The sequence below is a fragment of the Oryza brachyantha genome, chromosome 2 (genome assembly GCF_000231095.2).
Source record: "Oryza brachyantha chromosome 2, ObraRS2, whole genome shotgun sequence".
Classification (NCBI taxonomy): Eukaryota; Viridiplantae; Streptophyta; class Magnoliopsida; order Poales; family Poaceae; genus Oryza; species Oryza brachyantha.
The window spans coordinates 22,542,890-22,605,582 of NC_023164.2; the positions used below are offsets into that span (position 1 = coordinate 22,542,890).

The 62,693-nt window shown below is 44.8% G+C and overlaps 9 protein-coding genes across 13 annotated transcripts; 6 read left to right on the forward strand and 3 right to left on the reverse strand.

Moving 5' to 3' along the window:
• Window positions 1-472: 472 nt before the first annotated feature.
• On the forward strand, window positions 473-8,273 carry LOC102713053 (PHD finger protein At3g20280). 2 transcript variants are annotated; one of them, XR_005811111.1, is made up of 5 exons: window positions 473-1,093; window positions 4,158-4,479; window positions 5,319-7,088; window positions 7,685-7,815; window positions 7,969-8,273. XR_005811111.1 is itself a non-coding variant. In XM_040520798.1 (4 exons), exons 1-3 carry the CDS (start codon window positions 740-742, stop codon window positions 7,058-7,060), a joined length of 2,418 nt encoding a protein of 805 aa, XP_040376732.1. In that variant the 5' UTR covers window positions 473-739; the 3' UTR covers window positions 7,061-7,088; window positions 7,969-8,273. The 2 variants fall into 2 exon arrangements, 1 of the variants encoding a protein (XP_040376732.1); XM_040520798.1 differs by lacking the exon at window positions 7,685-7,815.
• Window positions 8,274-9,749: 1,476 nt separating this feature from the next.
• Window positions 9,750-10,699, reverse strand: LOC102713333 (mavicyanin-like). The gene is made up of 2 exons (XM_006648934.3): window positions 10,434-10,699; window positions 9,750-10,348 (listed from the first exon to the last, which is right to left on the reverse strand). The coding sequence occupies exons 1-2, from the start codon at window positions 10,600-10,602 to the stop codon at window positions 9,987-9,989; spliced, it is 531 nt and encodes a 176-aa protein (XP_006648997.3). The 5' UTR covers window positions 10,603-10,699; the 3' UTR covers window positions 9,750-9,986.
• Window positions 10,700-11,753: 1,054 nt separating this feature from the next.
• Window positions 11,754-16,015, forward strand: LOC102699470 (65-kDa microtubule-associated protein 1-like). 3 transcript variants are annotated; one of them, XM_006647742.3, is made up of 10 exons: window positions 11,754-11,939; window positions 12,540-12,721; window positions 12,832-13,035; window positions 13,439-13,696; window positions 13,811-14,026; window positions 14,134-14,289; window positions 14,403-14,714; window positions 14,802-14,889; window positions 15,069-15,217; window positions 15,412-16,015. In XM_006647742.3, the coding sequence occupies exons 2-10, from the start codon at window positions 12,668-12,670 to the stop codon at window positions 15,733-15,735; spliced, it is 1,761 nt and encodes a 586-aa protein (XP_006647805.1). In that variant the 5' UTR covers window positions 11,754-11,939; window positions 12,540-12,667; the 3' UTR covers window positions 15,736-16,015. The 3 variants fall into 3 exon arrangements, with proteins under 3 accessions (XP_006647805.1, XP_015688807.1, XP_040377368.1); XM_015833321.2 differs by having other exon boundaries at window positions 11,807-11,824; XM_040521434.1 differs by lacking the exon at window positions 11,754-11,939 and having other exon boundaries at window positions 12,222-12,721.
• Window positions 16,016-17,169: 1,154 nt separating this feature from the next.
• Window positions 17,170-20,613, forward strand: LOC102713606 (protein-tyrosine-phosphatase IBR5-like). The gene is made up of 5 exons (XM_040520288.1): window positions 17,170-17,558; window positions 18,838-18,937; window positions 19,283-19,340; window positions 19,419-19,525; window positions 19,974-20,613. Exons 1-5 carry the CDS (start codon window positions 17,319-17,321, stop codon window positions 20,273-20,275), a joined length of 807 nt encoding a protein of 268 aa, XP_040376222.1. The 5' UTR covers window positions 17,170-17,318; the 3' UTR covers window positions 20,276-20,613.
• Window positions 20,614-20,869: 256 nt separating this feature from the next.
• Window positions 20,870-22,159, forward strand: LOC102713882. Its single transcript, XM_040520287.1, has 2 exons — window positions 20,870-21,391; window positions 21,529-22,159. The coding sequence occupies exons 1-2, from the start codon at window positions 20,980-20,982 to the stop codon at window positions 21,981-21,983; spliced, it is 867 nt and encodes a 288-aa protein (XP_040376221.1). The 5' UTR covers window positions 20,870-20,979; the 3' UTR covers window positions 21,984-22,159.
• A 3,108-nt stretch (window positions 22,160-25,267) lies between these two features.
• Window positions 25,268-27,235, forward strand: LOC102714158 (aspartyl protease family protein At5g10770-like). The gene is made up of 2 exons (XM_040520906.1): window positions 25,268-25,642; window positions 25,746-27,235. Exons 1-2 carry the CDS (start codon window positions 25,483-25,485, stop codon window positions 26,999-27,001), a joined length of 1,416 nt encoding a protein of 471 aa, XP_040376840.1. The 5' UTR covers window positions 25,268-25,482; the 3' UTR covers window positions 27,002-27,235.
• Window positions 27,236-29,483: 2,248 nt separating this feature from the next.
• LOC102699749 (aspartyl protease family protein At5g10770-like) lies at window positions 29,484-31,349 on the reverse strand. Its single transcript, XM_006647743.3, has 2 exons — window positions 31,176-31,349; window positions 29,484-31,086 (listed from the first exon to the last, which is right to left on the reverse strand). The coding sequence occupies exons 1-2, from the start codon at window positions 31,339-31,341 to the stop codon at window positions 29,831-29,833; spliced, it is 1,422 nt and encodes a 473-aa protein (XP_006647806.1). The 5' UTR covers window positions 31,342-31,349; the 3' UTR covers window positions 29,484-29,830.
• An 8,326-nt stretch (window positions 31,350-39,675) lies between these two features.
• LOC102714436 (chloride channel protein CLC-f-like) lies at window positions 39,676-44,396 on the reverse strand. 2 transcript variants are annotated; one of them, XM_006648938.3, is made up of 9 exons: window positions 43,855-44,396; window positions 43,009-43,411; window positions 42,554-42,748; window positions 41,724-42,178; window positions 41,527-41,631; window positions 41,141-41,374; window positions 40,823-41,038; window positions 40,354-40,586; window positions 39,676-40,231 (listed from the first exon to the last, which is right to left on the reverse strand). In XM_006648938.3, the coding sequence occupies exons 1-9, from the start codon at window positions 44,284-44,286 to the stop codon at window positions 40,165-40,167; spliced, it is 2,340 nt and encodes a 779-aa protein (XP_006649001.2). In that variant the 5' UTR covers window positions 44,287-44,396; the 3' UTR covers window positions 39,676-40,164. The 2 variants fall into 2 exon arrangements, with proteins under 2 accessions (XP_006649001.2, XP_040377343.1); XM_040521409.1 differs by lacking the exon at window positions 39,676-40,231 and having other exon boundaries at window positions 40,429-40,586; window positions 40,810-41,038.
• A 6,085-nt stretch (window positions 44,397-50,481) lies between these two features.
• LOC102700025 (aspartyl protease family protein At5g10770-like) lies at window positions 50,482-55,527 on the forward strand. The gene is made up of 2 exons (XM_006647744.3): window positions 50,482-50,719; window positions 53,704-55,527. The coding sequence occupies exons 1-2, from the start codon at window positions 50,617-50,619 to the stop codon at window positions 54,984-54,986; spliced, it is 1,386 nt and encodes a 461-aa protein (XP_006647807.2). The 5' UTR covers window positions 50,482-50,616; the 3' UTR covers window positions 54,987-55,527.
• Window positions 55,528-62,693: the final 7,166 nt, after the last annotated feature.

Consider the following 62,693-nt stretch of genomic DNA (forward strand, 5'->3'; position numbering starts at 1 on the left):
TCATACTTAATAGGTTTAACTTTGGAAAATTTGGTCACACTTAATAAGTCGGGACCCCCCCCCCCCCCGATTATTCATTATTTGTTAAACCACGTTTCCCTCGTAATACTCCTGTAAATAAAGTGTTGACAACTCAGAACCCGAGTTTAAGTTAAGCCCATCCTCCAAGAGGCCCACTAACCCCAGTCCACTCTACACCCCCAGCCCCCATCCCCCAGCGGCCCAAAGCTCTCCCTGCACGCAAAAGCCCACCTACCCAGCCAGCGGCATCCACACGCCGCCCGACCCGAACCCGCATCCACGCCGTCCATCCGGTCTCCACCCAACCCAACCCAACTCCGCCACCCACCAAGCAAAATCCCCCACAAAAAGAAAAAGAGAGAAAAAGACACCTCCCGTGCTCTGCTCGCTGCGTTCTGCTACGACTAGCCTACCCTCTTGTATCTCTCTCTCTCTCTGCGCACCCCTAGTCTTCCCCGAAAACTCCACCCCCCCTCGCCTCGTTCCGCCTCGCCCATCTCGTCTCACCGCCACCATCTATCGGCTCCCTCCCTCCTTTCTCGCCCCCCTTCCAAACTCTAATTGAGCGCGAAACGGTGGACGCGTTTGAATTGGCGCGCTGTCCCGGACCTTCTGGAACCTTCTCGAGGCTTCCCGCGGCCTCGCGGCATCTCGCTCCTAGGGTTTTATCCCCTTCCCCCCCTTGGTCGGCGCGGGAGGGGCGGGGGTGGTGTGTGCTATGGGGGACGCCGCGGCGGCGTCGCCCCCGGCGGCCCTGGGGAAGCGGCGGCGCGGGGACGGCGAGGGGCTGCGGCGCGTGGCGGAGATCGTGATGGTGCTCGCCGCCGCCGGCGAGGTGCGGGGCGGGAGGGAGCCGACGGCCGCGGAGCGGGCGCTCGCCGCGGAGGCGAGGCAGAGGCTGGCCGCGGTCGTCGCCGAGGGGGCGGTGCGGCCCAAGGATCTGTTCCCCGGGGAGGCCGTGCGCGCGCTCGTCGAGGATCTCGGGCTCAACAGGGCCAGGGATCCCGCCGCCATGGGGTTCCGCCCACCCAAGGCTTCCATTGCCGACAGGCTGATGCTTACTAAGCGCAAGGTTTGGTAACTCTCAATTTTTTTTACGCTTGAACCAGTTTTAAAGCCTTACAATGAACTGGCACCTGTGAGAATTCTCCTGTATTGTTGAATTTTGTTAGCTTGCATGACACATGCTATAGCATGTGAATTCTGCTCTGTAGATGGTTACTATTGTCTGGTTGCCTAGAAAACAGCTCATGTATTGGCATGCTTCTTATAATCCTTGCAGTTTGGACTGATTGGGTCTGTTTGCGTTCCTAGTGGTGCTGCTCACTAGATAAATTTACTTTACATCGACAGGTTTTGAGTATATATCTATCTTCGTGTTAAGTGACGGAGAAAATGCTTTATATGCCACTCAAAATTCATGAGTTCCTTATTATGGGAAAAATTGTTTCATTACATCAAAAGATCCTGACTTCTCAAATATACCACAGAAATTCATCGGTACACAATATCATCCAAATTTCCCATGTTAGGCATATACTAGTATGTTGCCTTCTTGTTGTTTCTGTTTTTTCTTATGCCAAATAATCCAATGAAAAAGATGGTTTTGCCCTTGCAATGGATCTGCGTATCCTGGACTGGATTTGCACACTGCTGCTGTTTGCTGTTGAACATATGAGGGATATGGTGCTGCTACCGAAGTGTACTATTCTTCTCAAAAAAGAGGGATGTGCCATCAAAATTACTAGCTTGCTTATCCAAAGAACTAAGAAAAGTTCAGGATTTTTTTCCACTGCTTTCCATCTGATCGATGCCCATGTGTGGGCCAGTAGCGCCTGGTATGGGAATAGTGACATGAGCTCATCTCATCTGTAAGCATCAGCAGGGAGCTGCTGTATTGATCACCTTCTTGATTTGGGGCACTACAGAGCAGAGCAGCCCACAGGCCTGGTGTCCACCACATTCGCCTTCGCCTCTGCAGCATGCTGGAAGGGTGGTGGTAGGGGTGGTTGGATTGCAACACTCTGCACACGCATGCTTTTATAGCCACATCTGCAATATTCCTGGTGGCTGGTGTTTTCCATTTTGCTGCTAGCTGACGAGGTTGCTGTCTAGCACCATGATGTGGAGGGATCCTTCTAGGGCTAGCAGTGAGCTGAATGAACTAAAGTGAAATTTAGTTCATTTAGTTGGACTAGGGTGGACCAAAGAATACCCATTTGTCAGCCCACAGTCCCACACTCAGTCACCCATCCCTAACTTATGTGAAGCCTAGAGCAAGGTCAATTGTATAGCCAACTGTTAGCTATAAAAATGGCAGCTACAGACAATTTAATAGCTCACCCATACAATAGTTAGCTAACTATATCATTATTAATACTTGCCCCACCTCCCTCTCACACTAACTCAATGAGTCCGTGCAGCAGTTGGCTACAAATTTGTAGTCTGCTTTTCTTCTCTCTCCACCTAAGCACAAATCTGACGTGTCAATTCTTATAGTCCATGTACATCCCTTATTGTGCTCGCTCATACTCAGAAGGGGAGAGAGAGCAAGGGTTGTTTTGACAGTTATTACGGTAGAGTGCCTCCAACTCAAAAGTCAAAAATGGTAAAAAAAGAGATAAACTTTGGATGTTATTGAAATGTACACTAATTTTCAGTGGTACACCAATTCTCCTTTCCTTATATGCCACTGTGAAGCTGCTATCATCCTTTTAGGATGCTGTATAATGATGTACAAAAGTATGGAATTGGCTCTTATCGGATGAGGAGGTGGTGGTCACTTGGTGGGGTCAGCCATCAGCGAAACGTGGCTGAGGGATAATGTCAATGTCATGTGGCTGCTCCAGCTCTCCAGCAAGAGCAGCAGCTGTCACCGTGCAAGATCTTGCTAATCTTGTGAGTGACTGTGGTTGGATGCTAATTAATCTTAACTATGTCTGCTACTCATGTGGCTGCTCCAGTTGTCCAGCAAAAGCAGCAGCTGCCACCGTGTAAGATCTTGCTGATCTTGTGACTTGTGAGTGACTGCATGGTTGGATGCTAACTAATGTTAACTATGTCTGGCATTCTGGGTACAATCCATAATTGAGCAGATGAGCACCAAGAATACCTGGCCAGCTCTCTGCCCCTTTGTCAGCTTCATATAGGTCCTTCCCTCTGACGATCCCCTTGCCTGATCCCAGCCCTTTGTTCGTGTTGGCTTGCTCCCTTGCCTTTTGTCGTGGCCTCTTCGATACTATAGGAGAGCAGGACGGCGTCATACACATGGTGGGTGGAAGAGAAGCTGCAACTGACTTCCAGCCTTTATCTGCAGTATATGGGTGGCATTCTCCTGCTTCGGTTTCTTTATTGGTGATCTTGAGGCCATGTGATGGGAAGCATGTGTTGCAAATGTGTGCTGCTTCTCAGAGCTTTGAGTGGTCTGATGATGGGTTCATGCATGCATGCATGGCATGTTGTTGAGGAGCAGAGTGGCACCGCCCAGCCTATGCCAACAGGGGCCCATGTGAAAGATGGTCAAGAAGAGGAGAAGACAAATGATAGTTTTGCCATTTTCTTGAAGGAAGAAAAAACCATATGCCACTTCTTAGATTCTCATTCTAGGATTTTCCACTCTTCTAGATCTAATTAATAATTTGCTACTCACTTGGTGTGGTTGATCTATGAACTGCCGCTTGATGGCATATAAGGGGATCTGGGAATGACAATTTTCCAGTGGCATATAAGGGAACAAATGAACTTGGTTGCCAGGTTAAGAATTTCCTGTAAGCGATTCCTTTCTATTTTCATAATTGTAGGAGTAGCATGAATTTGAACTTAGTGTCATCATAGGTTTGTTTTGGTTCAGCTTACCATTTCTATGTATGTGTTTCTTTGAGATCACTTTATTACTAAATTGATGCGATTGTACTTCTCAGCATTGAGTGTTTTCACTTCGGATTTCAGTTATGAATTATGCTTTCTTCTGAATTGAGTCAGGTTGCTAATTTTATCACCATTAATTAGCCATTATAAACTTATGCACATTAATCTTGTTGTGATCTGGCGCGTTCACCCCGATTGTCTGGTCTATGCATTTTTTTGTACATTCGCCAAGTGACATTTTTCCTTTTTTCTTTTATCCCTAATTCCAGATGGAAGAAGTCAAGGAAGCTCCAGTACAGCCAACGATGAGTACAGCTCAAACAATTATCTCAAGTGGCACAACTGACTTCCAAGGTCTGCATGGAGCTCCCAAATTTGCTGTTGGAGCTCCTAGGAATCCACCAGCTATTGCGGCATTGCCTGCTACTGCTCCAGTGACTTCTGCTTCCCTCGTTACCTTGAAACCACCTGGATCCTCTCCTGTGAAATCAGTAAACAACCCTTCAGTTGTTTCAATGCCCTATACGGCTCCATCACATCTTAAATCAGATAAAGGAGTTAATGCTCCTCCTAATCTAGTACGCACTGGAGGTACTGCTCCATATATCTACACCATCAATTATACATTTATGTTTTGAGTATTCACATTTTTTATCCATCAATCTTTCCATCTAATTATAAGTAAGATGATTGCTTGGTTCTCTTCTGGAAGATTGTGTAATCATTTTGGAGACAACCTCATATGTGAATGTTTTGCTACACGAATTTGCTTATAGCATTGGTGGTAAATGGTCTACAGTGGGAAGCTGCCGAGCAGGGTTCAAATCCTGTTTTTGCACAAAAAAAGGTCACTCGTTGATCCCCCAAAAACATGGGTCAAGAATCGACCTATGGAAGGTGAGCTCTCATTTATGGGCAAGGCTCTCAGGGCACAGGTTAAGGCCCAACCCATAGGGCTGTGGTTCCCTGTGCAGATCAGCTTTCATGGCCTTTCTAGGCCCTGGTTTTGGGTGCTTTTTCTTAATTGAAATACCTTGGGGGAGGTCTTTCCATTTGGCGCCGACTTTTTTAATGTTTTACTACCGTTCTCTTGGAATTTCAAACCAAAGTATCCTTTTCCTGGACACGTGGAGTTTGATTATCCAGAAGTGCAAAAAAAAAAAATGTATAAACTGGAAACTGATCATTTCATTTTTTATGATTTCCAATTTGGATGCAGAGTGGATATAGAAACTACTAAGCTATTCGTTGTGTATCATTTATATCTTTCACTAACCTCTTTCCTTGGGTATATCTGTTCGTACTTGCTTAGAATGCCAATTTCTTTCTTGAGTCTAAAAGTACTGTACATTTGTACTCCTGATTATGTAAAAGATATTCTCTTTGATTCTCCTAGCTCAGAAACTAATCAGCCATTTTTCCCACTGCAGCAACCTTTGGCCACTTGAACAAATCATTTCATGATACATCTGCTAGGTCCAATCTTAACGCTGTGCAGAGTTCCACTCAGGTGGTGAAAAATCAGGACATAAAGACAGTATCAGTTGATGCTACAGCAGGAAACCCTCTTCCAGGTCATCATGCTACACCAAGTGTGTTACCTGTTCCTTCAAAACCTACTTTTGCTAACCACAATGAAATAGCGAAGAATGTTCAGCGTGTTTTGCATCAACCAGCTAATCATCCTAGCTGGATTCCACCATCAACTGAGTATATGTGTTCTCATTTAGATTGTCAAATATGCAAAGTTGCTATCATGGATATGGAAAGTTTGCTTGTTTGTGATGCTTGCGAGAAAGGGGCACACTTGAAATGCCTTCAGCATTATGGTAATAAAGGTGTTCCTAAAGCCGAGTGGCATTGTCCAACATGCCTGACAAAGAGTAAGGGCAGGCCTCTGCCAGCGAAATATGGCAAGGTTACAAGAACTGCCGTGGAACCAAAGGCGGCTCCCCCACCTGCTGGAACACAGATCTCTTCGCAAGGAGCAGCAGAAAATATTATTGTGAAGGAAAATCACCAAAAAGTGGCTGTAAATGGTAATATTCTGAATCAAAACTCCACGCAAGCTGTCAGTGCTGTACACAGCAGTACTGTTTTGGCTCTAGGTGTTACAGCTGCTGGTGCACAACAACAGCCGCTTGCTACATCTAGACCTCCAGAAGGAAATTTACAGAATGACGCAACCTTATCTAGTGAAAAGGCAGTGAATGTGGAGCCTTGCAGTAGCATTGCACATCATAATGAAAAACCCCCTGATGAACTACAGAGCAGAGGACTGCCTGCGAACAGTACGACTGGAACTCAATTAGGAAAATCTCCTAATGAGGAGGTTTCGAGTGTATTAGCGTCAGGTATTGTGGATTCAACAAATGATAACTTGCATGAGCAGAAATCTCATGAAATTTCTAGGGAAAAATGTCCAGACAACTCTTCTATTGTTGCTTCTGAAGCAAATATCAAGTTAAAAGCAGACTGTGAGCTCATCTTGGGAGATGTGGAAATGGTTAATAATGATATACCAATGGATCAAACCAACAGTGTTGACACTGAAGATAAGCCTAGTACTCAAGAAATCACTGAAGCACATACAATGAAAGCTGTGGAGGTGAGCATCAATACTGGAATACAAATGAACCAGGGTGACAGTGTTGCCACCGAAGAGAATCTCCACAAGGAAGCAACCTCTGATCCACATGTAATCAGTGATGTGGCAACCACTACTAATGCTGGAACACCAATATGTCCAAGCAACAACATTGCCATTGAAGAAAAGTCCCAGTTTGATGTAGTTTCCGAGATACATACATCCAAAGATACAAAAATGAGCATTAACACTGCCACTTCAATAGATCAAAACATCAATATTGCCACAGAAGAAAACCCATTGCCTGAATCAATTTCTGTAACTGAGGATGCTGACATATGCACTGATTCTGGAATACCAACAAATCAAACAGGTGAAACTAATGGATTGGATGAAAATGGCAGAAAGGAACATCCCACCGGAGAAATAGATGAATGCAAATCTGACAATAGTGCAATGCCAGATATGGTTAGCACCCTACCGATAACATCAAATGGAGCGATGCATTCAAAGGATGAAGCTGTATGTGGCCATCAAGGTGAAATTGTGCACTGCAGCGCAGCTGCAAGACAGGAAGACAATTAGATTCCGTTGCTTCTAATTCCATTTTCAGGTGTGTTTTGAATCTACCCAGTTACTAATTATCGTGCTAGATTGCTAGCTGCGCTATTAGTTCTTTTTCCAGTATCAGTAAAAGCTCCTATAGAACATGAGAATCCTTTTTCCAGTTTCTGTAGAAAATGTACTTACCTATGAATTCCTGGGTTCCAAAATAGCCTTAAAATCGGTTGTTCCCTTGTTATTTTAAGTAGGGTTTATACTATCTCTTAAAGTAATACATCTGATTTTTTTTTCATGTGGTTCAATCATGGCAGTGTTCTTTTTGTTAGATGAAGATTATTTGATTTTTGTGATAGCTATTTTAGATATAAATAATGTAATTAACTACTATAAAGTTGAGAAACTATTTTAGAAATGTAAGATGATAAACTTCTAATAGAAACTTTTTGTAAAAATACACTTTAGCAATTCGGGAAGGAAGCGTGCGCACAAAAGCTGACAAATAATCCGGCTAAAAAGAACGCAGTCATCCATAACCATTTTTCATTGCTGCTTGTTTTTCCTCAAGTTCTAGAGTTTAAACTCTTTGGCTGGCCTTTCGCAAATTCAACGATTTGTAACTGACCATAGATTCATCTGTTTTTACAGATGCGATCATGATGAATCCACCTGTAGTTCGGTTAGTGCCTAGAATAGCTTCAGTGATTAACCATGCTGTCAACATTCTTTTGGACCAGTCATTGTAAGTTCATCATGTGCTGCTGGCCATTTCCCATGAGGTTTGTGCTACCCTCTACCTCTAAAAGCCCTTCAAAATTAATTGAGCATCTGGTTGGGAAACTATAGTGAGATAAAGCGCAACACATATTATCACTTCAACCAAGTTTTTTTGCATTTTGTGTTGACATATGGTGCCATTTAAACTTGCGCAGTGTCTACTTGGAGTTGCTGGAATCAGTGTACGCACATGAGGGTTGGCCCCATTGATGTTGTTACTTTACAATAGTTCCTTCGGCTATCACTCCTAGCTCTGTAGTTTCTCTGTCCTGTCTGCTCCTCTGTGCTCATCTTATAAAGGCTGTAATTACATAGGATTTGGTTGAGTGATTGATAGGTTATTATGTTGTAATGATAATCTTTACCGTTCACCATCGGGGCCAGTGCAAGGTGCACCGGTGTTCTCGATTGTCTGAAAATACCTGCGAATCTTTTAGCTTGTCTTTTCAGTGTTCCAGTTTTTTGCCTGTTCCGAAAGGCTACCTGTCAGTAACGGCCAGAGAACGCAGGGCCGCAGGGGACACGTCCACTGGGTATGTGAACTGGTTGCCAGTTGCGACGCGCCGACGGAAACTGCGGAAGGTGCCAGGTAAGTGTTCACATTCATCCTCAGCACGCGTGGGACAATACGGCTTCAATTACGTATTTCTAATCTTCTGTTGCCAATTTTCAGATATCGTCAGTCTTACACTCCTTGCAGTTTATAGGTGGGATTGGTTGGTTTTTTTTTAGAAAAAATCCAAACGTCATATTTGCAAATGAAAAATAATATGTGAGTATAACTTTGATATACGTGTTCTTAGTGATCTAAAATTAATGTTGGAAAATAAACTATAGTAATTTTTTTTAAAAAAATCCACTTTAAATTTAAGGCTAAAATTTTAAATTTTGGCTGTATAGCTTGCAGCTGCATGCTTGCGTGTCTTGCTACCTAGTGCGAATTTGCTACCAGTACGAAACTAGAGGCTTGTTCCTGGTGGTAAGAACCGCATGAGCCTCGTGAGGGAATTGGGATTTAGGGGGTGTTTAGATGAGGTGTCACATTGGATGTTTGGACACTAATTTAAAGTATTAAATATAGACTAATAAAAAAACTAATTTTATAAATGAGAGCTAATCTGCTAGACGAGTTTTTAAAGTCTAATTAATTCATAATTAGCAAACGTTTACTATAGGATCACATAGGCTAATCATGGATTAATTAGGCTTAATAGATTCGTCTCGCGAATTAGTTCAAGGTTATGAAATGGTTTTATAATTAGTTTATTTTTAATACTTTAAATTAGTATCTAAATATTCGATGTGACAAAGCCCTTCGTTTCCGAACAGCACCTTAATCCTCGGCTAGGTACGTCCGTACGTCTCTTTAAAAGGCTGGTAGGGTATGTTGTAGCTATGGGCCTCTGCGGTACATAGCGTCTTTGGAAGGCTGGTAGGTAGGAAATGTTATAGCTCTCGCATACACGTCTTTAGAAGACTGGTAGGATATGTTGTAGCTCTGGCTTACACAACAGTGTGTGTGGGCATCTTTATTGTATACAACGCAATATCTTACCGAGGTTCTACTTCGTTCCATATTATAAAACTTTCTAGGATGACTAGATTCATTCATGTATTAATGTATATATTTTGTATATATGTTTAGATTCATTAGCACATAAATAAATCGAGTCAATGGTAGAAAAGTCTTATAATATGAAACGGAGAGAATATAATATAATCTTCACAAGGTATAATAGCAAGGATAGGTATTAAGACGAGCCCCACCGGTACAAATGACAATGCGACCAGAGGAGGGATGTAAAAAAAAGATTATTATTTTTATTTTAATTCTTACGGTTAGGTTATATATGTGTATGAGTATCTCATTCTAAAGACTAGGATAAGAACTATTTTCAAAATGTATATTGCTAGCTTTATGGTGCTATAAGTAATACTATACTACATACCGTGGACGTTCTTACAGCGCGTCGACTTGTTCTCTATTAGGTGAGGCTTCAAAACAAAAGAAAAAAAAAGAAGAAAAAACCTAGTACGAATTACGGGGTAGAGAAAGCCAGTAAATTTATTCACGAGAGTAAGCTATGCGAACTGCCGAGCATACGCAACACATGCGTATTGCCGTCAGAAACGGATGGAACGTACACGGCGTGCTCTACGATCATATATATACTCATATTGCCATGAACAGGAGGCACCACACGCAGGCCGAGCACAGCAAAACGCACGCCCGCTGCGTCGCGGCTCCTCGCCCGCCGCGGGATGCCCACGGCGTCGGCGCTGGTGCCGGAGCGGCGGCTCGGCCGTGATCCTTCCCCAGTACTACCGGAGTCCGCACGTCGACGCGCAGCTTCAGCCCGCTGCCGCACTTGGCGGCGTCGGCGCTGACGAAGTACCTCGAGCCTTCGCCGTCGAGGGCGACGCGGGTGAGCCCGTCCGTGTACGTCCCGACGGGGCTCCCGGCGTCGCACGACTCGAACTCCTCCTCGCCGCCGACCTCCGCGACGCCGCCGTCCTCCGCCGAGTACGCGAACCCTGACAGGACAGCAACACACACGGCGCGTTCGGCGCCAATTGTTCAGCTCAGAAACCGAAGAGAGACCGACCAGCATGGACTTACAGAGGACGTCTCCGACGGTGAAGAGCCTGTCCGCCGACCAGGCGAGGACGTCGGAGGCCACCGCCCACCCAGGGTCGCCTCCGACGACGTGGTGACGGCGGACGGGGGCCGCCGCTGCGCCAGCGGTGACGAGCAGGAGGAGGACGCCGGCGGCGGTGACAACGGCCATGCCGTCGTACCGTGCGTACGCGCAGACGGGAGGATCGGAGGGGAGGGGGACGCGCGGTGCGGTATGCTGTTTCTTGCCGCGAGTGTCGCACGATGGATGGCAAGCGGCCACGCGCATCGACGCATCGTTGCTTTAGGCTAGAACTAATGTCTCGAACCAACCAGTCCGATCGATCGTTCACGAGAATGGTAGGTTACATCGATCCGTAAAAACGGACGGAGAATGGTAGGTTTAAAACCTGGCTGTTCTGGCAATGTCCTACCTGCTTAATTTCATGTACTTGCTCCGGCCAAAAAATCTTCATTTTTTAAGCATATTGCACGTGTATCTTTATACAAGTTTGCTATTTGTCAATCACTTAAAAGTTTTTAATTTATTAATTAATTTTTTTGTGCATTTGATTTGCTTGAAAATCTATGTTTGTTGCCCACGTGCTAACTTTTTTTTAGTTTTCTTCGTTACCGTCTGATTTGAATCCAACATCTCACAAAATCTATTGGTAAATTCAGTTTTTTAAGCGATTGACTAATAGGTGGCCCCATCTATGTAAAGCTAAAAAACTAAAATATTCTTTACTTTCTGAAACGTTGTATATTTATTTCATATTTTTAGATTTCAATGTATCTGTCCTCTAATTTACCAAAATCCAAAAAAAAACTAATTAAAGAAAATAAAGTTTTCATGGGATAACCAAGACAAGTCAAAAGGATTCTTGTTAGAATGATGATAGTGACAAATGTGCAGTATTTAACCAACCGGCGAACACTTTTTCCTTTTTCCTTGATTTAAACGAGCGAATAATTTATTCGATGGTCAGAACGTTACATGAACTAGCAGACAAGTCCTAGTACTAATACAAATGTGCACCTACGCTGAAAAATGCTTGGAGAGCTCATGGCGCGGTCAGTTGTTCAAACAAACAAACTTCTAGCTTCTGATGAGTCAAATTTGGTCAACGTTGGGATGCCAGCGAGGCCCATTTCGCGCCTCGTGTCTCGAGCCCCATCCTCCGATGGCCGCGTCGTCACATCGGACGGTCGAGACACCGCCACGTGGCGCTCGGTGACACGCTGGCCACTCCACTCGAGTCCACTGCCGCAGCAGCGACTCTCTCAGTCACAGGTCTCTCACTCTGCTACTCTACTCCTCCCTGTCGCCGGTGACCTCTCAGCCACGCCACCGCCACCGCCTCTCAGGGACGGCGACGGCGACGGCGACGCCGGTGAGATCTCTCTCCTTTGCCGCCTCCGGCCCCAGTGCCACTGGCCGCCACATCCCCCGGCGGCGTCCGCATCCGGCAACCGCTGTCCTTCGTCCGTCTTCGCGTGGGGGCCCCGGTAAGCCATGAGCGCCGCCGCTCGTGGCGGCGAGATCTGGTCATCTGGTGCTTGATTCGGATGAGCGGAGGGTTTCGTGTTGGTGCGTAGTCTAAGGAGCGGCCTTGCATTGAGCTGGGTGGGCGGCGGCCGGATTCGTTTGTCTGTCTCTACCACTGGTTTGGTTATTCTCGATGGTTCCAGTGGTTATTTTTTCTCTCTTCGGAATTTCCGAAGAACTTCATCCAGTGGTCGTCGACCTGAGCGTTGTTTGTAGTTATAGATTTGTGCGAGCTACCTGCTCAGCGGAGGTGTTTTCGATGCAGTGATTGCTCTATTTGAATTAACGATTTTGGCTGCATTTCACCGTGGATTTGTTTAGGTTGAGACTGTTAAAACTCCCAAATATTGAGCTGTTTTTTTTTGTTGTTTTTGTGTGGAAGTAACGGTTTTTGTTTAGTTTACTTGGCCCATTAGCTGTTTGTGCGATGAACAGTTAATAGTTTCTGTCGATTCATGGGGGAATATGAATATATGATGTTCAGTAGAACGAGTTGGAATGCCAGTTATATGTGTCCTGCTCTCACCTTATACTCGTACCTGACTAATTCAAATGCTCAGCTTGGCAGATTGGGATCGACTAAGCATTGGCTTTTGTAAGTTTGGAAGTACATTTCACGTTGCTTTTGCCTTGAGCAAGAGTTTTATCAAATCATACAGCTCCGACAAAAAGATTCACCTATTCCAGAATGGCTGTTTTGCCCCGTGAAACATCGTGTGGGTCATTGCTGCAAAAACTGCAGGTACGTGTATGAACTGCTCCATACGTGTTCATGTCACTCATAAGAGATGAAGTTTTTAGCTTGTGTATTTGTGCTCAAGTACTGGTTCTTTTCTGTTTCTGAACTATCAGTCGGTGTGGGATGAAGTTGGTGAAAACGAGGATGACCGGGACAAGGTTCTATTTCAGCTGGACCAGGAGTGTTTGGATGTCTATAAGAGGAAAGTTGATCAGGCAATCAAATCGAGGGATCTTCTTCTCCAGGCACTGGATTACTCGAAGACAGAGCTTGCCAGGCTTGCTTCTTCCCTTGGTGAAAAATCCATAGAAAGAAATGTAAGGGAATATTTGCGTCTTCTTCAGTGCTCTTAGGCTAATTTTTGTCAGAAGTAATTCTGGGAACGAATAAGGCATGCACGATTTATTAAATTTTTCAGTATTTAAAGAAATACTGATTAACAATCAACTTTAGTATGGTTCCGTGTCATTGTGTTTCTTGCATCTCGACTTACCAGTTCTGCCACACTAGAGTATGTTTTGGTGTTAACTGATGACCCTACTAGTACTTCGATACAAGTTCAGCAAAAAATGCAGTTGGTATTTTAGTAATTGTGTGCAAGCTCTCTTGAAACTAATGATTATAGTTATAGGATCTGGTATTGTAGTTCAGAAATCAGAGTGCTAAATTTATTGTGCTTAAAGGTAGTCATGCAAAAGTGACAATGTTTGATCCACGCAGCCTGAGAAAACGGCACGGACTATCAAGGAACAACTAACGGCTATAGCTCCAACACTTGAACAATTGGGCAAGAAGAAAAAGGAAAGAATAAAGGAATTAGCTAATATACAGTCAAGAATCGAGCAAATACGTGGTGAGATTGCTGGTACTCTCGAGATAGGCCAGCAAGTGCCACTACCACCAATTAATGAGGATGACTTGACAATTCAGAAGCTTCAAGAGTTTCAGTCTCAGCTTCGAGAGCTTGAGAAAGAGAAGGTACGCTACAAACTTGTCTGTTTCATTTGGTTTTCAGAAGCAACATATATTGCTTGGTGATTTCTGTATCATTGGTTCATAGAGACTATATATATGTTTCCCTGAATATCGCAGAGTCGTAGGCTGGAGAAGGTTCTTGAGCATGTTGGTACGATACATGATCTATGCAATGTACTTGGGATGGATTTTTCTAGAACAATAACTGAAGTCCATAGCAGTCTAGATGACTCTATTGGTAACGAACACAAGAACATTAGCAATGACACCCTGTCAAAACTTGATAAGACCATTGCTACTCTTAATGAGGACAAAAGGTTGAGGCTTAAGAAGGTAACTCATATTTTCCTTCTTCCAGTTTTGTACTTAGCAACCAAAAGTCATTCTCATCCTGCATGAGCATTGGGCAATCTCATGTATAATTTACACTGTTTGTTCAGCTTCATGAGCTTGCCACTCAACTCAATGATCTATGGGATCTTATGGATACTCCGATGGAAGAAAGGAGCTTGTTTGATCATGTTTCCTGCAATATAACAGCAACAGTTGAGGAAGTCACAAATCTTGAAGCACTTGCTATTGATGTAATTGATCAAGTGAGTCACGCAATATGCTAATTGACCTTTTGTTGGAACACCTTCAGCATCCCTTTTATATATATATATTTTATTTCTCGTTTGATCTTGACCTTCATTACCCTATATTTCAGGCTCAGACTGAGGTTGAAAGGTTGGATCAGCTAAAATACAGCAAGATGAAAGAAATAGCCTTTAAGAAGCAATCCATACTGGAAGATATTTATGCTAGCACTCATGTGGTATTGGACACAGCAGTTGCCCATGAGAAATTACAGGCGCTGATTGAATCAGGGAACATGGAACCTTCACAACTGATCGCCGACATGGATAGTCAGATACTGAAAGCAAAAGACGAAGCTCTGAGCAGAAAAGAAATATTAGATAAAGTTGAGAGATGGATATCTTCATGTGAGGAGGAAAGCTGGCTTGAAGACTATAGCCGAGTATGCTTGTTCTGACTACTGTGAACCATGTTTAGCCCACCTATACTCTAAAGCTATGAAGTACTGATCATGAATTTCCTTTTGCAGGATGACAACAGGTATAACTCAGGCCGAGGTGCTCACCTGAATCTCAAACGTGCAGAGAAGGCCCGTATTCTAGTCAGCAAGATTCCAGGTGCCTACTGTGGTGCATAAGTAAAAAAAGTTTTTGCAGTAAATGATAATTTTAAGCTTTCCTATCCAAGCTAAGACTCAAGAACAGCTGATTTCGGGCATAATGCAGCATCAGCTAACTCTTTTCTCCTGTAAGTATTATTTTTCCTTTTCGTTGCTAACGAGAGCAATTTTTTTTAGCCCTTGTTGAAACTCTGATGGCTAAGACGAGAGCTTGGGAAGAAAATCACAGCCTGCCATTTATGTACGACGGTGTTTCTCTTCTAGCAATGCTGGATGAGTATGTCACTCTTCGGCGAGAGAGGGAAGAGGAGAAGAAAATGATGCGGGTTAGTGACGCTTCCTTTGCTAAACAATTAGAAGCTTCTTAGTATTGATTGGATATAGCATCTAAAAGCAATTCGCCCTTGTTAACAAGGATTCTATGCCGGTACCATTCATCCATGCTTCTATCAAAGATCAAATAATGCTCAGATGTTGCAATTGGGTATCAAATACCTTTTCTACTTTGTTTAAATTCCAGGAACAAAAGCGCCACACGGAGCAGCTGCTGAACATCGACCGTGAGGGCCCATTTGGAACACGGGTCAATCCCTATAGAGTGACTAGCGCAAAGAAGGTGGCTGGCACAAAATCCAATGGTGGTTCATCAAATGGCACCCCAGGCAGAAGACTATCAATCAACAACCAGCTGAACGAGAGCAAGAATGCTCGATCTGCTGGCAAGGATGACAAGAAAGGCGCATCGAAGAACACAGCAACTTCCCTGAAAGAAGCAGCTGCAGACAAGGAGGTTGACTCATCCGCCGAAAACTTTGACGCTGATCCAGTTTCTGGCTCGACATGATCTCAATGTGGTATAGATGAATGCTGGTTTCTGTCTTTTTTTTGACACCCTCTACTGCGTTCGTTGTAATATCTTGTTAGGTTTTAGACCTGTTCTTTTTTCCCCTGATACCATTGTTGACTGCTGGACTGCTGTCTGCTGGTTAGTGCTAGTGGAGTAGTGGGTGTTCTAACATCTACGTGTAGGCAGTTGCATTTGCTGTCTAGTTCTAATATTATCCTCCGAAGTAAAATAGCCGCTTGCAAATTTTGTTGTTTTACAGGTCTGCTCGGTGCAATGTTACGCCTCGTCTTTTCGCTTGTGTTTATGCTTATAAGCTAAGATTTGAATTTTTAATCTTAAATTTAGAGTTGATTTTAGGGTTTTTTTCACCGAAATTTAATTTTGAGCCTTAACTTTTAGATCGCCAAAAATATATAGAAAAAATTATTTATAAATTATTTTCTGTTAATAAATATATCGTTTGATATTTTACATTAAAAAACCAAACAATCACCTCCTTCGCGTCCGGTTTGGTATGACCTCGTCATGGCACTAATTCTCAGCCCTTTGCCATTGCTGAAATCTTAAATTACTTTTTTCTTTAAAATATTCTAAGTTGCCCAATACAAAGAAATAACATAACATGGTGTATATTGTTCTCCTTTACTACCATCAGATGGCAAGAATTTGAATTTACTTGGCTGTGCACCTCCAATTTGGATGTAGAAGCTGGTTTTTAATCCATTTTCTAAGAAATGAACTTGAATTCACTTAATCTATTGTCTCCAATTTTCACCCTTATTTTTTCACTTTTGCTTATTCTTATAAGTCAAAATTTAAATTTTTAGCCTTAATTTTGGAGATGATTTGTGGTTTTTTCACCGAACTTTATTTTTCAGCTTTGACTTTAGATCGCTAAGAATACATATATACGGAGTAAATTTCTTCAGAAATTATTTTTTTTCTTTTGTAAATATGCCGTTGGCTTTTTACATGAAAAAAAACAAGCAATCACCTCCTATGAGAATCTTCGGTTGTAAAATTCAAAATTATACTAAAAGTCAGAAGTAAAAAAACTTATTTTTTTTAGATTTTCATCCATTACTTCTCAAAATCTTGAACTCTTCCACACATGGAATATAGCTTGAAACAAATTATCCACTCATTATTGTCTCAAATTATCTAAAAGATTATGCGAATAAATTACATATTTTTTTAACAAAAAAGCTATTAGGAAAATATATTCTTAAGACATGTAGCAAAATATTTTCTTATTAATGTTAATTAATCTATGCTAAGCCAGCTAGAAATGTCATGTTTTGCGACGGAGGGAGCACACGCAATCCGACCAACCTCGTACGCCGCCGCCCTGACCGCCGAGACAATCTCATCCGTCAAAATCCACGTCACCGGCTCACACCACCTTTTGCCCAATCAAATCAAATCACGGACTTCAAACACACAACCCCACAAAAAAAAAAAAGGCAATTCCCAACCCTTCTTTGATCCCTTCCTCCAAGCGCGCGCGCCGCCGCCGCTGGACCACCGCACCACCGGCCGATCGAGCGTAGCGCCGCGGGCGGGCTGGCGGAAGAGCCGAGATGAGGAAGCGGGAGAGGGAGAACCCCTGCGAGATCTGCGGGCACTACCACAAAAGCGAGGAAGGGGAGAGGTGCGGGGTCTGCGGCCACCGGTCGGGGCCTGTGGCGGGGGAGTCCCCGGCGAGGCTGGACGCCGCCTTCCCCGCCGAGGTCCTCAGGGGCTTCCTCTTCCTCGGCAGCTACAACGACGCCTGCCGCTCCGAGGTCCTCAAGACGCTCGGCATCACCCACATCCTCAACGTGCGTAATGTGCCCCGTGCTGCCCCCCCCCCCCCCCCCCCCCCGTGATCCAATCGTTCCTATTTTGATTTGTTTCGCGTGATGAGGTAGAATATTTCGAAGTTGTGCGGTTTTGTGAAGGGTGAGATGTTGAAGGAAGAATTGGTCAGATAATTTGGTCTGCCATTCGTATGATTTCAGTAAAAGCTGGGCCAATCTGGTCTTTTTATCTAAAAAAATTTGCTCGGCCCTATTGCTTGCAGAAAAACTGAAACAAGCATGAAGGATGGGCCACTGCATTGCATTGTTACACATCACTGTAGGACTGTACGCCTGCACCGTTTACTCTGATGACCTGTCTCTTCGGCTCTTCGCTAACAATGAAGCATGGTCTCCTCACCTGAGTGGGTTGCGTTTTTAATGAATGATTAACTTTTAAAAACAAGGAAAGCAATTGTTTAAAGAGTTTCTTTCGAGAAATTGAAGTGTCGAGGACTTGATTGACAGTGTATCCCTAGTAAAATTAACTGCATGGTGATAGATGATTCTCTTATGTTGCAAAATTTGTTTAAACCATAATTACAATTGACAAGTAGGTGAGGTTGATAACTAGTTCATGATAGATGGAAGTAGATTCTACTCCTTTGAATTCTAACGACCGCCATATTTTATGGATGATGTTCATCATTTGCTCATCATGGATTCTGGCTGCTTGTTTGAGTTAATTTCTCTTCTGGTCAGCCTATAGGCATGAAAGTTGTAACACTTATGTTAATTTATTGCCAGGAATGACTATGGCGTCATGGCGTTATGTTTGTAGTCCATGAACTTTACATATGTCTTCTTTACTAGGTATTCCTTCCGTTTTATAATGTACGACTTTTTAGTCTTTGTCTAGATTCATATGAATACTAATGAATCTAGACATATACATAAATAATATATATCTATCAATAGATGAATCTAGATAATGCTAGAAAGTCATACGATATAAAGCGGAGGTAGCATTATTTATTCACAAGTGAGAAGCAGAGAAGTTTGAAAAAAAAAGCAGAAATAAAGAAGAGAAGTTTTGGAACATTTTGTAGTTTAGAACTGTTAGTACCATAGCCTTCCTCATTTTAGATATATTAGTGTGATAAATTGATATAAGTGTAGTAGTGTGATAAATTGATATAGGTGTAGTACCTACATATGTTACAATTTCACTGGTCTCTATTGTTTAGAAGTTAATCGTGCTTGCATTGTTCTCATATTTCAATTTGATAACTGAAGATTAACTATATTAATTTATTTACAGACTGTCCCAGACAGTCAAAATCTCTTCCGGAATTCGTTCACTTATCGTTGCATTCAGGGTGAGAGGAACTTGGATTTTGATGGTGCAAATACATTTTTAGGTAAAATCCATGTTATTCTTTGCTACTCTTCTAGCTAGGCTTTCAATGGCCTCATCTTTTTGCTTATGATTGTAAACCAAAATTTGAATTTTAAAACTTAAATTCAGAGTTGATTTTGAGTTTTTTCATCGAAGTTTATTTTCCAGCCTTTTCCTTTAAATTGTTGAGTAAGGACACATATATAGTTCTTGAGCCTGCTGAATGCCCATCAATCTTTCCAGTAGCGCTGAACCAATGAAAAATGCTTTTCTGCAATAGGAAATATACTGTACTTTGCTTCTTCAGTCATTAGCTAAGAAACTAATGGTGGATGTTGTCTCATTGTTTCCCTGTCTTCCCTTGCAGAACAGTGCGAAAGGGACACATCACGGGTTCTTGTCCACTGTATGTCTGGAAAAAACAGGTGCTTGTGTGTTGTGTAATTTCTATTAGCAGTTATGTTGTTAGATTGATTAATACTTGGCTGGAACAAAATTTTCAGGTCTGCAGCTATTGTAATAGGCTTCTTGATGAAATCCAGGGGATGGAGACTTGCACAGTGTTACCAATGGGTGAAAGACCGGCGACCACAGGTGCAACTGACAGATGGTACGGTTCCAATTCCATTCCCTATAGTTTATCTCCTCTTTCATGCCTGAAGTTTTTTTGCCAATCCCCTGGTGAAAGTTTTGTTGCATGAATCATAGAGGACACGTATACTGTACTATGTGCTTGGGAAGATGCTTTACAAGGAAAAAAACAGACTTTTTTTACCAGATAGGATGTAGTATTAGTGATTGATAGGGGCCTATATGGGCTCTTGAATTTACATAGGTAAGCTTTGGGAGCTTGTCTTAGATGGGTGCTTCATGTTGTGGCTCAACTTCACAAGCTCCTCGTGAGCACCTATGCATTGTAGACCCCAGTACTTATCATTTTTTCTCATAGTTTTCTCCTTTCGTTTTTCAAAGAACGTAATGAAATGATGTCTATCATGATCAATCCAAAGGTGTTATCATGATTCATGAGCTAACAATAACCTGCTTGTTATATACAGCTTCGCAGCATCAGCTCGTTGAGTATGAGCAAAAGCTTTTTGGACCCAGTGTTGAGACGCCTGCTCAACCATCGGCTCCAACTGAATCATTTCCTCCTCTTGGATCTGGTTTCCCAAAACCAGCAGGTGACGTCCAAGCACCCGTATTCAACCAGCAGCCTGCCGCGTCCATCTTCGAGCGAGTCAGCGCAAGCAATGTTCCTAGTGATTTTACTTTTGGAGCAATGGAGGCCAACACTCCTATGGACAACAATGACACGGTCGCACCAACTTCAGCTGATAACCCGATGGACAGCTCATGACTCGTAATAGGACCTCACATGTTCAATCTCCTCTGTAGTGATTAGTGAATGAATATTACTGTCAGTCGTATCTAATATGAAAAGTGAGATGGTTCTCTAGAACGGATAAATTCGTCTGAGAAATGACCCTGTAGGATTATATGCTGTATACTGCCAATCATGACAAATGTACCTGTGCGTTTATATGCAATAGACTTGAGTTAAATTGTAATGGGGCCTCTTCTTCAGTTCCATGAGTGACCTTTGTTCTTGAAACTTGTCATTACATTCGCATCGTGATGTGAGAAAGTATAATGTATCTGGACGCAGCATCGGCCGCCACTGTTAAGTGTTAACACCAGGTCACCTTCATGCAATGATAATCGCTTCCTGTTTCTCACAGGCTTCCTTACGTATGCGGCAACCAATTTCGATTCTGGAACCTTACGTATGTGACAGTCCCTGATATGGAGATGCATCTAGACGTACATAACTCGCCAGGTTCACTGCACCTGGACGTTGTAAAGACCAACGAACCTAGACGCGCCAAGCGCTCGCCCGCCGAGACATATATAAAACCGCCTCCTTCTCCAACAAGAGGCCAATCCACTAGAACTTGCAACTGCGAAAGGGAAACCAAGCACACGGCAACAAATCTTGTTCGCGACGCCGCGTCCACTCGTGCAGCCTGCTCGTTTTGATCGAGGCAAGCGCCGGCGTGTTCGATGGGAGCGGTGGAGCCGTCGGCGATGACGTACAAGAAGGCGACGGCGGGGCTGGACGAGGCGGCCAGGGCACGGCTACGAGGCCCGTTCGCTAGCGGCGCCGCGTCCCTCGGGCGTGCAGACGACGACGACCGCTTGGTGGACCTGGTGCACGAGTTCTACGACGGGCGCGGCGCCGCGGACGACGCCGTAGCGACGGAGGCCGCGCCGCCGCGGGGGCCTACCGGGTGGAAGGACGCGCTGCGCGAGGCGCTGGCGGACGCGATGTCCGACGCGGCGGGGGCACGGATCCGCGCCGAGGCCGAGCGCGCCGTCCGGGACGCGGGCCGCCCTGCAGGCGCCGCCGTTTACAACGGTGAGGTGGTCAGGAGGCGAGTCGTCGAACGGCTCCGCGCGCGAGGGTTCGATGCCGGTAAGCTCGTGCGAGCAATGCATGCAACTCGATCGCCAAACTGTAATCGAAGCAGTTTGCATCGTGTGCTAAGTAACACTGATTGAGATTAAGACCAATTCCGTGGTTAATCCTGCTCATGCATGCATCCCATTCAGGCGTGTGCAGGTCGTCGTGGGAAAGAACCGGCAGCGTCCCGGCGGGCGTCCACGAGTACGTGGACGTGGCGGCGGCGACTCGCTACATCGTCGAGGTGAACGTCGCCGCCGAGTTCGAGATCGCGAGGCCGAGCGCCGAGTACCAGGACCTCATCCTCTCCCTCCCACCGGTGCTCGTCGCGACTCCCGAGGCCTTCAGGCGGGTCGCCGCGGCAATGTGCGCCGCGGCGGCGGAGTCCATCCGTGGCGCCGGCATGCACCTGCCGCCGTGGCGGCGGGCGCGGTACGTGCAGGCCAAGTGGTCCGGCCCGTACGAGCGAGCGGCGGCGCCGGAAGGAGCTCGGACGGTGCAGTCCGGCGGCCGGAAGCGCTGCGGAATGGAGATTGGGCGCGGGGAGATGGCCATTGGAAAGGAGAGATTGGTGAGCATGAGACCATTCTTCAGAGGGCTGTGACTTGTGATTTTGTGTCATCAAGGTGAACTGCGTGGCGCATGTTCTCAAAAAGAGGGGAAAAAATGTGACGCCAGCTGTAGTTGAGGTGTTTTTTTTGTAAATGCCTGTACAATTGTACATTTTGGAAGGCTTCTTCAGCCGATAAAACTAAAGGGAATTAACGCTTCCATATTTTACCGTAGAACAATTTTATCATTTTTGAGAAAATATTGAAAGATATTATTTTTTTCTATATAAAATTTAGTACCTCTTAATACCTTAGATATTAGAAAAGATATCAAATTTTACATAGAAAACAGTGATACCTCATGATACTTATTCAAGAATTAGGAAAAATGCTCTTTACCGTATGATATTTTGATTTTTTGACTTGTACTTTAAATATTTATTTTTAAAAAAGATAGTGCTAATATTTAAAAAATATATTGTGTTTTAGGTATTAGTAGGGATAAAGAAGTCCTACAAAAATAAGTAATATCTAAAAATATCGAATGAGACGAATGATCAAAATTTATGTTTAAAAGTTAAATTATTTTGCCTTTAAAAACCAGAGACCTACCTACCTATTATCAGATTAGTTGGATCTAAGGAAAGATTACCATCCTTATCTTTTCGTTTTTGTTATGCTGATAAATTAATATTTAAATTTTTAACCTTTAAGTCAGAACTAATTTTGAAGTTTTTTATCGTGGTTTATTTTTCAACATTAGTTTTTAGATTTCTAAAAACAAATATATAAAAATTTTATTTATAAACTATTATTTGTTTGCGAATATGGCTTCCACCGACCAGTGAAAACGTGGTGTTAGTCCTCACTTGGGAAAAGACTGTGCCACTCAAATTCTGGCACACGCACTTTCGCCTGAAAAGCCTCTGGTTGACCATGAAACGGCCGGTTGGTTCCAGCCTGAATTGCGACTCGCGTGACTCAGGGATTCAGGGAGCACCAGACCCGGGTATTGCCTGCTCCACTATGAACCAACCAACCTTCTCTGTCCCAACGCCCAGAAACGAAGACCTAGTGCTCTGCATGTGACCAAAGGCATCACCACACTCATCGTGCAAAGACCCAGTCGTTGGCAGGCAAACTCGTCCGATGTTCGGCGATGCGCCACTACGTACAAAATGCAGTCGTGTGCAGTGCAGACCACTGCACACGAATTGGCAGGACATGAGTTGCCCGGCGGATAATTCGGGCAGTTTAGAGACAGACTAATCTCCCAGTGTCACGCTGCGATCGATACGCTAAACAAGTCGTCAGCGTCGCGACACGCCAGCGTCAGTGATGCATCCCAGAGGCGAAGGCGAAGGCGAAGGGAATTTTCGGCCGACGTAGCAGTGTGTGGCCGTGTCTCTACAGGGTTCCGACGGTGGCAGGGGAAAGAAAATTTGGCCCTGTTTAGTTTTCAAATTTTTTCCCCAAAACATCACATCAAATCTTTGAATACCAAAATAAAACATTAAACATAGATAACCAAAAAACTAATTACATAGTTACGGAAGAAATCTTAAGACAAATCTTTTGAGCCTAATTTATACATGATTAGATATAAGTGCTACAGTAACTAACATGATCTAAAGACGGATTAATTAGACTCAAAAAATTTTCTCGCGGTTTCCAGGCTAGCATAAAATTCGTTTTTTCATTCATATCTGAAAACCCCTTCTGATATCCGGTCAAATATTTAACGTGACACTTCTCCCAAAATTTTTTCCAAACTAAACGGCACTTAGACTCACGGACACATCAGTTGTGTCGCACTCACAGCCCTAGATCCCTTACGCCACCGCGGAAAATAGCGGTAGATAAAGGTCCCCGTCAGGTGGACGATCAGCGAGCGTAGCAGTCATGTGACACACCTTTGACAGCCCATCCTCTCTCGCTCATGCTTATAATTAATTATAAGCTAAATTTTAAATCGTTTCTGCTTATAATTATAAGCTAAATTTTAAATTATTTCTATTTATAATTATAGGTTAAATTTTAAATTTTAATCTTAGTTTTGAGATTTATTCCATTGAATTTTATTTTTTTCAATCTAGTCTTTAAGTCTCAATAACACTTATATAAATTTTTTATTCATTAATATTTTTATTTGTGAATATTATTGTTTCGCTTTTTCATTGAGCAAGCAAACAATCACCCACTGAGGGCCCCTTCAAATCACAGAAATGAAAAAAATGAAGCAATAGAAAAACATAGGATTCTGACATAAATGTAAGTGTAAAACAGATGATTGCAAAACACAGGAAAAACGTAGAAATGACCGTTTGATTGGACCATAGGAAAAACACAGGAATTTGAGGAGAGAGATAGACTCAAAGGATTTTTTCCATAAGGTTGAACCTCTTGTCAAATTTTCTCCAAAACTTATATAGGAAGATGCATTCCATAGGAATTTTATAGGATTCATTCCTTTGATTGAAAGCGCTTTGTAGGAAAAATTCCTATAGAAATAAAATCCTCTAAAATCACTATGAAATTCCTTTGAATCAAAAAGGGGCTGAATGTTTCTTTTTCAGTAAAAGGAATCGGTCGAGCACGAAACTCAAAAAGATACTGTACTGAAATTGCAAACCATAGTCCATGGTCCAGAGTTCGGACAACAGTTTGACAGTTTCATGTCGTGGGGTTGGATTTGGGTCCAACATAATAAACAAGTTTAGGGATTGGGATTGGTTCCTGCTACTATTATCAGGCAAAATAAGCTGACGAAACCATATCACTGGTACTACACTCTAGCTTGACACTCAAGTCTGCCGACGCCGATACGGCCGTTCCCAGAGGGATCGTATCCGCACGTATAATCAAAGTATTAAATATAGTTTAATTATAAAATAAAATTTTAGATTTCGGTTGAAAACCACGAGACCAATGTTTTAAGTCTAATTAATCTGTCATTAGCAATGTCGGTTACTATAGCACTTATAACTAATTATATAATTATATAGTAATTAGTCTTAAAAGATTCGTCCCACGTTTTCTACGTAAATGTGTGTTTACTTCTTCAATTAGATCTCTTCAAAAATTCGATATTGTGTTTTCGAGAGACGTTTGTGGAAACTAAAACAGGGCCTAAACCGTACAAAAACGTGCCATCCCTTCCCCATTCACACACATCAACGCAATAATACCCGCGCGCGGAAAGCCAAGAGTTCGTTGGCGCCGCACCGAAACGAGACTCGCAAAGTCGCATGCTCATCGTATCGCATCGCATCGCGTTCAAAGGCGGGTCGGGTCGGGTCGTTTCGTTTCGTTTCGTTTCGGTGGGGAGAGACGGAGACGGTGCAGCCCTAACCCCGCGCCACACGAACAGAATTCCACAACGTATCATGGGTTGGGCTCGCACGGTCGCACCGCACCACCATCACCGCCGCCGCCGACGACGACGCGGCGTCTGGTGGTCCGCCCTATTTAGGCACCGTCCTCTCGCGCCCCCCTGCCCTGGTGGCCCGCCCCGTGCCGAGCCAACGCGCGCGCGGCGAAGCGAAGCGCAGCATGGGCATGGCACTCCTCTTGACGCTGCTTCTCTGCTCCGGTCTCGGATTCTTGCCCCCCGCCGCCGCCGCCGCCGCCGCGGTGGGCGGGAGCTACGTCACCGTATCCACCTCCAGCTTCGCGGTGAGCTCCACCTGCGTCGACGATTCCCCCGGACGAGGTACGTAGTAGACAGCGAGCGAGCAGCAGAATCAGATCAACTTGCGCTTCTGGCTTTGGACCGGGTTGTGACGAGAAAATTGCGGTTCGTTTGGGAGTTTCAGCTGCGTCGCCGCGGAACGGGACGTCGGCGGTGCTGCGGCTGGCGCACCGGCACGGGCCGTGCGGCCCGGCGAAGGCGTCGGCGCTGGGGGCGCCGTCGCTCCTCGACACGCTGCGCACGGACCAGCGGCGCGCGGAGTACATACAGAGGAGGGTGTCGGGGGCCGCCGCCGCGGGGGCGGGGCTGCAGCTGGCGGGATCCAAGTCAGCGACGGTGCCGGCTAACTTGGGGTTCTCCATCGGCACGCTGCAGTACGTGGTGACGATGAGCCTGGGCACGCCGGCGGTGACGCAGACGATGGAGGTGGACACCGGCAGCGACGTGTCGTGGGTGCAGTGCAAGCCGTGCCCCTCGCCGCCGTGCTACAGCCAGAAGGACCCGCTCTTCGACCCCACCCGGTCGTCGTCCTACTCCGCCGTGCCGTGCGGCGGCCCGGCGTGCTCGCAGCTGGGGCTATACTCGAGCGCCTGCTCCGGGGGCCAGTGCGGCTACGTGGTCAGCTACGGCGACGGGTCCACGACCACCGGCGTGTACAGCTCCGACACGCTGACGATGACGGGGTCGGACGCGCTCAAGGGGTTCCTCTTCGGCTGCGGCCACGCGCAGCAGGGGCTCTTCGCCGGCGTCGATGGTCTTCTCGGCCTCGGCCGGCAGGGCCAGTCCCTGGTGTCGCAGGCGTCGAGCACCTACGGGGGAGTCTTCTCCTACTGCCTGCCGCCGACGCAGAACTCCATGGGGTACCTGACGCTGGGCGCGCCGAGCAGCACATCGGGCTTCTCCACGACGCCGCTGCTGACGGCGTCGAACGACCCCACATACTACATAGTGATGCTCGCCGGCATCAGCGTCGGCGGGCAGCAGCTGGGCATCGACGTGTCGGTGTTCGCGTCGGGCGCGGTGGTGGACACGGGCACGGTGGTCACGCGGCTGCCGCCCACGGCGTACTCGGCGCTCCGGTCCGCGTTCCGCGCCGCCATGGCCCCCTACGGCTACCCGTCCGCGCCGGCGACGGGGATCCTCGACACCTGCTACGACTTCACCCGGTACGGCACCGTGACGCTGCCGACGATATCGATCACATTCGGCGGCGGCGCGGCCATGGACCTCGGCCCGTCGGGGATCCTCACCAGCGGGTGCCTGGCGTTCGCCCCCACCGGCGGCGACAGCCAGCCGTCCATCCTCGGGAACGTGCAGCAGCGCTCGTTCGAGGTGCGCTTCGACGGCAGCACCGTCGGCTTCATGCCCAGCTCCTGCTGATCAATCCATCCTAACCACTCACCAGTACGCATTATACGCTACAGTATTCTATACGTGCGTACAGGGCGTATAGGTATATAGATATACGATACCATGTACTGTACGTACGCGAGAATGATAGGCGCATACATAACGTAACACCTAGAGTATATACACGAATACAAAATGGTGTAAAGCCTTTGTGGATATACGATTTTTTAGAGTAACAATAAATAAATTAATTAAACGGGATAATCATCAGAGGCGTGCACGTGTTAGGCGATTGGCACGCTTTGGTTTGATTTTGGTGCGTCGTGGTCAATCACTGGGTGCTCAACTGAGAAGTTAGGGGGGCACGCGTGGGGCCGCCTTGTTGTGTTGTTGATCGTGTCTGTTGTGGCCCAGGCCCAGAGAGAAAAACGGCAATTATCTTTTTTATTTTTTTGCGAAGATAATGTTGGCTTTCTATTGTTGATGGTCAAGAATAATACTCATGTGTGAAAGTCAAGGGCCATCCTGTGCGAACGATTTGGAGCATACTCCAAAATTGTAAATATGTTCGTCCTTTGTGTTGCATGAATCTAAAATGTGCAAGCATGATAAACTAGGAACCAAATGTGGCAAATTATAATTGTACTTGTATTTTGAAAAAGCACGAGCATACCAGAGTGGTGTATATAGTATATGGAAGTACTTGATAAAAATCATACAAAAACTTTTAACAGGGTTATCCATACACTTGTACATAGACAAGATATTCAAGCGGATGGTCTCTGCTTATAAATAACTTATGTATGAGTTTATGGGTTAACTCTCTTACATTCCCAAAGTCTGAAGAGAAGCATATCTGACAAGAAGTCGAGAAAATCAAATGGACGATTTATAGAGAAAATAAAACTAATATGATATTTAAAATATGACGTGTATATATTTTACAATACTTCTCCTCGAATGTCTAACGTCTAGAAAATCATTGCGCTAGTCTACTGTATGCTTTCGCTCTTCTCCACAGCAACGGTATGACAAAACACAACTTCTTCGAACTACCTCCGTGCCTTTTTCTCCTCCACGCCTAAAGCGATGAAGCCAGGACAATACCCTCCTCATCCTTCTCCTTTGTGCCTTCTTCATCCCCTACCCCTATATTATTCCTCTAGCTAGATTTGGGATTCCATCATTTCGTTTTTAGAAGCAAAAACCGAAACTGGGTTTTTGAAATAAAAAATAAGTTATAGGTAAAAGTTTTATGTACGTGTCTATATAAACTTGAAAGCAAAAATTGTAAAACACGATTAAAAAAATTCAAATTTGGTTTGCAAGTAGTTGGACCTACAAAACTGGTAGGAGCCTTGATAGCTTCTGACCTAAGAGCATCTCCAACAACTTACCAAACATATTTCCAAAACAAGTTTTCTTTAGATTTATGTTGAAAACAAACGTTCAAAAGAGGCTCAATCTCGTTTCTAAAATAATCGTACTCCCAATCGCAACCCAAAAGTGGCTTAAATCTGATGACGCAATCAGTGTTCCCAATCTCATTCAGTGGGGTCTGTCGCGTGAGATATTGGAGTAGGGGAGTATGAGAACGATGAGAGGAACGCCAGATCTATAACGATTTTTTGCTTAGGTGGCCAACTAACCATTTTTAGGATCTTTTTTTAAAAAAAATTTCTATTGGAGTAGGGGGTAATTTTTAGACCTAGTATTTTTAAGAATAAATCCAATATTAAGTCTTTAGGACTTAATTTTTAGTCCTCTGTTGGAGATGCTCTCATGGTAATATATCTTGCTAACATGCTCCTGGGAGAGAGGAGGAGTAAGGCAGAGAGCTGGTTCAAGCAAGGGGCTTTCTTGGACATCGTCTTTCTCACCATGTCCCTTGCTACCGCAAAGGAATTGAAGAAGTAGGCGAAGCTAGGGAAAATGAGGCTGGTGGTGCAACGATAATGGGTGAAGATGCATAAGAAACTAGCGTTAAAGCACCCTAGACTCACGGAGGCGATGAATCTCATGGCTCCATCACCGCTGCTAGGAGCACCACAGAGGATGTTACCGGTGATATTTTTCATGTTGTAGACTATGTTTTCTCGATGCTACAATTAGATTTATTTGGATTGCAACATTGGGGACAATGTTTTCTTTCATGTGGCAGAGAGAGTGAGAGACTCCTCGATGCTGCACACACTGTTCTTTCTTGTTGCAATTAGTGGTGGTGATTGATTCGCTTTTGAGGAGAGAAAAAAAAATAAATGTCATGTTTGTAAAAAATAATAATTTATGAATAAAATTTATTTATACGTATTCTAATGATCTAGCATACACGTATATTAATGAATTTATATTATTTAATTTATTTCTAAAACGGTACACCGGGATATTCTATTTCAAATTGGAATGGCATCCAGAAACAGGAATAGAACTGACGAGTGACGAGCCTCGGGTGTAATTTTGTACCCTACGAATAAAGCCCATTCTCAGTTTCTCACATGTTAACAGGTTGGCACATACGATGGATTGTTGGCACCAACCATCACTTGAGAATTAAATTTATTAATCAAGTATAAAGTCTTCATTAATCATAAATGAGGCGAATATTGCCCCGTTATTTTTTTATGGAAGTAAAAAAAAAACTACCCTGATCTATTGGTTGGTGGATTACAATTGCAGTATATCGTGTCACTGTCACAAGACAATTATGATCAAACTGGTAATTGATGAATCTTGGCCACACGCCATGACCCTTACCTCGCAACCACAAACAAGTAGACAACACCTCATGAGAGCAGCACAGCTACTGGCCACTGCGTGTGTCGTGTTGCCACCGCCGGCGACAGCGCGCGCGCCGCCCGGTCAGCACGCGCCGGACCGGAAACCGAGCACGCTGTTGCCGACGTCGTACAGGACCTCGAACGTCCGCTGCTGCACGTTCCCGATGATGCCGGTGGTTCGGTCGTCGCCGGTGGAGGTGAACGCGAGGCAGCTGCCGAACATGATGCCGTTCGCGTCGAGGTCGACGGTGGCGCCGCCGGAGAACACCAGCTCGACGGTCGGTATCGAGATGTTGGTCTGGCCGGTGAAGTCGAAGCACGTGTCGAGGATGCTCCTGGGCGGCGCCGAGCGGTACTGCTTCATGCCGGCCCTGAACGCCGACGACAGCGCCGAGTACGCCGTCTGCGGTAGCCGCGTGATGATCGTGCCGGAGTCGACCACGGACCCAGCGGCGAAGACCGACGGCGGCAGGCCGAGCTGCTTCCCTCCCACGGCGATGTCCTGGAGCCTCGCGCCGTAGAACGTCGGTACCCGCCTGCTCCTGAGCATCCGCGTCGTCACGAACCCCGACGCGCCGCCGCTCGGCCCGCCGAGCGTGAGGAACCCGGACGAGTCCGAGGTCGGCGGGAGGCAGTACGAGAAGGAGTTGCCGTACTTCGCCGCCGTCTGCGACACGAGCGACTGCGCGCCGCCGCCGAGCCCCATGAGCCCGTCGGTCTGGTCGCTGAAGCCCGACTCGGTGTGGCTGCAGCCGAACTGGAAGCTCTTGACGACGTCGGCGCCGGACAGCGTCAGCGTGTCGTGGCTGTACGTGCCGTTGGTGGTCGAGCCGTCGCCGTACTGGACGCCGTACTGGCACTCGGAGTTGGCGCCGCAGCCGTTGCCTTGCTGCTCGAGCTGCGCGCACTCGGCGGCGCCGCAGGAGAACGCCGCGTAGGTGCTCGACGCGGCGGGGTCGAACAGCGGGTCCGCCTGGGCGTGGCACGGCGGGGCGGGGCACGGGTTGCACTGCACCCACGACACGTCGCTGCCGGTGTCGATGCTCACCGTCTGCGTCACGCCCGGCGAGCCGAGCTTGACGGAGATGACGTACTCCAGCGTGTCCAGGGAGGAGCCCAGCTTGGTCGGCACGGATGCCTTCGACTGCTGGAGCTCGCCGGCGCCATCGACGGCGGCGGCGTTCCTGGAGAACTTCCGCTGGATGTGCTCAGCCCGGAGCTGGTCGCGTTTGAGCAGCTCCTCGTGGGTCGGCCTCTTCTTCCCGGACGGCACCGGCGAGCATGGACCGTGACGGTGGTTCAACGGCACCGTGGTCCCACCCGACGACGACGGAATCGCTGCATGATTGACGCACAAAACGATTACAATTTCACACAAAACCCACACAAAAGTTGCAGAAAAACCATGCGATCGCAAGAACACTCACCATTGCGCTCGGAGCAGACGGCCTTAGAATTCAGCTCAAGAACCTTGTGCCTCTCTCCATTTCCTGCGTGAGCAACGAGAGAATGGCAGCAGCTGCACAAGAGCAGAAGCACTAGTACTGTCGAAACAGAAGCCATGGCTGTTTCTTGCTTCCTAGGTAAGCTCATGAGCTAGACATATAAATGCAGCTTTAAGTTCCTAATCCTAATAGCTTATATAGAGTTTTGTACTTTCGTGCACAACGATGCACGAAATGCCCCGGCACGCAGTTGACTCGGTATACTCGATAATATTCATTGATACGCAATGGATTATTTGATGGTTCTTGTTGATCCATGATCATACTAGTTGATACGCGGTGATATTTTTCCGATACTCTTTGATATGCGATGATACTTGATTCTTGTTGGTACTCATTTAATAAACGCAGGAATTAAAGCGGCACGTTTTCTAATCATATAGAACTATAAACACAGGAAATTAGAAGAAAACCCCTTTAATTGTACAACAGGAAAAATTAAACCAAATGAGACCTAATCTCTTGCTTATTTTCAATGGAATTAGACCATAGGAATTCAATCTTAGGGCCTATTCGTTTCGAAGAAAAACCAAAGGATCCAATTCCTGATAATTGAATTCTTTTGAAAGTTATTCGGTTTGTAGAAATGAACCATAGAAAAATCAAAAGGAAATTTTCACTTACTACACGACACAGAGAGAAAACATAGGAAAATTTTTATCCACTCAAACATCTTGAAAAAACTTTTATGGATTGGTGTTATCATACATTACTATTCCTTCACTTTTCCTATTCCTTTGGGTTAAAATTCTTTCAACCCAATAAGCCCTTATGGAATATTTTCTATCTTTCCCTATGGATCAAACCGGTCTATAGAGAGAACTCTTAGGAAATTTAATCCCCAAAATCTTTTGCCAAATCTCCATTTCAATAGGAGTACTACCTCCATCGGAAAAAAAATACTATATTTATTTTCATATTCCACATATACCAAATATAACCAAGACTAAAATATACTTTACATTTTGAATTTCCGATGCATTTGTTCCTAATAAATGTATCTACTATGTTCTCAAACTCTAAGTAGTGATTGCTCTAAATTTGAAATTTTTTGTAGAATATTTTTTTGATAAAAATAAAGACAGAGAGAGTACTTGACAATATGCACACTGCACTATAATACTCGACGGCAATGATGTTAATTTATTGAGTTTCAAGATAATACTAAAGTAGCATTATGCTATTATGAAAGTATCGAGTTATCTGAAGTACGTATTAAAATACCTTGAGTTATAAATCTTGGTAACACGAGTATCTCATAATATCGCTGATATATCACCAGCTTTGTTTCATTTTACAAGTTTCATCGTTTTGAAAAATCGTAGGATCCTTGACCAATATCTTTTATTTATGGTTAATAGTTTTATATTTATGTTCTTAATGACTTAAAAACTAATGTTGAAAAAACTATAATAAAAAAACAAAACAACATCAAATTTAAAATTTAAAATTTAAATTTTGGCAGCTATATATACGTTATAGTCCAGATGATAGGGACGGTAAACAATACCGCTCTAGGATGGTATAGCGTGTGGTAGTTGTCCTCGTAAACATGTGCCCGTTTGAAATGGGAGATTGTTTAAAGCGTGTGTACGATAATTGAGATGTTTACATGAAGTTTCTTTAAACTAGGACGATATTATGGTATGCCGTCATTTTCGAATGTGGAGTTGCTTCCATGCATGAATCTCCGTGACTGCCGCAGAAAATGCCACTTGTGAATTATCCATGAAACTTTATACGATCAACAGCTTCTAAACTGTGTACACATGCCTGAATGGCTCGAAATTGCCCGCCTTTACAGTGGCAGCTTAATAATCTCTTGCAAGACTGAATTTCACATAACTAATTGGTCGATAAGGTTCCCATTTGCGTGCACCGGCGGGCGGCTCGTGAATTCAAGTTTGTCAGTTAGTGTAGAATTTCTGCCCTGCCGTGCCATTGCGCCGTTTACTTCTGGTCGCACTTCGTGGAATGACTTATAGGCTGGCTGCAGCTGTTTGGCAACACATCACATCAATCGCCATAGTAGAATGCATCACGTATGATTGATCATTTGTTTTGTTTAAAAAAACTTATGTATTTATTATTTACTTTATTCCAATTTAATTTTTTTAATTAAATATGTTTTGATTATAATTTACACTTTCGCATATTTACACAGAATTATTGGATAAAACAAATGATCAAATATATATATAAAGTCAACCTATTAAAATATATAGAGAGAGCAGTATGTACTATCTTCATTTTAAATATAAGCATTTGTAGATTGTTTATCATAAACTAAAGAGATGTCAACAAATGTCCTTTTAGTTATTTTAGTGATCAATTTTTTGAATTTTATATTGATTGAATTTTAATTTTAAGCACTAATTGAGTCTATAATCATTGAAATAATTATAATCATGTGGATCAGTACACGAATACTTATGTTTATGTTATATGTTTATGTTATGATACAAAATTTAAATACTAAAAATACTAATATTTTGGAATCAGGGGAGTGGCAGATTACAGGTCTCTGACGACGACTCAGAAACCTCAACTGCTCTCTGACGCAACTTCCTGTAGCCAAGACCCTAATTATTTCAAGAAAATTGGCACTTTCACGTCTATTGTTTTCTAATTCTATATTCTATATTTTTATTTACACAGTTTCTAACCTTATAAACAATACATTTTGTTTAAAAAATTACTCTATAGAATGTCTTAGAATACTTTTCTAAAGTACCTTTTCAATTTTTATAAAAAACTGATTCATTTTTTACACTCCTAAATAGTTTTCACAACGATTAGATAATTCATTAATGTCACCTATCTTAAAGATAGGCCTCCAGGGCGCGATTCAACTGGCGCTAAGAGCAAGTTTATTAGTAAACCTAACCTAGTAGCTGTAAGTTTATATTATAGTCAACATATATAACAGGTTGGCTATAATTATTATTTATTATCTTTTTCTCTTATCTTTACATTTAATGTATTTTTTTGGAGTTGGTCTATAGCTGGCTCTTGCATGAGAACCAACCCCACTTCTTTTTCATTATCTCTTTTCTCCACATTAGTTTATAGTTAACTTATAGTCTACTATTATACTTGCTCTAATTGGATCAGTTGACTTGGCCAGACCTGATGGTATTAATTCCCTGAACACTTATACAATCCGGAGTTCCGGACCCAGGATAATGGAAATACGAATCCATAATGCTACCAAAACTTCTCGACACGCATCAGTTACGTACAGGTCTTCCAGACTTCCACATGGATCGACCACATCCGTTTCATGTTAAAGAGCAGGTACAGTATCAGGCTACGAGCTATCAATAAAAATATTTTAATAAGATAAGGGAGAAGAGAGAGTAGTGTGATACTAATTTATATCTAGCTACAGCACGAGTTCTAAGACGTAATGTGTGTATGACATGTGGAACCATGTATTAATGTTTTGTAGGTAACTAATATATATTAGCTATTAGATTGACTATATATGAATTGGAGCTATTAGTTAACTATACTATTGAACTTGCTCTTGACTTGCTGCCTCCTTGCATCCTATCTAGAAAAACTCATGAGCTAGATAAATACAACCTTAAATTGCTAATAACTTACATAGATGTATATACTTTCCTGCATAATAATGCGCGAAATTCGGCCGGCACACAAGTATATATACTAGCTAGGTACTACCTGCTCCATCCATAAATATTTTATGTATTAAAACAAGTTTTTACAAGAATTATAGCTGATGTGAAATTTGTTTAATCCTCTTGGGAGTTTACCTTACCAACTACCAAGTGATGTAATATTAAATGCAGAAAATTATGAGGGGTGACAGGCTATTGAAAATGCTAGAGAAATGCTTATAGTTACCAACAAATTTCTACTGCTGTGTTATTTATGAGTGTTTAACGGAGACATGTAGTTGAGAGTTTACTCATTAAACTATGACAGTTTAGAAAAGGGAGAAATTTCATATTCATACTAGAATTGAATTGTTTTATGTGAAATTCTTGCATCTTAAAACCAAGAACTTATTGTTAAATAAGGTGTGCCGTCATTTTCGAATGTGGTTTTCTGATGGACGCAAAGAGTGCCGTGGATCAACGATGATTCTTGGTAGCCACATTGTTTCTATACTGGTAGGATTGGCTGTTTCTATACTGTAAACACATGCATGATCAGGAACCGCCCGTCCTTAGGCCACACCTAATGAGAGTTTCGTTTCCATTAAATTGATTGTTTTCACATCACTTCTAATAATGTGATAAAAAAATAATGAAGATCGAGAAAAAAATGGGTTTCATCTGGATGAAATTATGTCCACATTGTTTTCCAATTTGTCCATTGCATATATTGCCTATGAAACAACAAAAATGAAACAAATGTATACACATTGCTTATGCGGCACCCTTGAAAACACAAAAATAAAAGTTTTCACTAGAAATGACCTTAATGTCATCTGTCAAGTCTCTACAGGACCCAATTTATGATAACGAACTATGGTGGTGTTTAGATTGAGAAAATTTTTAGAAGAAGTGTCACGTGAAATGTTTGACCGGATGTCGGAAGGGGTTTTCGGACACAAATGAAAAAACGAATTTCACGGCTAGCCTAGAAACCACGAGACGAATCTTTTGAGCCTAATTAATCTGTCATTAGCACATGTTGGTTACTGTAGCACTTATGGCTAATCATGGACTAATTAGGCTCAAAAGATTCATCTCAAAATTTCTTACATAACTGTGCAATTAGTTTTTTGGTTTATCTATATTTAATGTTTTATTTAGGTGTCCAAAAATCCGATATGATGTTTTTGAAAAAAAATTTTAGGAGCTAAACAAGGCCTAATTGGTGAACCAAGGGTTCACATTCTGCATGCTTGGACATTTCGTCAGTTAGCGTAGAATTTCAGTCTCCATTCTCCTTTCAGTTCTATCCTTTTTTGTGGATATATACATCAACAGCTCCATTTCTCTTTCTGCTTCGATGTTTATGGTGCAATCGCATGGCAACACATCACATCAATCGCCATAGTAGAATGCGATGTGTTATATGTACATTATCCAGCTGCAAGTATCTGAAGACCCCAAGAAACCTCCACTCTGACGCAACAGCCCAGCCAAACCAGAAGACCTAATTAGTATTTGGAGAAGTTTGGCTACTTATACAGTACTTAACAGCGGTAGCTGGCCCGTTCAGTTTCAGGTAATTAGCCCACAAATTAATATATACTCGATTAAATAATTACCAAACATTATAAAGTTACTACCTTCGTTTCATATTGCAAGACTTTTTAGCCTTGTCTAAATTTATCAATTGATGAATGTATATAATTTATATATATGTCTAGATTCATTAGCATCCATATGAATCTAGACAAAGCTAGAAAGTCTTGTATTGTGAAACGGAGAGAGTATTAAACAATTTACAAAAAGTTGTCTGAGCAATACTATAGTGTAAAAAGAGTTTTTTTACCATTCTTGAAAAATACCTCAATGTACCATATTTTTTTTGTGTAAAAAGTGTGATATCTTGAGGTACATTGTATCTTGAGGTACCAAAAATTTATACTAAAATTTTTGATTCCTTGAGATACTTTTTTGAAGGATATTAAAAAAAACCCGTATAAAAAAGTTTTAGGAAGTGGTACCTTTCTAAGCGTAGGGTGAATAATCCGCACTGCCATTAGCTTAAAATATCCAACATCATCTTTTTCGTTTATGTTCATAATTATCAGCTAAAATTTAATTTTTTAACCATAAATTTAGAGCAAATTTTAGGGTTTTTCACTTAAATTTATTTTTCAACCTTGACTTTTAGATTGCTAAGAATATATATATATATATATATATATATATATATATATATATATATATATATATATATATAGCATTTTTATTCATAAATTATTTTTTGTTTGTAAATATGCCGTTTGGCTTTTCCCGTAAAACATCCAAACAATCACCCTCTCTAAAATGTAAGTATTTTTATATTTAAATCTTATGCTATAATATAAGTATTACTGATATTACATTACTACTATCGGTACATGTCTAATTTACTCATATTTGCCTAAGCGCTTGAGTAGCATATTGCAAAGGTTTATGCTTCATGAGCATGTTAGATTGTTTATGTTCCACGAGCATGTCGGAGTGCTTATGCTCATGAACATGTTGGAAGGTTCATTCTCTATGAGCATGAGCATGTTTGATTGCTTATACTCCATAAGCATGTTTGAGTGCTCAAACGCTTGGCTCCGCCCCTGGTAACTCACGGGCAGTATGCTAGCATAAAACAGGTTGACAATGGCCGGCTCGGCTTGAAAGAAAAAAAAAAGAATGTCTTTATTTTTTGTACAATGATGGGCATGCCTTGTTTGGCTTGAAATTTGAATATATGTAATGATCCATGTACATTTACAGTCCCTACATCCCAAAAGTATATTAGTCCTTTGACAGCGATGAGCTGATGACGAGATGCATACACCTGTTTACACACGTTAAAAAGGGCCAATTCCTCTTCCATTTGGCCCTTTTTGTGCCACTAGCCCCGTCTGTTCTGCGCTCGGCGACAACTCGTCGCAGCAGCTGCCAAAGGGAAGCATTTTCTTCCAGCAGGCGGATCAAAACACCGGCTTTAATTTTATTTTATCTCCTCCCGTTCAAGACGGTTCAACGACGCGCGCTGGCGCTGTGCGTTGCCGTCTCCATCTGTTGTTGGCACGCACAGTGCAGTGGCATGTTGAAACCCAAAATTCGTTTCTGCTTCGTTTCAGGATTCGCGCCTGCCTCTCCGACTGTCGATCCGATCGACAAAACGCGTTGCTAGTCCGTGGAAAAGCAGGAGTGCGTGCGCTGAGCTTTTCGCGTCGCCGTTGCCGTTGCCCTTGCCCGGCTCCGGCTGGCTCCTAGGCGGAAGTGTTCGGCCGCTTGGTTTGTTCTTTTTCATCTCTATTTCTTGATTTTTGTTTATGATTGTACGCCAAAATTTAAAATTTTCAACTTAAATTTAAAATTAATTTTAAGGTTTTTTATTGCAGTTTATTTTTGAGCTTTGATTATGAGATCGCTATGAACAAGTGTATAGATTTTTTATTTATAAATTATTTTATGTTTATAAATATGCGATTATGCACACGGCTCGGGTAAGGACGAGGCTTGTGCCGGATGCTTCTACGTAGCGCCTTGCGCTGTCGCTTGCTGCGTTCTGTGAAGGCTGCGGCCCGGCGTGTGTTTTGTGAAGGACTGCGACGTTGCAAGAGAAGACTTGGCCGTGCCTCAAATTTTCTAAGGTCGTTGCCATGCACACTAGGCTTGGGTACAGGAAGCTGAGCCACCGTGGCTCGGTAAAGCCTTCAGGGTTTCAGCGCAGCATCGTCAATGAAAAACGCTAGGCCGGTGCCTCCTTTCCGGAGCACGGCCGGAACTGCCCGAGGAGAGAGTACGGCGTGTGGCTGCGGCTAGCACAGGTCGGATTGACACGGCGCCAGCTGACGCGGCGGGGTTGGAGAAGGTGAGGAACCGTGACACACACCGCCACATGTAGGTGGAGCTAGAACAAAATATAAGAGGTGTCATTCGTTTGTTTTTAATTTTAGTGATTTAAACTGATTTTAGACCGTTATGATATGAGTGGCTAAATTTAAATTGAGATGGTGTCTATACGGTGAAAATAGATAAACCTTAGTAAAAAATTTAAACCAGGTGCCTGGGCACCCCTTAGCTGTATAGCAGCTCCGTCCCAGGCCACAGCGGAGGGCAATGCAACAGTGGAGATAGATCGATGTAAACTAGTCTGCAAAGTTTTGTTTTTTCTCCCAGATTATTTTTTAAATTTTATACGCATGTTTTATGAACAGTTAAATGGTGTATTTTTTTAAAAGATGTTTATGTAAAAGTTTATGATCTCACATATATAGACAGATAGATTTTTAATTTTATCTCATATATATATATATATATAAGTAGTTATTTCATTAATCATAATATTAAATAGCTATAAAATATTAGATAATCTTTTATTTTTTATCCCAAAAGAACGCAGCCATACATGTTACTGCACGGTAAGGGAGAAATTCAATTCAAGTGCTGACAAAGTGTTACATACAATGTGACGCTACAACTTACATCAACTTCTTGACAAATTTTCTGCTTAAGGGGGTATTTAGATTGAGAAAATTTTTAGGAGAAATGTCTAGTCAAATGTTTGACTGGATGTTAGAAGGGGTTTTCGGACACGAATGAAAAAATGAATTTCACGGCTAGCCTGAAAACCGCGAGATGAATCTTTTAAGCCTAATTAATCCGTCATTAGCACATGTTGGTTACTGTAGCACGTATGGCTAATCACGGACTAATTAGGCTCAAAAGATTCGTCTCAAGATTTCTTCCGTAACTATGAAATTAGTTTTTTGATTCATCTATATTTAATGCTTTATTTATATGTTCAAAAATTTGATACGATGTTTTTGGAAAAAAAATTTAAGAACTAAACAGGACCTAAGTTTATTACTAGTACACTAGTTTCCTGTGTGACTGTACTTCCCAAGCTGGAGCATCGGCTGCTTCCACAGCAAAAGGATGTTACAGAGTTACAGATGGTACAAGGGTACAAGATGTATTACTACATTACAATGCCGCCATCCAGTTCCGAATAACTGAATTCACACATACCCATGCCTTCCCACGAGCTACAAGTTGCTTCGCAACAAGAATTGCAAAATTAGCTACGGTACAATGAACAGTTTCCTCGTATGGCAAAATGTTCTTTGGAGTGGTCCGAGTGGAGCCCTTAAATCTGTACAGGTTGAAGTCACGTGTATGTTTCATGCATCCCCATTTGGCAGAAATGCCTCAAGGATATCAAATTACATGCCAGTGTTGCGGTGTAAAGTTGGTCACTGTATTGTTGTTCAGTGGCCTATAAGACGAAAGTCATCTTTTATTTGATATATGGCCTTCCAATTCTCAATTTCCTCCCTTCAAAACCAAATTAATTGACATGTCAGCATAGTTCAAACAATCTAAATGAACAAAGAACCAATTCAAGTATCTTCAGGCAAAGTTCAGTTATTTGACACACATATAAGCTTATGACTAACCGTAAGCAGTGACCAATAGAATCATAATGGAGAAGAGCAATGAGCTTGCGTTTCCCTTCAGTTCTGTGGCCCACACCACGCCTCACGACAGGCAGCTGTTTTATTCCTCGGGCCTCCATAAGGTTTTTTGCAGTGGTCAGATCAGTATCAGGAAAGCATGTTAGCAATCCACGTTCATTCCCCTGGTACTGGAATCCTCGAGTAAGACACAATGAAATGGCCGAAGAATTTTCCTGCAAAACCTCCACTAATTAGTAGGTTTTCCTCACTTGAAAATTTTCTTGTTTTAACCTTTCAGAAAAAAGAATCATGCATGCGGATTTTGAATTCATTTTAAGATTTGTCTTGAATGGCAGTGTTTAAAAAAGTATCCAGCCTAGACCATGTGAAATGACGCACACTAATTTATTATTATCACTAGCACAGAAGTATTCTAATGGAAATATATATGTTCACCATGCAAACGTACAGCGGGCTTGAGCTGGTCTCCATTCATGAGACAGCCTTCATGCAATTCAAATCCCATACGGCGAATGTCCCCTAGTGTAACAATTCCTTCAAGATGATCTTCACAGTCCACAACAAGGCCACAATTTTGCTGCTTATCATGCAAAAGCTTGAGAGCTTCTGTCACTGTGGCAGATGGTGGAATTTTAACATAGCTCTTTGACATGGCCTGGGAGACCTGTTAAAAAAGTTCAAATGGAAAAGATTAAGAAAAAGCACAATTACAATGTGCACTCTTGAACTAACAATAAAAATAATTTAATAATGATTACGTGTCAACCTTCAGATCATCTAGAAGCATTTCCTCATTATAGGTTCCATGGCTATTAATATCAGTCCGTAAGCTATTGAGCTCAAGATCATTTACACTGTCACCTCGTCTCCAGCTAGTACTATTTCTCTCTTCCGAAGAAAGTGAAGAATAACCACGCCTGGGTGTTCTAAACCTAGAAAATTCACCATCATTTGGATGGTTTACTACAGAAGGAACCCAGATTGCTAACCCAACTGCTCCCTGTTGGAAGGTAAAAGAAAATGCATTAGTTTTGAAAATGTAATAGCAAAAAGACATAACATGTATGACTATGTCAAACCAAAACAATGGGGGGAGAGAGAGAGGGGGGGGGGGGGGGGTGCACTACATCAACAATCGTACTTCATACTTACCATGAGAGGTAGCAAAATTCTGTAGTCCTTTGTCAGTTCAAAGAGAAGCAGTACTGAAGTCAGTGGGACCGAACAGACTGAAGCTAATGTAGCAGCCATTCCAACCTAGAGTTCTGATAATTAGTTCTAATGTATATACAAGTACGTATAATAATACTGCTTCAAGTTATATGAAAATTGAACACAGATCAACTTACTAGAGCATAAGCTTGTGGCTGTGCAACAGCAGCATTACCAGGTATAGCTGAATTTATTAAATATGAAGCTGACCCTCCAAAAACAGCTCCAACAGCAGCCCCAATCATCAGGCTTGGTGCATATAGCCCACCTACAAGGCCAGATCCCTTGCAAAGGGCAGTTGCAACTACCTTTGCAGCTGCGAGCTGAGTTAACAACCAGATACCAGGAGCAGAAGCACTTTTCCCAGTATGTAATATTTCTTCAACATTTGTGAAACCCCAGTATAAAATACCAGGATATTTGAGAGCTATGAGGCCAGCTCCTAGTCCACCCAAAGCAGGGTATACTACAATAGGAAAATCATATGTTTCTTTCAAGTGTCCAAAAATTCTCGAAAACCATACGACCAACCGGCTAAATACGACACTGACTGCTCCACACAGCATTCCTAAGATGAGGTATAAAGGTAGCTCTGCAAAACAGAAAATGAGACAGTAGAATATCCTTTAGAACCTATGTTGTTCATATATAACGACGTAAAAGGAGAAGGAAATTTATTCAACCAAGAACACATGTCAATATAACACAAAAGTTGGGTTTGTGAAGGAATCAAAGTTTATAAGTAGGCCAAGTGCTAAACTTTATGATCATATAACCATAAGCCTCAACAAAATAGACAATCACATATTATGGCATGATGAACAGACACGTACGTCAAACCTCATTGTGCAAGTGGTGTCTCATAAATCATAACATGACTAAAAAAACTGTTATCTTTTGCATTGACGGTAACTAATTGATGAACCTCCATTCTTAAAGTTGAGGTAAAAGGAATCAGGGCAGATACCTGCAGCAGATTTTAGCTCATATGCTGGCACTATAAAAGCTGGCCTTTCTCCAAGCAAAACATTTGACACAGTAGATGATATAACAGATGCCAATATTATCATAGCAGTGGTAAAAGGAGGTGAATTTTCTGCTTTCAGTGGCCTCAATACAGTTTCAATGGCAAAGAAACACCCAGCAACTGCTGCATTGAAGCCTGAAAACACATAGAACAAGAAACAGTATATTAACAAGCACTAACAATGGAAAGGGTAGGAACAAAAACTAAACTCTTAAATTTAGGGTTACAGAGGCAGAAATGTGATTTTTCAGGTTCTTTTACAAAGATATGCAAACAAATAGTTGAACTGGTAAGAACTATCCAAGTATACAACTAACATGAAATTTGTAAGGTGCTAGCTATAAAAGTCATGGATTTCTACTAACAAAACAGGTACTTAATCTTCAATGCCATACCTGAAGCAATTCCAGCAGCAGCACCAGCAGCTACAAGAGCAATCCTCCTCTCCCTGTTATTCTCCATCATTTCTGAGCACCCATTTGCACATGATTTGCCAATATCCACACTAGGCCCTTCAGGTCCCAACGAGCAACCAGTACCTAGAGTTACCGCAGCCTGGATAGCATTTATAGTTGGAAAGATTGCTGCAAGGAAATTGATTCCTTGCTTCTGAGGAGGTTTAACAAGTTTCAGCTGATCAAATATCTCAATCAGCCCATGCATCATTCCTACAACAACGCCTCCTGTCACAGGGATCAGCAGTATTCTGTGCCAAGTATCTGCTAGCCTCTGTATGCGGAGCCAAGCTGCACCTTCATTGGGTGTACCCGCCCATGCCCATTCATGTATGACATGAACCTAAAAATGTCATAACAGGAGCTGTATATAGAATCAGTCATGCAAGATGGAACTGAAAACTCTCAACCTTAACCTACATTTGGAATCACTTTGAAGGCTTCAATGGATGCAGATACGTGTAACATAAAGCTTTCATTTACTGCTTTCAGTGTTTTCCATAATTATCCTATGAATTTACACAAGTGGAACTAATTTGGCATCATGGCAAGAATTTATCGCAAAAGTTTAGTTTGCACACAGAAATGGATCGGAAGCACATTTGCGTTGTCAACTGTTCACATTTGCCAGCACTCATTCACTAAGTTTAGATCCTATAAATGAAAGACTTAACATCTTTGCATCAATTTCAGGCATTTGGGACACAATAAAACATGAAGAACCACCAAAATTGCACAGGAAGTTTCCACTTTCCAGTTTCCAAGCAGAACTAGTGAGACACTCACCCCGCGGTTAAACGCGGCGACGCAAATGCCGGTGGCGAGACCGAGGAGGCAGCCGATGAGCAGCAGCGCCCACTCTGGCGGCGCCCCATCCCCTAGCTCCTCCCCGACCCGCTCCCTCTGCTGCAGCGAAGACGCCGGGGGCGGCTGCTCGGTGCCCGGGGAGGCGGAGCGACTGAGCTGCTGCTGCTGGCTTCGACGCCCGGATCCGCGGGCGGAGAGGCGGCGGTCGAGGTGGCGGAGGAGGCCGCGCACGCCCCCGCCGCGCCTCGGGGAGGCGGTGACGGTGGCCTCGTCCGCCGCCTCGACGTCCGGGACCGTCCGCGGCGAGGGGCACGGCGACGCCGACGCCGACGAGCCGGCCGCGGCTCCTCCGGGCGCGGGGTGGGATCTGAGGAGCGAGACGTGGTCGTCGTCGTCGCCGCGGGATGTCATGTCGGCGGGTCAGCTTCAGCGCGTCAGCAGGGCCGCATCGAGATCTGGCCGCGGCGGACGCGGAGGCGCAGGAACGCCGGATGCGAGCGAGGCAAAGCGGAGAAGTTGACGCGCGGGGACGGGTGACGGAGAGAAGAGAAGACGGGGCCCTCTTTATACGAGGCACGCAGGAGGCGACGCGGGAGTGTGCGGCGAGCGGCCGAGACGGACGCGCGGCGCGATCGATTCGATGGAGGCCTGCTAATGGGCTGGGGTTGATGGAAATGGGTTAAATGGATTAGTTTTAATTTAGATTGGGTTTGGTCGGGTGTAAATGGATTATAATTTTAAATGGTCTAGATTGGATTGGGTTACAGAGACAAATGAATTAGATTGGTATGGACTGAATTTGGTTATGTTATTTTAGGTTCGAGATGGATTTAACCCGTGAAGGGTAAATGAATTCTTTAATTGGATAGCTAATGGATAAGATAATAGACATACGTGTGGCCCACATGTAGAAATCGACCAAAATTTGTACAAAGTTGATTTTATTCATAACAGATCATCCCACTAAATTTCAGTCAACTTTGATAAACCTTGATAGTGTGAACGCGAGTTTTAAAATTTTAGATCCGAGTTTATACATATTAAATGGTGCATCCATTTTGCAAGGAAGGGTTGAATCCATTTTAACCAAATGGGTTGGTGCAAATTGGCTAAATCAAAGTTGGATTGGTTTGAATTGGATCCCAATGAAAAATAATTGGTGCGGGTTGGTTTGGTAGACTAATTAGTAAAGAAATGGATTAAAACGGATTTGGATTGGATTACAATACACTGGCAGCAGGCTTAATTCGATGGATGGCGAGCAGTGCAAGTGTGCTGCAGCAGCTGCTGCTGTGTGAATCTGGGTGTTCCTTCCGGTGGTGCGGTGCCAGATTCGCGCGATTCCTAGCGTGCAGTTGATGATGCAATGTATGGACCCGTTTCCGCTTCGCTGGGGAGAGAGCAGCGCACGTGCCGCATGCCGCGGGAGACGCCGGGAGTGGATTTGGACCGACGGAAGCAAGCACCGGCCCGGCTACCAGGGACAGCTCGCTGCCCGTGCCGTGCTGGGCGGGCGTGCAGTAGGAGGGGGGAATCGTTACAGTGGGTCTCGTCCGGGCTGAAAAACCTTTTGTATTCGCTATCGCCACTTCGCCACCGTAGGAATGGGTAAATTGTGGAAAATGCTGTACATACGAACGAAATCATACGATACGTCATCGTCGTGTTTTACCGCTGCGTGCTGATCCACGCCGCGATGCCTAGGGGCGGAATCAGGAGTTTTCTAAACCTAGGGCTCAAATGATAGAGTATAAATTATTTGGATACACTCCTAATGCAATTTTTATCTAGGAATGGGGCTTAAATCCAAGCCGCCCCATGCCTTGTTCCGCCCTTGGCGCTGCCACATAGCACTGCTCGTAAATTTAAAGGCAATGGGATCCAAGTTTAAATTACTTAGGCCATGTTTTTTTAGCTTAAGATTATTATAAGCGCTGAGTTCTTAGTGGTAAAAGTGGACCGAATTTATTCACACCAACGAGATATATCATTAGCATATAATTAATTGCAAAAGTTGTCTTAAAATAAAAGATATAAAAGGAAAACTAGGCATTGGTATACCCTTTTAGAATAGTAGAGGCCTGATATCTATGTACGAAGTCTAATACATATGTATATTAGGTTTGATAATGAGATATCAATCTATATCGTTTCAATGGTATACTGTTTTATAGCATTTCAGAAAATTAGGTTTATTTTTCAATTTTAAGATAATTAGTACATGATTAATTATGCACTGATGACTTAACTTGTTTCGTGCTAAATTGCTTCAACCTATTTTTTTCCTAAATGATGTAAGGGCACTTGCGCACCGTAAACGTGTGGGAAAAACAGGTTTTGTTTTTTCTTTCACTGGTCTAACAAGGATATACCGATTCTCTTGGAGCCAAATGACCATTCCGCCCCTCCATCCAAAGTCTTAAACGAGCCAAGATTGAGTAGCGCAAGCTTTGAGTTTTTTTTAGGCTCGGGCTTGACTTGGTAGGAGCTCAAAGCCAAGTTCGAATTGAGTCCAAAACAAGCCAAGCTCAAGCACCACGGGCTTCGAGTTTTTTTTTTTTTTACAACCCTATCTGCAAGCCTCCTGTTATGCTGCTAGTTTTTCTCAACAATCGTGTTTGTTGATTCGACGTTATACTGCTCCTACGTCGCTTCCCATTTTTCTTAATAGGTTCGGCCGACAATCCTCAATGGCCCAGCCAAAAATAATATAAAACAATCTCCATTTCAATCCCTTGTAGTACTGTGTATAGTCTGTCCATCCAATATTTTGAGCTCTAAAAATACAGTAAACACTAACGAAAATGGAACAAAATACGTACTTGCAAAGAGAGAAGGCGAAAAGGATGATCTTAAAAGTATGGCATCGGATCACCTTTAGAAATCACGTCCTGCGCATCCACGTACTCTCTGGTCCTTTGGTGCATAAAGGCAACTGTTCTTTTTAGACCACGCACTTGTGTTTTCTTAATCAGACGTTAATATATTAATGTCCTGTGTGTCCTTGTAATGTATGAAGATTCGAAACTTTTCTTCGTGGGGACTCACGACTAGTTAGATTAACAATAATGGCCAGTAAGTGAAACGTCACGGTCCTAGAGAGAAACCATTATATAGTGCTAGTTTATAGTACACTCAATCCTGCCTGCACTAGAGACAAATTAACTTGACCACAAGCCAGCCATTAACAAGGTTTTGGAGTATCATATGCCATCTTCCAAGATCCCTAAAGTTTAAGAGTCTTAAGATGTAATGTGCTTTGAATATTCACAACAATCTTGGACCAACACAACAAACGAGCGTGTCATGCAGGCTGGAAATTTGACCAATATGGGCCATCCTGAAACGTTTTAGATATGCAGTTCATTTGGCTCCCTCACTGGAGGCTGAGTTTGATTTTCGTTCTTTAACCACAAACCCGATACATAGTCTTCTTCATTTATCAAAACCAGTTCATTCCACCCTCCCTATCTGATGTTGTTACTGTGCTCATCCTACCTGTTGGGAGTTGAAGCACTATCGTTATAGCCCTAGGCAACCGTACAAGAGCCCGCTGTCGCGCCTCAGCCATGCCCCTCAACATAGACAAGCTGTGCGTGAATTCTGAGAAACAACGTGGAGCTCAAGCTCACCAAGGGTTGCTAGCCAATGGCTTTGCCACTAGCTTCGTTACGGCCCTCTTTGATTCGAAGAAAATTTTTAGGAATTTTAGGGGATTTTATTTCTATAGGAATTTTTTCATTAAATCCCTTTGAATCAAAGAAATAAACCCTATAAAATTCCCATGGAATGTATTTCCTATGCAAGTTTTGGAGAAAATTTAACAAGCGGTTGAACCTCTTGGAAAAATTCCTTTGAGTCTTTATCTCTTCTCAAATTCTGGTGTTTTTCCTGTGGTCCAATTAAACGGTCATTCTTACGTTTTTCCTGTGTTTTGCAATCTCCTGTTTTACACTTATATTCCTACCAGAATTCTACGTTTTTCATATTTCTCTGTTTTTTTATTCCTGTGATTCAAATGGGGCCTACATGTTAGCCTCCTTGTTGCCAACATCGTCACGCGGAAGATTGGGCCTGGTCCAGCTCCTAGGCTTTCTTGGGCCAAACCAGATTCTTTGGGCTTTTTTATAGGCTTTTTGAGGTTTTCAGGCTTCAGTAGCTAGGCTTTGGCCTGGTCCGGTGCATGGCTGGGCCTGGTTTGAATAGGCTTACATATAAGCGTCACATTAGATGAAAACTAAGTCAACATGCTGCACAGGCTCCCCACAAGACAACATCATGCAGACCATTACGGCAGGCAAAACAAACTGATTTTAATAGACGGATGAAATATATTTGGTGTTTACGGTTGAGGGGGGTAATTAGTTTAGTCACATAAATAAGGAATGCACAGTGAACTTTCTCAACGTCTCAGACATAAACGTAACCGTCCCACCCCCGGGGACAGATATCTTACAAGCATTTTGGGCCAGCTAAATCTGGTCCTGCTCAACAAATTGACCCAAAAATTGAGTATCTTTAGAGGGGTTCGATTGTGTGCTGCAGTGGCTGGAACAATCTGGCCCATACACAGATTTTGCTGACAAATGTGATGTGCAATTGGGCGTTGAAGGTGCACGTCCAATTGTGTTTCCGAAGATACTAAAGCCTCAATCTCGGTTGATCCAGACACGTATATATAGACCAAAATCCCAGTCCATACACTGATACACAATACACATGCAACAACCGTGATTTCAGCTCATCCAAACGAGAGTTTTTTTTACCATCCTTAAAAAATCTTAAATTATTATATTTTTTATATAAAAATTTAATATCTCGAGAGATACTAAAAATTTACACTAAAATTTTAGTAACTTAACATATTTTTAGATGGTAAAAAAGCTAAGCCTAAGCCGGCATGTAAAACAGTATAAACAGCTGTTGTCTATAAATTATATATAGACAAGAAAACATACAACTTGTACAATAGATTGTCTATTTAGCTGTCTCTACAGTATTTAATACATCATTTTGTATGTTTCGTATTTGTTGCATGCAACCAATACGTAAAGTTTTTTTTTCTAAAAAGGATTGCATGTAGCTTAGGAGCATGTTCGGATCATTTGCCTCTTGATTATAGAGTCTCCACGCACCACATGGGCACCGTTCGGATCACGCAAACGTCCTGCAGCCGCATCGGCTTCGTCGCTGCCGTCTCCACCGTGGAATATCGTCGATATTTGTAAAAAAAAAAAGGTACCGTTAGTTGTTCGGGCTCAATTATATCGCTGGCTCCGCCACTGCCGCTGCCCTTCTCTCTAGCTATGAACAGGCCATGGATGAAATTTTCTTTCGCGTACCGGTGGAAATAACTAAATGGTTTCTTGGTGCCCGAGGGGTCTTTAGCTAAGCAACGGCCGGGACATCTCACGTGGTTGGTAAGATGGTCATTTCCTTGCTGGTGACGGTGTCGCCGGTTGGTGCTACGTGCCTGAGCTGAGCAGAGATTATTCTCGTTATAGACAAGTCTCTCATGGTTCTCAGCTAGCCAGAGGCCACTGTCCTAACCCCATCACCGGAGGAGGCTTAAGGCTGAAGCTTCGGAGAAAAAGATGATGATATATTCATCGTCGATCGACTAATCACGCACAGGAATCTCTCTCTTTCTCGGTCTCTCTTATAACTGAATTTCCACCAACGAACATGATAGCATTATGCTTTCCTTGATGAGTTAGTACTATATCAATAGGTAGGTTCACTTTCCTTTTTCGCTCTATGATTTGGACTGGACTATGCATGTATGCAAGGTAGGAGTAGCTAGTAGTTAGTAGTACGGTTATGCAAGTCCACTGTCTTCTCTTTTTCTGGGATACTAGATCAGATTAAAAAGTCTGTTATTTTGGTCGGGCCTGTTCTAACTTGATTATTTGGATGGTTGCTCAAGGTTACTATTGGCAGTCGCTAACCACTGCAGTCCTACTGATTGTCAAAGCTGGTACTACAGCTATAATGTGGATGCTAATAACTGATCGATGATTGATGGACAGACGTGTGATCAGTGGAGGGTTCATTTTGCATTTTTGATAGATAGGTACTCTTAACTGCCAACTTAATTGAGCCTGATTAGCCGAATCCATAATTGTGTGCACCAAACCTTACTTTGAGCCGCAGGAACAAAAGCAGCTTTTGCATGCTCATCGTCTGTTTACAGGGTGGGTAACTCAAAGATTCTGTTCTTCAGGGCAACAATACAGTAGCAGCACTTACGGCATCAGAAGCTTCCGAAGAACCAAAAGAATGAAACAAATTATGAAACAGGAAATAAACTCACTCACACTACTACTGCTGAACTGTTGAATTATGTGATCATAATTATGCCCATAACTAGTAGGACTTCACATTGAAAAATTACGTATCTGATGTTATCTTCGCGCCTGTGCTCTAACTCTAAGTAGTTAATTTCCACGTCAAAATAAAGTCTTTGGCGATCTTAATCACGGAGGTGCTAGTCGTAGTACTGAAACGTTCGTCAGTTATTTCAGTAACCAGGTGGTTGGAAGCTAGCTTGGAATGCCCATGGATAAAAGATTACTTCGGCAGCTGAACTGAAAGCTACTCCTGAGATTCCCCGGAGCGCTAAGAGCGCGCTAGCTCACTCGGAATCTCTATAAAAGGCGATGACCCTGGCTGAGCTTGTAGCCATAAACTCATACACACCACTGAACCACCTGCGAGAGGTTTCAGAGTTTCAGAGATAAGATGGCGCTGCATCTTCTTCTGCTGCTTGCCTTCTCCCTGCTCTTCGCAGTGGCGACCCCTATCAGGGACATCACCGATGATGTGTGCTCGTCGCAGATCAAGGGTATCGATACTTCTCCTTTTGTTTGTTAACTAGATAGCTTTCTTGATTCATGGATGCTGCTAGTTGTTTCAATTAGATGAAAGATGTGTGCGTGCTTTGTTGACATATCTATGTTAGTACAGCTGACTACTGGTTTTACATAGCATTATCCACTTGGGTAGGAGTAGAAAAGAGCAAGAATACTAATTAAAGCACCTACTAATTTCAGTTTGCAATGAGAATAGCATCGTATCTGCTTGAGGCATCAGGCCCCTTTTCTAGCCTGAAGTCTTTACTTGTTTTACCAACATGATGAATGGACGTAAAATATGGTACCAATAGTTTGGGCACAAATTCGTAATTGGACATGTAGTATCTTTCCCCTGCAAATATTTAATTTTTCTTTGCCGATGCCAAAGTACTGTAATTAAATTACGAAAAATCGGAAATATGACAGCGAGGGTAGGAGCCAAATGACAACCGAGATCGAATCTTTTCGGCCCGATCGCCTCATCTTTTCCAACTCTTTTTTTCTCCGCCTTGAATTAAAATAAACAGGACAGTCAATGATCCGTCACCACCAGAGCAAAAGAGTCTTGTTAGGTACTCGCTTTTGTCGACGGGCAAATTGTGGGTCTGGGCTGTGCAGATGCATGGCGATCGATCTTATCAGTTATCACCACACAAGTGTTTTTCCAATGCTTTGTCCTAACCAACAATTTCCAGTACAGAAACATATTGCTATCAACGCCAAAATACTTCTTAATTCCTAATAGGACCAAAGCCAAGCCTTCAATCGAGGGCGGTGCCCTGTTCATTAAGCTATAGCGATTTATATTATACGGTCCCGGTTCAGAGGGGACGATTGCTTGGTGTTTTATAGAAAAAAATCAAACACATATTTATAAAAAAAATAATTTATAAATAAAAATTTTATATACGTATGTTTTCATAAAAATAATCTTCTAAATTTAAAGTAAAAGAATTAAATTTTAGCTTATAAATATAAACATAAACAAATAAATAAATAGATGGGGCGAAAATCGATGACCCGGTTAGTGGCGCTCGCGATTGACTGCGCCATGCCGCGATGAATCCTTGATGTGAAACTCTAACGATAGCGTACCTGTCCTCCTCCCCGTGAAACCAATCGTTTCCCCCACCGGCCACGGCGCCGCCAACCACCACCACGCGCAGGATGGCCGGCGACATGGGCAGCGGATCGACCAGATGATAGGACCGTTATTGTTAAAAGATCTATTTTTTAAAAAATGACTTATAAATAAAAAATTTTATATATGTGTTTTTAGCGGTTTATCAGCAAAAGCTGACAAATAAAATTTAATAAAAAACTTTAAAATTAAGATTGAATATTTAAATTTTATCTTATAAACATAAGAAATATTCCTTACGAGTAAAAGTGTAAGTAGGCCAACCCGCTTATAGACCAATTAAGCAAGTAGCCAGTTGGATTATCTACTTAATTGATCTATAAGTGGGTTCGCGGACCGACTCACTTTATACCCCTAGGTCTGAGTACGGGCGGCTGCCAATGGCATCCCATTTTGACAACCTTTTCCCTCCGCCGTGACACGAATCAACGCAAGCGTGTCGTGTCATTGTGTGTACCAGCAGTGTCCAGCACCGCAAATATTACGCTTGCTTGCATGTACACACGCACACACACGACACTCACCAGAAACCTGGTGCTGCTGTAAATGGCTTGCCCAGTTACGCTAGCCACCTCTATGGCTGCACGTCTGTCGGTACAAACAACCAACACTCCCCCATTGGCTTTCTTTCCTTCAGCCAGAGCCCAGAAGTGGTTACTTCACCAATCATCCAAAGCAACAGTACAGGTTTTGTTCTTTCTCATTTGAGAGAGGCAAAAAAAAAAAAGAAAAATCTCTGGTGCTGCTCATATTAGAGAGGGAGGGAAAGGCAATGTACCATCTGCTTCTATGTGTTCCTGTACTTAGGCAGAAAGATCGACTCGTTGTTTTTTGAGTTTGTGGTCCGCACCATTGACAACCACTCCATTATCTTGTACTACCATGTTAACTAATACTGTACTAACCACCAACCAAATGCATCGACTTCAGTCGCCTCTCTTGTTGGACCTGTGTTATCAGCGCAAGCTCGGTTTTTTTTTTTTTTTGATTGTCTAAAGACTCTAAAGCCGCCAAAGTAGAGCTTTTCCGTTTAATTTGCACTAGTTCAGAAACACTTGAATTGAATTAACTCTCGCCCAACACAAACACAGCCGGTTAATTTCTTTCCAGCCTGGACTAGTGCAAAATGGAAAACTCTTGATTAGACGATCTAGACTGATCGACCTTTTACGGAGAACGTTTCGCTCGTTCTCACTGTTGCTACGCTGGTTAACTAACTGACTTAGCATGAACTACCACTCGTTATTCTGCAGTACTGCTCATTGACCGGTTAATATATTAGTGAACAATATTGTATAAGTAATATTGTAGAGGATCCCAACCCCTATCGCTCTAATCCGTCACTTGGTATTTAATATGGTTTATGACCCGATGATGCCAACTGCAAAGCTCTTATCAATAAGAGCTTGATCGATACGTGACCGATTTCTTGGTTACGTGCCCGGGTTGTACGCTGTAGCACGCAACAGCTGCAAAGTCATATTTATGATCGCCACTCCTTATCTGTAACATGAAAAGAAATAATGAAGTATTGTTGCATGATTGTTTGGATAATTTGATCATGTGATGATATGTCCAAACTCCATTGGGAATGAAAAATCATGAGCTGGCACATTTATATAATCTGATGCCCTAGTTGCATAATAGCCGTACATCGTTATACGTCACTGTCTAATTAATCACTAGACTGCTAAAAATTCCGCGACAAGATGATGTACGGACGGGAAATAGTAGCTTCGTAAAAGTACTAGAATTTCATCACGATTTCGGTAAAGATTGGATGAAGTGACCCGTGCAAAAAATTAACGACGGGTGCCGCTGAATTTGTTGCAGATTTCCAGCACCTGAACAGCACGGGCCTGCACCTGGAGCTGCACCACCCGCGGAGCCCCTGCTCGCCGGTGCCGGTCCCGGCCGACCTCCCGTTCTCGGCGGTGCTCACCCACGACGATGCGCGCATCGCGTCGCTGGCCGCGCGCCTCGCCAAGACGCCCTCGGCGCGCCCCACCTCCCTCGAAGACGACGCCGCCGCCGCCGCCGGCCTCGCCGGATCCCTCGCGTCCGTGCCGCTCAGCCCGGGCGCGTCGGTGGGCGTGGGCAACTACGTGACCCGCATGGGCCTCGGCACGCCGGCGACGCAGTACGTGATGGTCGTCGACACGGGGTCCTCGCTCACCTGGCTGCAGTGCTCCCCGTGCCTCGTGTCGTGCCACCGGCAGTCCGGCCCGGTGTTCAACCCCAAGGCGTCGAGCACCTACGCCTCCGTGTCGTGCTCCGCGCAGCAGTGCGACGACCTCTCCTCCGCCACGCTCAACCCCTCCGCCTGCTCCTCCTCCAACGTCTGCATCTACCAGGCCAGCTACGGCGACAGCTCCTTCTCCGTCGGCTACCTGAGCAAGGACACCGTGTCGTTCGGCTCGACGTCGCTGCCCAACTTCTACTACGGTTGCGGCCAGGACAACGAGGGGCTCTTCGGCCGCTCCGCCGGCCTCATCGGCCTCGCCCGCAACAAGCTCTCGCTCCTGTACCAGCTCGCGCCAAGCCTCGGCTACTCCTTCACCTACTGCCTCCCGTCGACGTCGTCGTCGGGGTACCTGTCCCTCGGCTCGTACAACCCGGGCCAGTACTCGTACACGCCCATGGTGTCGAGCTCGCTCGACGACTCGCTCTACTTCATCAAGCTGTCCGGGATGACGGTCGCCGGGAGCCCGCTATCCGTGTCGTCGTCGGCGTACTCCAGCCTGCCGACGATCATCGACTCCGGCACGGTGATCACGCGCCTGCCCACGAGCGTGTACTCGGCGCTGAGCAAGGCGGTGGCCGCCGCCATGAAGGGGACCTCGCGCGCGTCGGCGTACTCCATCCTCGACACGTGCTTCAAGGGCCAGGCCTCGCGGGTCAGCGCGCCGGCGGTCACCATGTCCTTCACCGGCGGCGCGGTGCTCAAGCTGTCGGCGCAGAACCTGCTCGTCGACGTCGACAGCTCCACCACCTGCCTGGCGTTCGCGCCCGCCAGGAGCGCCGCCATCATCGGGAACACGCAGCAGCAGACGTTCAGCGTCGTCTACGACGTTAAGAGCAGCAGGATCGGGTTCGCCGCCGGCGGCTGCAGCTGAGAATTCACCGACACTTTTCTCCTAAATTAATGCGCAACAACGTATTCGCCATTCCTTCTCCGATAGTTAGCTTATCAATTCATCAGCCACACAAGCTTTTACATTGCATGAACACATGAACAAGGTCGTAGGTAAAAATGAATTGGTAAAAGTGTTCTGCTCTAGCATTTAGATATAAACAAAACACAAAAACAAATATAGTGGTATTTAATTTATGTTGGTGAGGCTGGCCAGGTGGTGCAAAGTAACGTGAAAAGTGGAACAGCAACGACGCCAGAAAATGATAAATACACAAATCCAGTAGAGGTGACATTTCTAGCTTATCATGTAGTAATTCTTTGGCAAGTACCGGCCAAATATATGTACTTTGTAAAGGTAAATTAATTGTGGATTGCATGTATACCTGCTTCTTCTTTGGTAGTAGTAAGTAGAAAAACTTCAAAACTGTAAGCCAGACATGCTGTATTCATATATGTACGTACGTACGTACTTTGGACAATTAAATTAAGTTGATTTATATACTCCAAAGGATTATATATTGCTGCTAAATTTTCAGATACTTTTGCAAATGTATGATTGGACATATATAAGCCGAACAAGTGGTTCTATATATGCAAAGCAGAGCACTAGTTGCATCGGTTGTTATTGGCGAGAATAAAGAGAGCTAGAGAGACTTTAGTCGCTAGAATGTTGCACTCTCTTTCAATAATTGCAACACAGAAAGCGCAACCACACAACACAAGTAGTCAAGCACGTACCGCGCCTTCTGATGATGGACGAAAAGATACGAGATGGGCCAAGACGACGCCGTACGTCCTGGCGAGGTGGCGAGGCAACGCAACGCAACGCATAGCCATTCTGTTCTTGCGTCAAAGCATGGCTACCTAGCTGGCTTTGGTTCTAACATTGATTTCTACCTTTTGACGAACACGAATGGATGCCAATGGAGTCTTTTGAGATTTTTCTACTTTTCGACGAACACGAAACGGCTGCCAATGTGCACATTGACATGCTTTGAAAGCAGGGAAACGCTATGAAACATTACCGGCCCCATTTTTTAGCTGTTTTGAAGCATAAGTGTACATGTTATTTGTGATCCACGAGCAAAAACCGAAAAACAAACTACAATAAAATGATCACAAATTAGCTTAAGTATAAACATAAGAAAAAGATAGCATCGACTTCTCCTGCTTCATCACGTGCTGCTGATCTATCGGCGGCTAATAACTTGGACTTCATTAACTGAGCGGCGCAATGGCTGGTGCTCTGCATCGATCCGAGCCATTTGGATCGACTGATAATCTGATCCTCTTCCGGGGTACGTATCCATAATCCATCACCGGAGTCGCCGTCGACCGGTAGCACGTCGCCGTCCGGCTCGACCCCGCCCGCGAGCCGGCACGCCATGGATGGCACGCACGCACACGCACACGCACATACATCTTTTCCGGTGCCCGGCCGGTGGGCGTCGTGCCAGCGTCCATCCATCCAACCAGGTGCGGTGTGGTGTGCTATCATCATGCACGCAGCACGCTAGTGCTGCGTGTCCTATCGAAACGCCATGAGAGATTGAGAGAGACGCAGACGCAGACGCGCTTGTTGACATGCTTCCGTTGTTGCGTGCGGAGGTTGGACTTTCGGAGATTTGGGCCCGGCTGTGGGGACTGTGCGTTCTTCGAAGAAAACCGAACAACATATCTATAAATAAAAAATAATTTATGTATAGTACTTATATATATCATATGAAAAAATAAGATTTTTACTCTCATCTTTACTTTTATACCTTGAAGTACCGATACCTCGCGGTTCTAAATCTTTTTCTGATCACTGGATCTAGAGTTTTACTCTCATCATTTCTTTTGTATCTTGAGGTATCAAATCGTTTCTCATCATTGGATCTAGCTAAGTAGGATATGCACTGTTGGACCCAACGATCAGAAACAATTTGGTACCTCGAAGTACAGAAGAAACGATGGGAGTAAAACTCAAAAAATTAAAAAAATAAAGTATGATTTAAAAACCTTAAAATTAATTTTAATTAAGATTAAATATTTAAATTTTAACATATACTTATGGATGAACGAAAAAGAAATGTGGTTGTCTGTGCGTTATATCGCATGGAAGTCGACGTGTTGCTCTTCTCGCGTGAGACGCTTCCTCGATATGGACGGGAGAGGTGCGCGTCTGTTGACGCGACGGGTTAATTGGTTTTCCGCTCTCGCGAACAGCCTCGTGACCGTCGACGTTTCGTTTGCGACGGGGAGTAGTACATGGCAACGGCATTTATGTGGAAGTTTTGGTCGTAGCTAGTGATCGATGCAGGAGTACGTGTGGGTGGGCATCGAGGCTGCGCCTGCACGCGCGTGCGGGTGGTACGTGCTGCGCGCCGTGAGAGGTGAGAACTGGACCGCCCGTTTGCCGGTCTGCTCGGCCCAACGGCACGACACACGCGTGCGTGCGCCGGGACGATGGATTTGACGGGTTCCTCCTGTGGGCTGTGGTATTTCTTTCCACGCGGCAGTGTGGCTGCGCAGTGGAGGCCATTCGGGCCGTGGAGGCGTAGGAACACGGCCCCGAGCAGCCCGCGAGTGTTCTCGGGTCTCGGTCATGGTCGGGCCCTGTGGCCTGTGTGGGTGCGGAACGGCGCATCGCTCGCGTCGCGTTCGGCCTTTCATCGCTGCATCGGTGAGGTGGGCCGGTTCCCCAGGTTGCCAGTCTGCCACGCCTAGAGTGTAGTTGTGCGGGTAAGGTTATTACGAGGTCTACCTCAATCCGCGTTGGTAGAAAAATCTTTTATATAAAGAGAAGTCTCTTAAGCTAACTCTTTATAATTATAAACTAATTAATTTTTCGTTCGCATTCTATCCGATCAATATCTTTGATTAGAGTATCTTAAGTTGACTCTTTATAATTATAGATTCTCGTTTGCATTTCATCCGGTCGGAGCCTTTGATTAGAGTCAACACGCGTACAAAGTAGATTTTCTTCTTGTTTCCTTGCATTTTATGCGTCAAGAGTCAATGTTTTGCTAACTACATGCAAAAACTCATTTTCTCTCTCCTATCATCTCTTCCATGTCAGCATTCATACAGTGAGAGAGACGGTAAGTTGAGTGCATTGTATGTGCCCTTATTAGTGAATTTTAGCGCGTAGTATCCTTTATGTCAACAGGTCGACTGCGCCATGGGATTTCATCAATTGAGAGAAGTTATGAAAGTATGTTACGTACGTCTTCTTTGTGAATGACTTTATTAGTGAAGTTTAGCGCGTAATATCCTTTATATCTAATATTTTCTAACCTTTGTTTTAAAAATGACCTAAAAATAAATTGTATATGATCCTACAATAATTTTATCATACAATTCGTTTCGTGATACCAGAACGTTTACACATCATTTAGTCCATGTACAATACTATGATACGTATACTGATGCTGATAGCGTTAATATATACAGCTATCCTACTCCTATATTGCTACCTGAGCAATTACTTCACTTATTTTATATTATAAATCGGGTTTGTTCAAAGTCAACTTTAAAGAAATTTGATCAAGTTTATAAAAATATACTAATATGTACAAGAAGAAATTAATTTCATTTGATATATATGTTATTATAGTATACTTTTATTCTGAATTAAGAATATTGCTATATCGTTTAAAAACTTGGCCAAACTTAAATTAAATAGCTTTTAGCGTAGAACAAACAAAAGTGATTTATAATACAAAATAAATGAAGTAAATTTTAAGCAACAACTCGACCGGTGTGTAGCAAGGAAGAACCATGCAAAACCGAACAATACGCGGATGCCTTCTTGTGATGCACCGACGCTAGTCCGCTCAAGTGGATCCCAAATCGAGTGACCATGCTAACTTTTCAGGCTTGTTTGTGATGCATGCACTGATGCTTCGCCGATTAGATTTCTAGTGATTGAGCTGGTATATGACTGTATATCTAGTAGATTCCTTGACGTGTTGCATCTTTCCTCGTCCCTTTTATAACTATCTTTTCATAACTTATAAGTCGCCACTAACTCATGCTGCCAATTAATTTCATGGCGCAATCTTTCTCTTGAATGAGAGTAGCACACATATATAACCATCTAAAGTCGAAGACCAACAAGTAAGAGCAGCTCGAACAGTTAGGCAAAAATAGTTTGTCAAATTTGTTGTTTTAGTAACTTGGTAAACAATATGGGAAATAAAAAATTATTTTATCTCTAACAGTTACCCAAATTTCATTTGCCAAAAACAGATATAGTCAACAAAATTGGTTGGAAATTGAGGAAGATCGCATCAGATAGAAGTCGCTCTCGTCGCCCTGCGCCCCCTGCTAGCCGCGCCGCCTCTCCGGCGCCCCCAAGACGCCTACGCGCCGCTGGCCGCACCGCCTAGACGCGCCCTGGCGACGCCCTGCACACTGTCACGCCCGGAGTTTTATCCCAAGCCTAAATCGTAAAAAGAAATTCGTAAATAACAATTGGCTTAATTAACTCAGGAAAAATCCCTCTAAAAGGAATTAATTCATTTAAATCGAGGCTCGCAAATCGACTAACAGGATTTAAATTTAAATTGCAGAAGTATAAAATTTGGCCAAACAAAATAATTTAAAACTCGGCAAAAGTGGGGTTTTCCTTTTTCCCTCCTTTTTCCTTTTTTTTTCCCTTCCTTCTCAAATTGGAGCGAAGTCCAATTTTCCTCCCTTCCTTTTCTTTTTCCTTTTTCTTTTTTCTATCCTCCTTCCCGGGCCGGCCCAGCCGAGCCGGCTCACCTTTCCCCGCCCGGCCGGCCCAGCCGCGCCGGCCGCTCCCCTCCGCCCGCGCGCGCCCCCGCCTGGGCCGCTGCTCCGGCCCAGCTCCCGCGCCCGCTCCGCGAGTCTGCGCCGCCTCCCTTCTCTCTCGCGCCACTGACAGGTGGGGCCCACCTGTCAGCGACTGAAACCCTGCCTCCGCGCCAGCCCGCGCCCGCGCCGCGCCGCGCCAGCCGAGTCCGCCGCCGCCTCGACTCCTCCGCCGCTGCAACCACCGCCGCAACCGCCGCCGCCGAGTTCGCCGCGTCGTCGACTCGGTCTCCACCGGCCGCTCCGCCCTAGCCGGCGCCGCCACCCTATAAAATCCCCATGCCACTGCCCCGCCGCCACTTTCCCCCTCCGCCCGAAGCTTCCCGCCGCGTCGTCAGCCGCCGATCTTCTCGTCGGCCGTCGGACGTCGCCGCCCACCCGCGTCACCACCGTCGCCTCGTCTTCGCCGACCTTCCGTCGGCCTTCGTCGCCACCGGTGGTCGCCGAGCTTCGTCGCCGCCCCTTCGTCCCTCCCGCCGCCGTGCCCCGTCGTCTCGACGCCGTTGGCCGGTCTCGCCACCGAACGTCGCAAGCCGTCGCTCGTCCGCGTCTCCACCTCCGCCTCATCCTCGCCGACTTGCTGCCGTCCTCCGTCGTCGTCGGTGAGCCCTCCCCTCCTCTCTTCCTCTCTTTCTTCCACTGTCGCTGGGTCCCCTCGCTGTCGCGCTGGTCGCGTCGTGGCCGTGGCCGAGCCGCGCCGTCGCCGCCCGCCACCGCCATTCGCTCGTCGCCGTGCCGTGCCGAGCTTGTCTCGGCTGCTGCCTCGCCCGTGCTGGCTACGCTCGCGCCCGAGCTGTGCAGCCGCGCCGCCCGCAATCCGCGCCGCCGCTAACCACCTCCCGCTTTCGCCGCATCGCCGCGCTCGTCGCGCCGTCGTTGCCTCCCCGAGCTGCCCGGCGTCCCCGTCGTGCCGCTGCGACGCATCTGCTGCCGGCCGCCGACCTCCGTCCCGCGCCGTTGCCGCTGGTCGCGTCGTCGCCGTCGTCGTCGGGCGCTGTTGTCGCCGTCGGCCATGTGCCTCCTCTCTTCCTCGGTCCCCGCCTAACCGCCGATCCTTAGCACCGCCCGTCGCCGCGCCGTCGGTCGTCGCCGTCGTCCGCTGCCGTTGCGCCGACGTCGCCGACCACCGTTCACCCGGCCGCCTACCGCCTAACCGCGCCACCTCCTCCCGCACGCAACCATCGCTCTGCTTTCCCCCGGTCGCGCCGTCGCTCGCAACGGTCGCCGCCGATCCCGCCGCTCTGCTTGCGCCGGACCAATAGCCGTGCCGCTTTTCCCGTCCGTGCCGCACAACCACCTTCTCCGCGCCGCTCCTCCTCCTCTCCCCAGCTATGCTCGGCGCCGCCCCGGTCTCCCCTCTCCTCTTTCTCCCCGACCCTCGCGGCCACGTCGCACGTCGTCGCCTTCGCGTCGCCGACGTCTAACCGGCGTCGCTTGCGCCCGCGCGTGCCCGCGCTCGCCGCTCGCCAGTCACCGTCGCCGTTGTTCTGCCGGGTGCGCCCGTGCATCGCCGCCTCTGCCGTCGTCGCCGCGATGCGCCATCACCGCCTCCCCACCATACGCGCGGTAGCCGCCACCTCTAAATTCCCCTCTCCCTCGCGTCGCCGACGCTGCTCCACCGCCGAGTCTGCCGCGCCACCGTCGCCCAGCGCCGATCGATCTCGTCGCATCGGCCGTCGTCGCCGCGCCACCCCGGTGAGCCCGCTCTCCTCCCTTCCTCTGTTTCTTCGTGCCACCGCGAGTGCGCCCGCAGCTCGCCGTCGGCCAACGTCCTCCGCCGCCACCTGATCCCACCGACTCGTCGTCGCCGTTCTCGTCACCGGTGAGCCACCGCCATCCTTTTCCCCTCTTTCTCCCCCTGCGGGCACCACTGCCAAGCTGACGCAGCCGCCACGCGCGTGCGCGCTCTTGTTGTTGTCGTAGTCCCTTCGCCGTCGCTCACTTCTCCGTCGCCACCGTCCGTCCCGGTGTCGTCTCCCTCGCCTCACCATCACCGACGCGACCCCGCCGTTGCCAGGGTGCACCCGCGTTCGCCGTGTCGTCGCTGTTTCCGCCCCGCGCCGTCGGCCGATGTCCTCCCCTCCACGCCGCCCATCGGTCGTCGCCCTCCGTGCGCCGCCGCCCGCTGGTCGCCGCCCACCGTGCGCCACCGTCGCCATCTAGTCGCTGCCACCGGGGCCCGTTGCCGCCGATGCCGGCTGCCGCCCACCGCCGCCCACTCCCCGCGCCGTCGGCCGAGCTCTCCACCCCTCTCCTCTGCTCTGCCTCCCCTCTGGCTGGCAGGGCCCACTAACCAGCCACCACCTCTCTCCGCCAGGTGGGGCCCGCTCCATCAGCTCCCTCCATCTCTCCCTTTCTCTCTCCCCCTGGGCCCCCTTGTCAGCCCCTCTCCTCCTCTGGTCTCACTGTCCAGTGGGACCTGGATGTCAGCACTCCCTTCCTCTCTCCTCGCTGACGTCAGCAGCCCCATTAATTGCGCAATAATTGATTTAGGACTTTTCTGTTTAGTTTAAAAACCCAGAAAACTTCTAAAATTCATAAGTAATTTATCTAGTCTCCGTTTAGGTCCAGTCAAGTTTTATTAAATCCAGAAAAATGCCAAGAATCCATTAAAAATAGTTTCTTTCTCTGTTTCAGTAGTTTTTTAGCCTGTTTTTCTTGTTTTGCCTTGTTTGTCGTAGGTTTTAACCCCGTCGCAGCGCCGTTCGTTCTCGAAGTCGTCGCCGAAGTTCCTCGTGGGTCTAAGCAAGGCAAGTGGCACCCTTCTTTGATCATATTGAACCTACGTTTATAAAATCCCCCGCTTTTACATTCAAACATGCATTGTTTTATGCAAATCTATTTACTTTATTTATCTATTGGGCAATTA

What these genes read in the sequence shown, in the direction of transcription:
- LOC102713053 (XM_040520798.1), top strand. Translation starts at nt 740, where the DNA reads ATGGGGGACGCCGCGGCGGCGTCGCCCCCGGCGGCCCTGGGGAAGCGG. An exon ending in TGATGCTTACTAAGCGCAAG is followed by an intron (nt 1,094 to 4,157) that starts GTTTGGTAACTC and finishes CCCTAATTCCAG; the next exon opens with ATGGAAGAAGTCAAGGAAGC. An exon ending in TAATCTAGTACGCACTGGAG is followed by an intron (nt 4,480 to 5,318) that starts GTACTGCTCCAT and finishes TTCCCACTGCAG; the next exon opens with CAACCTTTGGCCACTTGAAC.
- LOC102713333 (XM_006648934.3), bottom strand. Translation starts at nt 10,602, where the DNA reads ATGGCCGTTGTCACCGCCGCCGGCGTCCTCCTCCTGCTCGTCACCGCT. An exon ending in CACCGTCGGAGACGTCCTCT is followed by an intron (nt 10,349 to 10,433) that starts GTAAGTCCATGC and finishes CTGTCCTGTCAG; the next exon opens with GGTTCGCGTACTCGGCGGAG.
- LOC102699470 (XM_006647742.3), top strand. Translation starts at nt 12,668, where the DNA reads ATGGCTGTTTTGCCCCGTGAAACATCGTGTGGGTCATTGCTGCAAAAA. An exon ending in AAAAATCCATAGAAAGAAAT is followed by an intron (nt 13,036 to 13,438) that starts GTAAGGGAATAT and finishes TGATCCACGCAG; the next exon opens with CCTGAGAAAACGGCACGGAC. An exon ending in GAGAGCTTGAGAAAGAGAAG is followed by an intron (nt 13,697 to 13,810) that starts GTACGCTACAAA and finishes TGAATATCGCAG; the next exon opens with AGTCGTAGGCTGGAGAAGGT.
- LOC102713606 (XM_040520288.1), top strand. Translation starts at nt 17,319, where the DNA reads ATGAGGAAGCGGGAGAGGGAGAACCCCTGCGAGATCTGCGGGCACTAC. An exon ending in TGGTGCAAATACATTTTTAG is followed by an intron (nt 18,938 to 19,282) that starts GTAAAATCCATG and finishes CTTCCCTTGCAG; the next exon opens with AACAGTGCGAAAGGGACACA. An exon ending in ACAGGTGCAACTGACAGATG is followed by an intron (nt 19,526 to 19,973) that starts GTACGGTTCCAA and finishes TGTTATATACAG; the next exon opens with CTTCGCAGCATCAGCTCGTT.
- LOC102713882 (XM_040520287.1), top strand. Translation starts at nt 20,980, where the DNA reads ATGGGAGCGGTGGAGCCGTCGGCGATGACGTACAAGAAGGCGACGGCG. An exon ending in CGCGCGAGGGTTCGATGCCG is followed by an intron (nt 21,392 to 21,528) that starts GTAAGCTCGTGC and finishes CATCCCATTCAG; the next exon opens with GCGTGTGCAGGTCGTCGTGG.
- LOC102714158 (XM_040520906.1), top strand. Translation starts at nt 25,483, where the DNA reads ATGGGCATGGCACTCCTCTTGACGCTGCTTCTCTGCTCCGGTCTCGGA. An exon ending in CGACGATTCCCCCGGACGAG is followed by an intron (nt 25,643 to 25,745) that starts GTACGTAGTAGA and finishes TGGGAGTTTCAG; the next exon opens with CTGCGTCGCCGCGGAACGGG.
- LOC102699749 (XM_006647743.3), bottom strand. Translation starts at nt 31,341, where the DNA reads ATGAGCTTACCTAGGAAGCAAGAAACAGCCATGGCTTCTGTTTCGACA. An exon ending in CGTCTGCTCCGAGCGCAATG is followed by an intron (nt 31,087 to 31,175) that starts GTGAGTGTTCTT and finishes TCAATCATGCAG; the next exon opens with CGATTCCGTCGTCGTCGGGT.
- LOC102714436 (XM_006648938.3), bottom strand. Translation starts at nt 44,286, where the DNA reads ATGACATCCCGCGGCGACGACGACGACCACGTCTCGCTCCTCAGATCC. An exon ending in TCGCCGCGTTTAACCGCGGG is followed by an intron (nt 43,412 to 43,854) that starts GTGAGTGTCTCA and finishes TGACATTTTTAG; the next exon opens with GTTCATGTCATACATGAATG. An exon ending in AGCCACAAGCTTATGCTCTA is followed by an intron (nt 41,632 to 41,723) that starts GTAAGTTGATCT and finishes TCAGAACTCTAG; the next exon opens with GTTGGAATGGCTGCTACATT.
- LOC102700025 (XM_006647744.3), top strand. Translation starts at nt 50,617, where the DNA reads ATGGCGCTGCATCTTCTTCTGCTGCTTGCCTTCTCCCTGCTCTTCGCA. An exon ending in GTGCTCGTCGCAGATCAAGG is followed by an intron (nt 50,720 to 53,703) that starts GTATCGATACTT and finishes AATTTGTTGCAG; the next exon opens with ATTTCCAGCACCTGAACAGC.